Source organism: Stegastes partitus, unplaced genomic scaffold (assembly GCF_000690725.1).
Source record: "Stegastes partitus isolate 25-593 unplaced genomic scaffold, Stegastes_partitus-1.0.2 Scaffold83, whole genome shotgun sequence".
Lineage (NCBI taxonomy): Eukaryota > Metazoa > Chordata > Actinopteri > Pomacentridae > Stegastes > Stegastes partitus.
In genome coordinates this window covers 358900-420634 of record NW_007577814.1, presented here as the reverse complement: position 1 = coordinate 420634, position 61735 = coordinate 358900, and the positions used below count along the sequence as shown (strand labels likewise).

Below are 61735 nucleotides of genomic sequence, written 5' to 3'. Positions count from 1 at the left end.
TGTGTGTGTGTGTGTGTGTGTGTGTGTGTGTGTGTGTGGGAGATGATGCCCAGATTCCAGTATATTACCGCTTTAATCACCTGCTTAAGGTTCGCATTTGGATAAACAGGTGAATCATCAATCTGCTGCGAGGAATCCAAAAAAAGAGGTTGCGCGAGAAAAAAATAAAAAAAATAATAATGGGAGGTTTTGTTTGCTGCAAAGCTCAACTGCGACCGTAATGACAATGCAAACAGTGCGTTTATGCAAATGCCTTAATTATTTTTCAATCATCTGAGGCTGCAGTGCTGCACATAAGCAATGTCCCGCTAAATAAGGAGGTTAAATTCTCCACAAAGAGGCTCACAAATGCGGTTTGCACCATTAAACATGCTGAGTGATGTCTTCCAGCTCTTTAATTAATCATTTAAAGGGGCCCCTCTAATGATTTAATATTGTACTTCCATAAAGTTGGATGACTTGTGAGGGACTCGTTTAAAAAATGCATTATCAAAAGTGAAGCTGCAGAATAATAATAATTAACTTTTAAGTGCTTCACATGGGCAGCACATGAACCTTCAAGTCTAAAGGCGGGGAAAAAAACAACAGATTTATATAAAAAGAAGGAAAGGTAAAAATCTAATAAATAAAATATGAGATAGTCGATGAACACTGAAACTCCTGCAAAATCAGGAAAGGCTCTCCGGTAAAAGCAAGAAGGGAAGACAAATAATGACTTGGCCGACCTGATGTCCTCCGGCACATCGTTGCAGAGCTTTGGGGTCCTGACTGCAAATGCTTTGTCCCCTCTGGTGTTCAATCGGGCCCCTGGAGCAGACTAAAGACCTCTGCCCAAGGATCTGAAAGTGCGTGTTGGGAAATGTAGCTTGAAGAAAAGGCCGTGAAGGGCTTCAAAAGTAATCTGAAAATCTATCCTAAAACATACTGGAAGCCAGTGTAAGGACTCTAAAACAGGAGTGATGTGATCTGGTCTCTGGACAGCTGAGTTCATCTGCAAGTCAGATTTATAAACATCGTATGGGTCAAACTTTAACAAGATTGGATCCTCCCACAGATTTCCATCTATCCATTTTCTTGCACTTATCTGGGGTCGGGTCAGCAGGCTAAGCAGGGTGTTCCAGACGTCTCTCTCCAGGGGCCCGATGAGATGTAATCCCCTCAGAGAGTTCTGGGTTCACCTCGGGGTCTCCTCCCAGTTGGACGAGTCCGGGGGGGTTTCCGAAGTAGATGCCAGAACCTCCTCAACCGGCAGCGACTCTACTCTGATTTCTCATCCTATCGATAAGGCTAAGCCCAGCCACGCTACAGAAAAACAAAACCTTCCTGCGTCTTGTATCATGTTCCTTCCATCATGAGTTTTGCTTTCCTGTTGAGGTCCCTCCTAACAATGACAGTCAGGTACAATGTCTGCATTATTACTGATGATGCACCAATCCGTCAGACCATTTTCCCTTCGCTTGTGAGCAAAAATACTTCGCTTGGGGCAGCAACTCAACCTTCACCCAGAAGGAGCACTTCACCAGCTTCCGGCAGAGAAACAAGATCTCAGATTCAAAGGTTCTGACTCTCAAGTTTTCACCAGGCAGTCGGGCCCTGCATAATAACCAGGCAGGAGGAAGTGTTATTGGGGGCTTCTGGTACCAGTGAGACACGAAATACATCCAAAGTGCCCAGTTGAAGTAACAAATGTTTGATTTCGACTATAAAACATGCATGTGACAGTCGGCAAAGAAACATCTGGATAAGCCGCAGTCAATTTGGAAACAAGCGCTGTGGACAGATTGAGTTCAAATTGGGCTTTCTGGCCACAGTCACTAAAAAGGTATGTTTGGATAAAAAAGAAGCAAACACGCTGCCATCTGTTAAGCATCGGGGTGGAAACATTCTGCTTTTGGGGTTGTGTGGCAGCCAGTGGCACAGAGAATACTGCAGGGATAGCTGGAAGAATAGATTACAATGAATATCAGCAAATCCTAGATGCTAATGACATGCAGTGAGTCAAGAAAAATGAAACGGGGAGAAAATAAGGCGGATTTCTGCAAGAGACGTTAAAACTGAACAACTTTAAGACATGCAAGACGGATCATCTCAGAAATTGAGGTGATCCGCAAAGCTGCCTGAAAAATCAAAGAACAGAAAGACAGTTACCTGGCTGTAGAAACGGTGTCTGAGCTGACATCTGCCAAGTTCAGTTTTAGTGTCCATTTGCAGCAGTGGTCAAAAACAAAATATGTCATTTGTCCAGACGTGGCCAAATTTTTGCCAATTCCCTCCTAATCAGAGAGGTGTTGGGTGTGTTGAGGGCGATGCGAACAAACACTTTGATACCGTGAAAACGTGTACCATGGTGACAGAGAAGGTAATCTCTTGCACAGATAAAAATAATCTTGTTTTCTCAGCTACAAATCTGTTTCAAAAACTGAACCGCTATCTTGTCTTCCCTCGGCTGTTTGCATCACTATGACTCATCTTAAGATTTCAGACTGACGTGCCTTTGAAAAACACCAAGATGTATGTTGTTTTTTTCTTGTACTGTATTTTGGGCTGAGGCCAAGTTGAAAGCGGAGCGAGGCAACAGCTTTATACCACCAGACTGCTTTGTTTACTTGTCGTTCCCTCCTTTCCAGGGTGCACTTTATTTCTATTCAAGTTTAATATAGTCACAGATCACAGAAAGGCAAAACATGCCTATGCAGTTTGAGCTGAATATGGTGGAGACAGTGATAAAACATGCTAATTATGTTACGAATCCCGCAAAGTGTAAGGCTGGGTAAACAAGAGGTAATAAGACATCAGTTAAATTAAGAAAAAAATCAAGTGCAAAAGAATAAATCACATCACTGAAGCCAAAATGAAGATAATGAAGTAGTTCACTTGTCTGTGGCTTTGAGAGTCATTTGGCTTCTCTCATACTGTTATTCATCATTTGCATTTTGTTGTGCATTCTACAACCACAACTTCGTTTAGTTTTCATCTAATTACCACCATGAATAAACATTTGCTATGGCTCTTATTCAAGTCACTCCTGCCACCTCCGTCGCTCTCCGCCGAATATCGCTGCCCATTTGCGAGTTATCTCCAGGTAGATTGTCGGCTTATTGGGCAGATAGTCAAGATAAACTGTCTGGCTTGTTTTGGGAATCGCCATTTCAATCTGAGTGCCCTCGTGCCACTCATTAAAAGATGTGATCGAGATAAAATCGGGCCTGGCCTCTAATGCTGCACTCAGGGATGTTTCATAGTATTTGCCGTTGATGCGGTTTCGAGTGTTTTGGAAGTTCCAGGGTCGAATGCTTGTGTCGATATATCCCGGGCCCACACTTGGAATGAATATCAGGTTGTTATCTTCGCAGAAAGCTTTAATGGAAGCCCAGTTACGCTGAGTGGACCCATAGGAGAAGCCATTAGTAGCAAAGTAGGTGTAGACACCATCGAACCCTGCCGTCAGGATATCCCTCTTATGCTTCTCTTCAACCAGCAGGGCGACGAAGATGCCGTCATACGGGGTATCCCTGATGCTGGTACTCTCCGTGTGCTTCAGTAGTTTGGCCCACTGCTCCGAGTTCATCAGGTATGAGTCATACACATAAAAGAGTGGAAGGAGTTTGCCAGTGTTGGTCCGATACTTGAAAAATGCCGGGTGCTCTCCATATCTGAGGACATCAGATGAGACCAGACAAACGACCAGAGAAAGAAAGATGTCAACGGAACAGAAAGAAGCATGCTGATTACCGACTGACGCAGCGGGTCACGGCAGAACGACATCTGACTGACGCAGAAGAAACGCATCGATACTCACTTCTCGATGATGTATTTGACATTAGCGAACATGTTGACTTCATCTCTTCCTTGGTATGGTTCGATGTGAAAAGCAACCTGTGAATACAGAAAAAAAAGAAAACGTGTTCAGGCTGAATACAAACGTTCTGCAACATTCTTTTAAAATTAAACTTCATTGGACATTGAAGATGCTTTTAAAGGAACCAGTTCATTCAAGCAACTACTGATCACACAACAAACTATTCTTAAATGCATTCATACAGACCTTAATGTGGTATTTATGTGCCACCTCCAGCAGCAAAGGCACGATGCCATCTGTTGGTTCACCGTTGTCATCCTTCATGTTGGGAGGATACCAGGACACAGCAAGGACACCTGAGAATAAACACCGAAACATAAATTCTAAAGTTGTCAGAAGGAAAACGTCCAGACGACTGGTGGGATTCATTTAGTACAAATGTATATTAAATGTGTGGTAATTAAAATAGGGCGTTCCATTTCTGTAGTCATATCGATATACTGTATGTCACATATGAATCACAGCTTAAATTATTCAAGTTGTTCACAAAATGGAAATCAATTTTAGAGACTGAAGGCTGTTTAGTTTTGCTGTTTATCATCACTGCATTATTTATTATAGCGTTCATATCACAGGGCTGGGTGGCAACTTAGCATTATAAGTGTTATCGACATATACATCACAAGCCTCTGCGCTGGTCATGATGAAAGGGAACAAAACTACCTGAACACAAACGGAGATCTTTCTGTTTAATACGGTAGATTTTTCTTTTGATTCAATGCATAACAGTGGAACAGAGTTAACTGCACTGAAGATCAGTTTTTTTATTTTTTTGTTTTAAAAGTCATTTTGCACACATTATTTGTTTCACGGGACATATTCTCACTGAAAATATTGTAAGAAATGCTGCTGTTGCTATTGATATAAATAGCGATGCACTAGCTTTTTCTCCTAAAGATGACTTGAAACTATAGGTGAGCGATCTGGCCAGAAGATCATATCACTGTCTTATGAGGTGGAATCATGATCCACAATCTCAATCAAAACTCTCTGCACAGATATCGGTGAACTCATCTCATCACATTATTAATTGTGTGTGTGGCTGCTTGGACACAAAATCTGTCACTCCAACTCAAAGCTAAAGGCCCAAAGCACCAAACTCTGCACCCTAACTTCATTATTACTTTTTTCTGAAAGTTCAGTTGCTGTATACTAAATACGTTACAGCTCCAAGGTGCATTGTGTGTCCAGTAAGCGTCGTCCTTATTGTGTCGCAACCAAGCACGTCTTTACTTTGTGCATGTGGATTGGGACAACGTGGACAGTACTATTATTCATTAATATAATGAAGTGATGTCCAAATCCTCTGAAAAACTAATTATATGCCAGACTACGACAGTCCACAATCATCACATCACCCACGAATACACACAATTCAAATTACAAGCAACTGGTAAACACCAGTCTCATACCGGTGCTGTCTTTTATACAAAACTGAACACCTGCTAAATCAGAGGGATCATTATTATGTAGGGTAATATGAGGCCAGGACTTGCTGTGACACTCTCTGGCAGCTTGCCATGACTAAATGATTTTAACTCATGGCAGAAAATCTGAATTATATAACAGCCCGATATCACATCTGGCCAATATTAATTTGCAAACCTCTACTGACTAACGTGGTCAGTATACATCCTTAGATTTCAATCAGATTTTCCCACCCCATGTCAATATGACAGTATCACGATATCACCACAAACCAGAAAGTTGTTGTGGAAAAAAAGTATCTGATTTTGAATTATGTTAGAACCTGAACAGAAATTCATATTGATTGTTGTCTTACCAATGGCGGCTGTACGCAGCTGCTGCATATGAGCCTCTATGATGGAGGGGTCCCTGGAGCTGTAAGCACCTAAAGAGGGATAAAAATTGGCCCCAATGTCATCAGGTGGGCTGTGCCTCCCCTGTGGATATCCCTGAGCCACCTTAAAGTCCCAGTGGGGCAGCTGTGGATGGTCCCAGTGGATGTATTTGCCATCAAACTTGGGGCTTCCAAACCAAGTGTAGTAGAAGGCGTGAAGATAGTAGTTGGGAGGAGGGAACTTCCTCAGTGTAGCTTGCAGTTCTGCATCCTTGTCTGACTTGTTAGAGTCATTCATTTTGGTGTCATCAGGTTTATTGTTGTTGTTCCTCTGGGCGTCCGGATCATTCTTTCTCTCTGGAAACAGTTCAGCACCTCCTTGTCTGGTGAAAGGCGAGTCCTCTGGTGTGAGTGCCTTTAAGACTACTGTTATAACGAGTACGAGCAAAACTAAAGCTATTAATGCGATGCAAGATTTGCGCCTAAACCTTGCCATTCTTCAGTCAGTGCTTGAGGCTTTCCATAGTTCATTGTTGAGACAGCACTGAGGGACTGTTGTTGCACAGGCAGCCATTGAAGTGAGTTTAACTTCAGCCTGGAAGCTTGAGGAAACAAAGGATATTAGAGAATTACAAAATGGCTGAAATCAACAATCATTTTCTTAATAAATCCACTAACTGTGTCCTTTATCTTTAAAAAAATAAAATAAAAAATCGTTATATTAACTGTGATACATGGCCATCACAATTTTAAGGATTTATTCAGATTTCTAGTTCAAAACTCAAAGACATTGAACCAAATATAATAGAAAAAAAGAGAAGCAGAATCTTTCTTGTTTAAAATTATTTAGGTTTGTTGATTATCAGAAAAATAGCCAATATATTTTCTGTCCAGTGACCAATCAATTAATTGACCTACTGTAATATTTCTTGTTCCATTTACAATAACTTAAACTAAAACAAACAAACAAACAAACAAACAAACAAGAAAACACAAATTCTCACATTTCCCAAATTTCCCCAACGGATTAATAAAGTCTATTTATTTAGAAGAATGCAAGAAACAACTTTCTGCCATTTCAGCTTGTAATACAGTGTTAATAATCAAAATAGTTCCAAATGAATGCCCGTGTTGATTAATTAATTGATTTATCATTTAAACTATGCAGAAAATACAAAAGAAAAATGGCAGTAGTGGGAACAAGTAGTCATTTTCAAATTACAGTTAGAAATCAGAAAGGCAGCAATTTAGAATATACATTATGCAGCAGTTTTAGTTATTTTTTTTTAATTATTATTATTATTACTACATAATTTACCTTGCAATATGTAGATGCAGCTCCTGAGACATGGAATTCTTAAATATCTCAGTGTCAGACATTGTTCAATAAGGGCCTAGTTTCCTGTTTTTGTTGTTTTTAAGTTAATGTAACACAGTCACAGCTTTAGTGATAGTTGTAGTAAATATATATATATATTATTTTAAAACTTTAACATAGAATAGAATAGAATGCCTTTACTGTCACTATACACATGTACAATGAGATTAAGAGCAGCTCCTACAGTGCAATATAGAATAAAGAACAAAATAAAATAAAGAGCAAAAAATAAAATAAAATAGAAGAGATTTAAATATAAAAATAAGATATATATACAGTATAAGTTATCTGTACAGTATGGGTCTACATGCTCTACACACAAGTTCTCGTGTTTACATTAAAATATAGAATAATATAAGCTCATGATGTAATTCTCCATCAAGTTTTAAATCAATTAGACAAACATGGATCTAAAGATGTATAGCATTATATGGCGGTATTGGTTATTTGTGAGATATTTTCCGCATCTCTAGATGTAGGAATGCAAAGGCTGAGACAGCTGCCTACGATGCGGTGTTGAATGTCAAAAAAACAGTAATATAGAGTTACAGTCCGCCCTCTGTGCTTCTCCATATGCTGCAGCTGTAAACACACAACCACCAAGCTAACAACATTAGCTGCTTCAACTCTACCTGCACTGAACTTTGGACTAGTCAGCAGCAGCCAACCATGACACGGATAGAAGGCTTCTCCTCCGTCAACCAAGCGGTTAATGCGGCTAAAATTAAAACCAAAAACTGCAATATAATGTCTAACATTAAACACACCCAGTCTTACGGCTCCCACGGCTCTTCATGAATTATTTTCGCTGTATGAAATGCAGAGGACGGGACACAGCCTGCACTTCTGGTTCACTAGCTTGTCCTGGGCAGCGGATCAGATCTACAAACACTCTGCTAAAGCAAAAAGCGTCGGTTAAGACTCATCCGTGTTGTGTATAAATCTGTTCTGAGGCGCCGCGTCCTCAGCAGTCAACAACAGTCACAAGAGCGGCTGAAGTGAGTCACAGTGAGCGGTGCTTCCCCCTGTTGGCTGGAAGGCGAATTACACCAAAACAGCTCAACTGTAGGGCTCGTTACATTTAAACTCATGACATTTTTAGAGCAGTTTCTCCTCGATTATATCTGATTTGCCTGATTTTGTTTTATTACGATAAAGATAATTGTATTAAGAAAAGCTATTAGCCTACAGCTGCATTTTGTACTTGTGTTATTCTATTTTATTTTATTTTATTTTTTAGTTTTTCTAGACACTATTCCTTGGCATCTAGCCAGACACTTTACACACTTAAGACATTTCACACAAGCACTTTTGGACACTTTCCTTTTTTTAGTTTGTTTTTTTTTTATTTCTATTTTACTACTAACCTCTGTGTGATTGTGCATATTTCACTAACCTTTGTTTATTGTCTGTTGTACTGCATTCTGGCAAAACAATATTCTCCGGCATGAACAAAGCTTAATCTTATCTTATCTTATAAGATAAGACAAGATAAGATAAGAAACAGCTTTATCAATCCCAAAGGAAATCATTTTGTAGGTATTGCTCAGAAAACAACATGACACAGTATGACATGTGCAGTGACTGATAGAAAAGCAATGTAAATACGACATATTACTAAAAATATAATGATTATGCTAAAATAAGACCAGAATAGAAAAGCAAAAAAATAATACTGGCAATGATAAATTGATTTTAAAAATTCACAGGTCCTAATAAAAAAATAAAAAAAAGTTTCAAGCAAATCAGAGCTGGTTGAACAGAACGCCCCTGATGATTTCAGATGGAATAACCCACAGGCGAGACACTGCTAGCAAAAACCTTTTCACGCTCACTTTTCAAACTTTTAGACACACTTTTTTTTTGCCTCCATAACATTCACATGTGAACTTGTCCATTGTGAATATTTTATTGACAATCTGTCCTGTCCCACCACTGGTGATTTCAAATCAAAATTCAAGTCTCATCTTTTTTTCTGTTGCTATTAGTTCTTCTTGAAGGTGCTCAAGGTCAATTGAGGTCAATAGCTTTTTGTTGTCTCTCTCTGTGGCTGTCTGCAGGTATTTCCAGCTCTCTATATATGATATATGATATGATACATGTGCCAATTTGTGAATTTGTGCATATTTAATGAAATAAAACATGATTTGCAAGTACACACAAAATAACCTGAAAACTTAATAATACAAAAAATAAATGTCTTAATCTAAGTAATTAACTGGGGAAGTTCAAAACATAAGCTTCTGCATGTTAAACTGCAGATAGCGTTATGAAATGAAGCTCCACACATTCCAAGTGTTTCCAAGGTTACTTTACTGCATTTGCTTACATCCAAAGTCCACAGTAGCAACACCAGCAACAGACAAGTAAGTGATTTAGTATTTTAATGTTTACAAGAACTTGCTTGAGACACTAAAGATTAATCAGACACTATCTGTGCAGACTCACACTGACAATGCAAAAACTGCAGCCACGAAAAACTATTGGGCACAGAGGACACAAAAGATGGCCTCCTGCGTATCCAGCCTACAACTACCTGAAGCCTGTGGACGATGATCCTGTGGAAATGGTCGAAGCACACGATGTACAGGTTAGTAAAGGCGGACTGTTAGTTCACACACAGTTATATATATTCATAAATGAACAGATGCTGAATCATTATGTTGTATGGTAGGTGGTTAAGTAGCTCCTTCCTTAATTTTTCCCCTCAGGAGAAGCCAACATTCAGGTCAAAGTTCATCCACTACACTCTTGTCTTTCTCAAAGTGGCTCTGTGGATTATCTTTGCATGGATTCTATCTCACCTCCACCTGGGCGCTCCATGTTTCCTCCTGGTGCTGACCTTTTGGTTGTATTCGAAGCCGATGCACACAGCTCTGAAATGGGCTAAGAGGCGTCTGAGAGGCTGAGCAGAACAGCATAATAATTAAAGAATACCTCTGCATTTCAGTCACTTCTGCCTTTAAGATTGTTTTATCGACTATACATGTGAGAAATCACTGATCCTGATTTGATCGCTTTGTGGGCATTTCCTGCCTCAGGCCAACAGAAGCATGCAAACATATGAACTGTGTGTTGAGATGAAGACACGACAGCAACAACCGCTTTAGGTTCCATCCATTTTATTGAATTTATAGACTTTCAAACAAACTTGTACAAATTGCAAAACAGCTTTTGGTAACATGTCATTGTTCTCTTATTATCATTATTAGGAAATAAATTAAGTGAATTAAAAGTAAACATTATGAATAGAGAACATAAATTTACAACAGAAAGAATAATACAACAAAGAGCAAAACAAGAAAAAAAAGAAAGAATGAAAGAAAAAGAGGCAACTGTTTTCCACAAAAATTCCAACTGCATCTCATGTGCAGTGGACTGAAGCTGAACCGCTAACCAGGCTTACTGCTGGTCAGTGTAACTGTAGTACCTCCTAGCAGTAAATGACAACACATTCTGGACCGGCAATGTGATGAAAAGCCCAACCCGAGCTGTCCATTTTGAAATTTACAACATTGGAAATGCACTACTCTGCACTGTAGTACTGTATTTATACACCAGGTGGCGACACAATCACACAACAATGCAAACACTTGCTGGCCTTGCCGCCCACTCCCGTTTTCATACCCTGTACCTCAACAGATTGGGTGATCTGAAAGAAGGACAGCTGTCATTTTGCTACAAAGCTTCCAAAAGCAACCTTTCTTTATTGTGTTTGTTTCCAGTTCGGTATATGCACACTGCACTCAACAAGACAAATATTGTGGAGCTATTTCTGAAGCTACTGCATCAAATTTTTGCTAATCCGTCTTTTTTCTTAACACTGTATGGGCTTAATTTGATGGATTTGCAAAAATACAACCAGTGTTTTGGCATTTCTTATCCTCTCCATACAAAGATCCATATTTGCAAAGCACAGTTCTATAAACATGCAGACCTTGTATTCACTGTCCGCATTTAAAGTCCATAGCTGTCTTATTCAAATCAGTGAGCTGCATACATTTAACTTCCCACAGACACGAAATACAAAACTTTTCCCCGCATCCTTCACTATAAATCAAGAGGATTTGTATGGGGGAAATTATTTTGATGAGAACAAATAATAAATACACCAAGGAAAATGTCAATACCAGCTCTGTGTGAAAAGCAGCATGTTTTTGTGTGGGAGTGGAGTCGAGGCACAGGGAGGCATAACAGAGTGGAGAAATCGATGCCCAGAGGGCGTTGTGTTCGGGTAGAGCGTGTCCACTGCCAGCAGCATCTGATTTAGCCTCTATATTTCATTCAAGCCGGTCTGTTCACATTCTTTGCTACTTATGGGGAGGTGCACTTTGTCAATGGTTAAATATATAAAATGTGCGTGTGCACAACAACCGCAAAGTGCACTGCACATGCCGTAATGAGTTTAAAATGTTAAACTGCAATATAAGAAATGTTATTTGTGTCGAGGGATTTAGCATTGCACAGAAACCGCAGTCCCAAGTCAACTACACGGGAAGGATTCTCTCTGCTTTTGTTGAGAGGTCAAGGCAAAATAATGTTCAATCTCCATTTTGGTTTTTTGAAGAACTGAGAAATATTTTCGGTAACTTGGTCACAATAGGCCCTCTACGGACAGAAGGTGTTTCCTCACAACAACACAGAACCTCAGAAAACCTCAAATAGCATTGGAAGTAAAACCACCAAAAAGATTATTTGTTAATAATATCAAAAATACCAACAAACAGGCAAAAAAATAAAACAGATTGGTCACAGCAAATTTATGTACACATACACATTAAGAAAAGAGCTGTCAGTGGAGTTGAGGGAGGGTTGGGGTGAGTGGAGGAGAATGAGGAGAAAGATTTGGGCAATTAGATAAGCCCTGTATCTTCGCTATACAGGGGAGTTACAGGGGTTGCTGCGATGGCAGACTGGGGCCGGACAAGGTGAGAGGGAGAGGGGGAGTCACGGCTGTACGTTCACCTCTTCTTGGGGGCTTGGGTGGTACGGGGTGGGGTGACGGGCCGACCAGAATTTACGCCACCATACTGGTACTTAGCCTTCTTCTCTGAGGGCTTTAGGATCTTTAAGACACAAGCAAAGAGAAGTGTGAGAGAGAAGATGCATGCTTCTGAGATGGGTCACACAGATATCAATGTCAAAAGGCAACTCTAATGAATGTAAAAGTGTTCCTACAGTTTCTACACTACCTGGAAGGAGCACATGAGGGATTCATCAACACTCATCATGCCGCCTGCATTGTCAAACTCCCCGCAGTAGTTTGGAGCAGAGAAAAGTGTGACCAGTTGGCGTTTGGCAAAGAACTCATATCCATCCTCCACAACCTGTTAGATAGAAGACACACGACATTATTCCAACGCCTACATCGATCGATACCAAGAAACACATCTTCGGCTAGTTTCAGGATCCAACTTTGCTATCAAGGTTTGAGTGTACAAAACCACCTACATCTGAATCAATATGAAACGCCCAACGCAGAGCTGAAATAGCTGCGGCTAATTTAACAATAACAGCTCCTGAGCTTGTTGTTCAGTCACTGAATCAATTAAGATAAAAGTTATACATTCTATTTTTGAAAACCAGTTTTTAGTCATTAATCGGGCAAATATACCTGATGTCAGTGTCACAAATGTAAAAAGTGCCTTGCCAATTATTTGCTTTAAATTATCTTCACTACAAAAGCCTGAGTGCTTTTGTATATGATGAATAGGATAAGAAGATATAAAATGGAAGCAGGAAATTAGGGGCTACACGGTTGCTATTGTTTTGCTTAGTTGTGGCGTCTTCTCATCAGCAACTGTAAATAAAATGAAGGTCAGCGATCATTAAAGTGAATGGATGAGCAATTTTAAGTCTCTAAAAAGAAACAAATAAAAAACACCAGATACATTTTAACTGTGTGCTTGCATGTTGTTTTTAACTGCATACCCAGACTCAAACTTAATTCCACTCCCAATTACCTGGTGGGCTCTGCAGATGAGGTCCAGGTCATGGCGGTTTAGAAACTTGCTGACCACATCTGCCCCAAAGGTGAAGGAGACACCGCGGTCGTTCTCTCCCCAACCTTGTACATCCTTATCTGGATCTGACCACAACAGGTCACACAGCAGGCCTGGGAGACACAAAGACAGAATACAGATGGAGATGGGAAGCACAGAAAACAGGAAAGAGTTGAAAGGAGAGCATAAACAGACATCGAGTGGAACAAAGTGCTAAAAAAACCCAACGGACTTTTCGGATGTAACGCAGAAGATCTACGGGTGTAACAGTCATTCACTCAGGGAGACAGAAGCCTTTTTTTTCATTTAAATATACACTGAAATTCCAGAGGAAGTGAACGTGTTCAGCATCAAGTACGTGAGGACACATCCAGTACCTGTATCGGGCACATCTGTTGGCCTCATGATCCTGCGAATCTGCTCCATCGACTGTAAATCAGGTGATAGCCCTGAAATTGAAAATGAAGCGGTTATTTTTAGTAGGAGACACTCCACATGCACAACAGTATCAAAAAGCTACAGTTTAGATTCTGGACATAAGTAGCTCTCTTACCTCCATGGCAGCAGAAGATCTTCTCATCAATAATAGCAGCGATGGGGAGGCAGTTAAAGCAGTCAGTGAAGGTCTTCCATAACTTAATGTTGAACCTGCGCTTGCCTGGTGAAACACATAAACACACATTTTCAGCAACAAATTGTGTTTGTGCTGTGGGCAGTTTGTGTGTATATGTGCGCAGCGTGAGTTTATCTCTGCTTACACTCATCGTAGAACCCGTAGATGCGGTTGATGGAAGCACACTCATGGTTGCCCCTGAGCAGGAAAAAGTTCTCTGGGTATTTGATCTTGTAGGCCAGCAAAAGGCAGATGGTTTCCAGGGACTGCTTCCCTCTGTCCACGTAATCACCCAGGAAAAGGTAGTTTGCCTCTGGAGGGAAGCCACCATACTCAAACAGCCTCAGAAGATCTGTGTACTGCCCATGGATATCACCTGAGAAGAGGTAAGAAGGGCAGGAAAGGTGTTAACTTGAGAATATACAAGTGTGTTCATGAAGAAATGGGAGGGGAGCTACTCAGAGGCGAATTTGTAACGGTTAAGCAGAAGCGGTGGGATTATTATACAGGAAAAGGACAGCATTTAGAGATCACTGAAACAGAATATAATATTATCAAAGCAATTGCAGCCATCAAATACTCAAAACCACAGTCTCATTCCCATGTATGCACACACATCAACTTCTATCTTCTACCAAAAATGCAGGTTGGTAGGAATATATGATGGTGCATATGCTTTACTGGAACTGCAGAAGCACGCCAAAGGACATACACACGAGATGAACCATTACAACCGCCACCAGATCAATGCCGTAGCCCGTGGGCAATGAGCTACCGAGGGAAAGACGGCTCACAATCCAGGTTAATCAAAAAACATAAAGGACACACACACACACACATATTCACACGCACATCCACAGAAGCTAACTTTAATTTTAACAGCTCTCCCAGGACTCAGGGGTCAAACTCTTCTGTGTTTGACATTAGTCAGGCACTGATGAGTTGGAGTTTCTCTCATCAAAGCACAGGATCTCTGCAGAGGAGACTCACTTCATCACCTAGCCAAGACCTGCTTCCTTTTATATCTTCTTGCACCAACAGAAGAGTTGCTCTAATTTGGGCTAAGTGCTCCAGACACAGATAACTGCAGAGAGCTGTACCAGAGTGGCTGGGACAATAATAACAGGCTTTATTGTGACCAAAACAGAAAGCAAATTCATGTGCCACACTCTTTTTATGGCAATGCTTCATTACAAGATGGCACCAAATACAAATTAAAATGAAATAAGTCCTTGTTAGGCCTTGCAGCTGTCTGACCCTGGGATTAAAATGACCAACAAAAAGTACAACTTTAAACTGAAGTCATTTTACGGTGCCCATCAAGAATCTATGCACCAAAACCCAAACCACAACTGGCACCAAAACCTGTATGGCTACAGGCTCATGCTTATTTTCGTCTCTGTTTTAGGATGGCATGCAAAACTTTTCTGTGCAAATGAATGATTTAAGGAATAGTTTAGAATGTTTGAAGTCTCGCTCTGTCTTATACTTAGTGTTCCTGATGTCCTCAGCCAGTTGATTTGCGTTCCACCATCTCGTAGCCCTGAACACGCCTCAGGTTACCGTCTATTTTGATGCAAATACTGGTATCAACATCACAATCCTTTCCATTAATTATACAATATGAAAATTTCAATGAAACAAGTCATAAAGTATTAACGCAGTGCTGTAGAAACATAATCCAGGTCACAAGCGGTCAGTATGAATTCAGGAAAGCTTTGAAAATGCACAAACTCTAATTGTTGTTATTCTGAGAGAGCGATGAAGTGATGGTACATGGCAGGTAGGGGTCCCATGTGTCATTTTTGCTACATGTTTTGTGTTGTAATTAACATTACTTGAACATATAGTCTGCCACAATGACAACATTAGTAACTTCTTTATTAGTTTACGTTGAGGCTTACACCACAGTTGTGCTAAACTTGCTAAAGCTGGAACAGACTTCAAAACTGCCTAAACCTACAAATGCCACATAAAACATGAACACACTGACTCTGACCAAGACAGCATTTTTTAAAGGCTTGGCAGGCAAAAAGCAGCACATACTGAACAAGAGAGTAAATACAGAGGACATCACACAGAGAACAATAGATTTTGTTTGTGCCAACACAAAAACAGAAAAGGACACGAGAAAATAAACAATTAGCATAGCTTGTTCGCGCTGCAGTGTCTGCTCAGAAAAGGAAAGGGAATGTAGGAACAAAGCCACATTGGGATAAACTGGTAGATGGACAGGCATGGCAACACAGACTGTAATCTCTGAGGAGACAGTTGGAGGTGAGTGAACTGGGGCTTATTATAAGAGCAGATTTAACTTCAGCTGAGCTGTGTTACTGTAGTAAAACCTGGATAAACCGGATTATAAAATGATACTCTATCAGTCAGCTTTGATTTCAGTGTTTTGATTTTTATTTCTCTCTTCTCCATTTGTGATGTTGACTATGCTCATTTCATTTGGGAAGAAATAAACATGTTTAGAATACAGTGTAATAAATCAGTTGCTGCAGGAATCCCTTCACAGCTACTGTTTGGTGGGCTGTCTCCAGAAAAGGCTGCTTAGGTTAGTTTTACACTAAATATCCTCGATTCCACATTAAGAGTTGTTGCATTTCATACTTTTTTTTTTCCTCGACTAGCACCATTTGTTGTTTATTTTCTTGCACCTTAACTTGGTCCTTCTACCAGCACGACGTGCACCTTATTTTTCTCACATGCCATATGTGTGAGCTGCTGGATACCTTGAAGGGGAACGGGATGAAAAAAGAATCTATCTTTCTATAACTAAGGTAGAGTGTGTATTTGTGAGTTGATTTTTTCTTTTTGTGGGTCAGCCTCTGCCTGCCCTCTCACAAGGAATTGTAGGATGACAGTGAGTAAATTATTTACTTGACCTGCTCTGCAGTGTCAAAACAGTCTGAAAATAGCAGCACGGAGATTTAGGTTTCAAAAAGCAGACCAAAAGGTGGAAAGATTTAAAAATAAATAAACAAATAAATAAAAAGAAATAATGAAAAATAAAAAACTAAAAACAATGCTGAACCTAGGTGAGCGTTTTAAATGAGCATGATTTATCTTACATGACAACACAATATAAAAGGTCATAACACATCTCTATGAAAATAAAAGTGCCCAGCAGTCCATTATACGCCACCCATCTGAGGTACATAAATAGATATTAGATATTCATGTCATCAGCCAAGCATCGGGGCAATGGTACTTAAGTAATAAAAATGTAATCAAGTGCACTGTTGCATGACCTTGTGCAAAATAATCAACTAGTTCAAGAGCACCCACACAAAAATACAACAGCAGGATGACGAACACTGAATAACACAGCTCAGAGAGACATCTAAATGAAACAACATAAACACTACGCTCCAGGTCTGTCTGTGTTTAATTTATAACAAGCTGTGAAAATATCACCTTAGGAATCCATCTAACACCTCGTGATGCAGGTGTAAAACTGAAAGAAAAAATATCAACAACATAAATAAATACGGACCTGTCCTCGGTGGTTTATTACAATAAAAAAATTTAAACAATCAACACAAATCAAATGTAATCCAGGGTGACAAATTAATCCAGTGACACTCTGCTAAACTATGGATAATGTGTAGTGACATATACTTGTTTTCATCAGCTGTAGTTGCAGCATTTAAAGACTGAGATATGTTTCCACTCAGGCCTACGTTAGATACACAACAACAAACTTTTCTTCTGCTTCTGAAATCCTGTCTGGCTCTGCTGGCCAATGTCAAACCCTTTCAGAGCTTTGCTGCTCTTAAAGCGTGTCCGCTTTTCCGCTGTCGACCAACATAAAAAATTAAGCAGTCATCTCACTCCTCTTAGAGCGAAAATCTAATTGTCTGGCCAAACACTGACAAATGTCAAGTTCTCTGATTTAACTACGATGGTGAATGCATCTGATAGATTTGCAATCAACTTTTAATCAAGGAAACAAGAGACTTCTTAATTTAAGAAAAGGTTTGGTATGCTTTTAACCACATATACCCTGAGACCAATTTTGGCTGCATTAGTTCTGTTCGTGATAGCTTTAAACAGATCCTTTCCTTGTGTGCTTTCAATTGAGGACAAGCACCACAGTCCTTTATAACAGCAGAAGTCCACATGAAGCTTATATAATGAGCAGAATGAGTTGGTCAGATCAAATAGATATGCTGCAAAGTAAGAGTCTTTTTAGAGCAAAAATTCATCTTTATATTTCCCTGACCAATGTTTTCAGGCCCAAGCTTCATATTAGAAAAACACTCGACTGATTCATCACTTCCATTAAAAGCACATTAGGATGGCGTCTCTTAAACACAAGAATGAACAGGAGGGATAATTACTGTGAGCAAAGCCTGTTTCAAAGTCCTATCCTTTAACTTTTACATTCCAAACCGTTGTAGTGTACTGTAAAATGATTTCATCTCAATCTGTTCAGTCTGTAAATTACTCGTGCCACTTCTCCGTCAGTGTTTGTGCTCAGTAAGTAATTAAAAACATCTTATTCAACTCAAACCTACTCACATGCTGAATATACAGTGTGCTTTCTTGTGGTCTACATTCAGCTAAATCAACAGGTTAACAAATGAACTACCTTACATTCTGAATCAGTCAGATCCTGTTATGTTCATCGTGTTATTCATTTTGCAGAAACTATAATTGCAGGGTGTTATTAATCCTTATCATTGGTCTAGATTATTTTGGAAATAAAATTGCTATTTAACACATCTACAACATGATGGTTTAATCATTATTATCTAGGTGATTTAACAAAGAACGTCATTGTCAATAACACTGAATAAAAATCCACCAAATGGATTTCATTTTATTGAAATAAATAATAAAGCCAAACAGTGGCAAAGCTGCAACAGTGACATTAAGGTGATACATGTGTGAGAGAGTAAGCGCAGAACCTGATCCATGTGGCCTTAGTGAATAATTAAAGACATCCACTGTTTGGTCTTTACAGTGTGTGCTGGTGCTCAGGAAGCCTACCGACGCAGACGTGGGTTAAACGCAACTAATCAGTCTGGGGTTAGAAGTTCAGCAAAAAGTTAGGTAGTGACTAAAAAAAAATAACACCGTGACATATAACATTACCTCAAACTCGTGCATATTTTAGAGTTACGTCCATGTGGAGAGAAACATTTGTGGCCTTTAAAAAGCCAGCTGTTTGGATCACTGTAATGTCAGACATTTGGAAACTATCACCCTTTAAACATTCAGCTGACAAGAAACAATCAATTGGACTTGATTAAAATGCAAATTAAAATGATCACATGCATCACTTAAAATATAGAAACGCTATCTGAGGCTGAAACGGTACCACACCTGCATAACAATTTCACAAAGCAAATGTGTGCGAGGGAACAAACTGGTATACAGTGTATGAGCTTGTGTACTGTGTTTTCAAGGACTTGCACATATATTAGACAGTTCAGAGCTGTTTGCAGTGGCAGCACTACACTGGAGGGAAGAGATAAAGCATGTGGGAGTGTGCTGAGATATGCAGGAGCCAGCTAGAGATAGTGATAGTGGTAGCTATTTCAGCTGTGGAAAGAGGGAGCTCACTCGTGCGTGTGCTTCTGTGCTTGTTTTCAGTCTGCCTATATTATGCATGTAAGCCATTTACATACAGTGCGTGTATATGCATGCATATATGTAAGCCTCTGTTACATACACAGGGCAGCTGAGTCAAGAGAACAACAGTGACGTAATGTATGACCCAGCATGATCCAGGGCTTTCCACACATATATGGAGTTTGCCAGTCCCTGAGAAAAAGTGCGCAGCTAGGGAGGACTGGAGGCATGCCATATTAATCAAAAATTAATATAATGAAGTAGCCGGCTGGACTTAAATGAGTATTCGGCTGCTTGGATGGCAGCCGGCGTGTATGGAAAACTCTGGTTATTCGTTCTGGTTACATAAGTAAATTCTGAGCTGCATCAAAGAAATAGATTGCTGCTCTAGGCTGTGTAGATCAGGCTTTGTGGTCTGTGCTTTGCAGAGTGGGAGTTCACCATCGGTGCACCCAACCCATCAGAGTCAGAATGTACCTTTCTGCAAAAGCTGCACTTTAAAAATTCACATTATGCTGTTGTTTGACATTTGCGAAGGGCCATAGGAAAATATTCAAAACATATACAGTACTTTTAAAATCAATTACTGGATAATAGAGAAAGCAAACGTGGAAAATGCCAACCTTTTTCTTTGCTGTTGTGCACAGTTTGAAAGTATGGTGTTTATTTTAAACTGGTATATAAGTAATTTGTCATTTTCTGTGCATGTCATTTTAAGTAGTGGGGGGAAATACAATTCATCCTCAGGAATCAGGTATTTTGGCTGGCTTGAGTAAATAACTTATACTTGTATTTTTTTAATACAGTCTATTCTTCTATTTTCCTTCCTGTGCTTGAAAATCATTAAATTCTGGCCAACTTTGAATGAGAATGTCCAACTACAGAACGACACACAGCAAAGAGAGAAAAACAGGGAGGCAATACTAAGTCGCGAGCAAACAAGCAAACACAAGCATGAGATGGTGAGAAAATAAACTTAAACGAGAGCAGAAATGGGGAAACACTGACCACAGATCTTCAGGGGGGCCTCAAGCTCCAGCAAGATGGGCTGGCTGAGGAAGATCTCCCTGGATTTGATGCAGAGGCCCCGCACCTCTGCCTCGGTCATCTGGACTATCTTCCCCGGACGACATCCCCGCACTGAAGAGGAGAAAAAAACAACGATCAACAGTTGTTATCAGTGTTAATAAAGAAACACTGGCAACCCCAAACACCACAAAGTTCATCAGTACAAGGCCATGAGAGAATAATTTTTAACCTAAGGGAAAAAACACTTATAGCAGAACCACATAGCTATCGTAAAAGCTGATGAACTGTGGGCGTAATGACTCTGTAGCTTATAGCTTCTTAGTCTCAGCCATACTTTAGAAACCCACTGCTTACACTATGAGAGCAGCTTGCATCTTCAGCAGTGGTGTGGGTTTATTGGCTGTGTAGTTGCACTGTTAGCTTAAGCCTACTTTCTGGCATTCTGCCACAGCTCTGAGAGCAGATTTATCAAAATGATGAAAACAGGAGTGAGAACTGCAAACGCCGGCTACGGTCAGCAGCTGAAATCGTCAAGATTTGAAAAGTGAGATTATACATAAAAAAAGTTGCTTCCTTGTCATGTTAACTGGAGGCCAGAATATAAATATAAAGTTTAATTTAGTCTTAGAAAAAGTTGGTGTCTTATATTCTTGATATCTGTATTTTATTTCTGGCTTGTACAGCTTAGTTAATGCAGTGTCTCGTAAAGATGGCCTCAAAAGAACACACGATCAGTCACAGTTCTACAGTTGGTAAGGTCAGTGTACACAAAAATAAATATAAATGAATGAACAGGCTAAAGACCAGTCCTATGATACTAATAGAAATTGATCTTCTGCACTTTGTCACGTCATTTACACAAATAGTCAATGGTAAATGGAATACATTTACATCATGCTTTTAAACTGAATCCTAGGTTCAAGTCACAAAAAGCAAATCAACGCACTGTATCAAAATGAACTACTCAGGATGGAAAGAAAAGCGCTGAACAAATCCAGAACCGAGGCGTTATGTAATAACTAACCATGTTGTTATTGCCTTAAAGCTAGACACCCACTAAAGAGTCCAATACTGTGCAGCTGAACCTTGAGAAAGGATGACAAATTTTGCAGGAGGCAAACAGGGAGCAAAAATGGATTAAATAATGTATTGATGATGATCGTCCAAAGCTTTGTGCATGTGTTATTGCGCATATATAAACATACAGAAGCAGGCAAACGCTACTTACACAATATATTCAAACTTCTTTACTGTCACTGTTTCATGAATCATGCAATCCAACAAAGTTGGAAAAAAGTAACAGAACTAGAGGAATATGGATCCTCACAGATGGCAAATCTTGAGTGCCAAAAACTATTTGAGGGCTCCACCAATTTTAATTATGGTACTTTAAACCATCAATTTTCCTTATCCTCCATCTACTGTAACTGCACTGCCTCGTGCCCATGTGCCGTGCATGGCGTGAAGCATGAAATTGCAGAAGTAGGACTCTTTACTCAGCAGCCAGGCCTCATCAGAGCAGAGTGAGTTAAGCTTGGATGCTTAGCCTGCTCAGCTTTAACACTGAACCCTTCACTGTTCACACTTGCACTCTGCGGGCTGGCACTTTTAAAAGAGATTACGTTCTTAAGAACATTGAGGGGCAAAGGCTGAAATGAAGCAATGACAAGTATTTGCAACCATCATAAACCAAATCACTGTTTGTGTGCGTCTGAAACTCTGTGACTGTACACACGCCTGGATAAAGGAACACTGTGTCCCCTAAGTTTTAATTGTAATGAGTAAATACTCTCGCTGACACTTGGCTTTCCTTCAAGATGGAATTTTCTCAGACAGCAAAACATACAGTAAGCTATTGTGTGATGCAGAATAAAGGCTGAAGGCCTTTCACAGTGTCTCGTTTGGAAACTAGGCACTAAACGATTTTTACTCTCTTGATGTAATTCTGTACATCTGTGCTGAACATCAGGAAACATCAGCAAAAACGTCTACACGTATATATACACGGGGTTTAAACTGTTTTTAGAGCAGGTTCAAGACAAAATTTTCTTGCACTCCTTTTCTTCATAAAACTGTTTTGCACTGGTGGCAGCATCACAAGGGGCAATTATCAGTTTTCCTGTTGATATCAAGGGGTGTGTCTTGTGTGTAATAGCTGCCATTTACAATACTCAATTATGACTCTGTATCAAACCCACACCACGAACTACAAAGCTGAACACTTATGTAACAGGCACTAAGGGATGATAAAGTCCAAATTAGTCATTTGCTTTATCAGCATTAAAACAGAAAACAATCTCCATTGTCTTTTATACACCACTGAGATCATAACAAAAGTGAAAACTTATGAAAGATGCCAAAGCCAACTTGTGATAAAAAAAATAAATAAAAATTGAGCAACATAATCAACAAGTCACCCTGTGAGCTGGTGCCAAGAAACCCAAGATCCAAGATCTCCAGCTGAGAAGAACGAGTAGCCACAGTCACAGTCAGTCCCTAGCTGTTGAATACCAACTACATGAAGACAATGATAGTGAAGATGCAAACTGGTTGTTTTTGTTTTTTAAAGAAAAATGTTTATTGCAAGCTGTGTACCAACTGTAGAGTTTTTTTCTTTTAGATTGTCAGTTTGACCAGCAATAATTATACATAACAAAATCTAGCATAACATCTTGTCTCATCTCTCCAACAGACGCGCACACACTGATGGAAAAGTATGCCAAGGACAGCTGAATTGCCGTAGTGGTCTGGTCTCACTCAAAGGATATCTCACAGGGGAGCAGAAAAACTCCCCGTCTCCTCTGCAGTAGGTGGACGGCCAACACAGAAGGACTTTAGCACACAGTTCTCTTTTCCTAGTCCAAAACATGGCCCTCACACACAACAAATTCCCAAAGTACAGAAGTAATAATAACTTTGATATGAACATTTATGTGGACTGACCCAAGAAACATATTGCTCTGGCCTTCTTTTCTAAATGTGATGTCTTATATTTGTGTTTTCTCTGCTGCCTGTATCAACACATAGACATTTAAAGGGAAAGTGTGAGCACGAATCAAAACAACCTGCCCTGTACAAGTCTCACCTACGAACCAAGTGACCCAGAAAAAGGCAAAATTAATCAAAAAAATCTCACAATTTAGCACTGGAGGATCTACTGGTGAGGACATTTAATATCAGATGAGAGGGATAGCTGTATATTTTTTATGTTTGACATTTATCTCCACAGCTGGATTCTCTGTCAAAAGATTCCCCTCCTAAGAAGGTGACATTAACCAGGTCACCAGTGGAAACTGAGCAGTAACTATATCACGACCACAACTGCCAGCACCGCGGTCGTACAGCAAAATGCAACCGTGTTAAATCAAGGCAAAGGACGCACCTGATCGTTTCTGTATTTTCTGTTAAAACGTTTTTAACTTGCAACCGTTAAAAATGATTCAAAAGAAAACCGTTCCCTGCCCCTCCTTCTCGACACCAGCCGTGTATAATTGAGCAAATAAATGAACCAGAATGCCGCAAAAACACCCCGAAAGAAAGTTTAATTGCAAGCTAAAGTAATAACCACGACGCTATGTATCAGTCGCCGACAGAAACGTAGATATTACTGCGCAAATGGGCGACATGTAGGCGTTCACTGCGTACACTGTTTATAAACACGGCCAGCTAACGGTAACGTTAGCCGGAGCTAGCCGGGCATACACCGTTACGACTCACTGACATTAGCCCCGCTAGCTTACACTTCCCCACGACCGCGAATAGCTACGAAAGAACCCCTAGAGTCAGATTAAAGAACCCGAGCGTCTACCTCTGTTCAATATCAAAGGCTGTAGTAAAACAAATCACCTTCCAGCAGCCGAGAGATGAGGCTATCCACGTTCAATTCACCCTCCGCCATCTTCACACTGATGTAGTACAATGCTGGCCGCTTCGATTCTCCCCGCGGACACCAGGGGGCGCCGTTGCTAAGAAGCCAAATATTTCAACCAGGGAATATCCCCCAGTTTAATTCAATTTAACCACCTTTATTATAATTAAAAGAGCTTGTTTGAGATTGGAAAGTGTTTATTATTTATATTATAACATTTTCTTGCACTTGCTCCTCTTGCTGCTTATTTGTCTTGCAGCACTTCCTGTCTACTGAGTTGCTTTTATCAAGTTTACATGTTGGTGTTTCTTGTTATGCACTAAGTCAAGTTTTTCACAAATGAAAATCCACTGAGCTATAAAACTGATTCTGATTCTGAAACATATATTTGATCCTAAATTGCATTCAACATACACTAGTATGTTGAAATTGTTGTGTTTGCAGTGGTGAGAGAATAACAATAGTTATTTTGGTCATGTAAAAACACCAATTTCCATGTAAATGTATACATTATAATTTCTTATTTGAGCAAAAGAATGAAAGTTTTATCTGAAAATGTAAAGCGTGGAGAGCACAGTACACTGTTTTATTATTGTATTATAATGACTGGTGTGTATGTGGGTGTATAAAATGAGTGCATCAAGTGTTACACAGTAAATCTACAGTGTGAGCTGCCAAGAAAAAATTAGGAGGTGTTCGGTATAATATTTAAACCTGATGTGTGGAGAAGAAAAATTATAAAATAGCAGAATGCAAACAGGTCAAAATTGTACTTCAGCTTTTGAGTAAATGTGCTTTTTGTCACTTTAAGTTTGTGACATAATTAACAGAAGCTGTGGTTGCTTTCATCCCTGTAATGAGGTCACAAACATCCCTGCGTATCTTGTATCAGACGACGGCCATACTACGTCAGGTCTGGACCGAGCACTAGTTATCCTTCTGTATGAATTATTGCAAATGGGTTATTTCAAATGTACCTTCTCCTCCTCCCAAAGAATTTTTATTCCAGTCAGAGGCAACAGTGTTTTATTTAAACAGACATAAACAAAAGAAAAATTACATTGTCTTTCCCAATACCACAAATGTACAATTTTTAGACCCAGAAATACTAACTTAATTCAGTTATGAGGCAGGTATACTGCATTTACTTCACATTTATCTCATAATGTTGGTCAAGAGCATGTCAATGCATTTAAACACATTTTCATTTTATTTCAAATTCAATATACAAAGCAGTAATAACTTAATGCACAGTGAATGAGTGTAATCTATATGTTTGCACTTGAAAACCATTCACCTGTAGTAGTTAGTGAATTCATTGGTTTATTAAATCAGTTGTTAGACCAGCTACAACACTTAAATATGTCTTACCAGTTAATGCAACACACCTCACTATAAATATTTGCATCTGTGTGTGGTTTTAATGTAGAACTTATAGCAGAATCATATTCAATTGTCTTAATTATTGTTTTGTTTTTTTTTAAAGTACAGGCTGGTGTATGTTTTCCAGCTTTGCATCCAGCTTTTTGAGGTTCAAGGATCAACCAAAAAACAAAAAACTCTTGTAGTCATAGTAGACTGAGCTAATATATGCATTCATCATGTTGCATTATGAAAAACTGCCTTATTATTCTCACCAGCAACATTCTTAACCAGTCATTTTAAATGTTTTGAAGGCTGTTTTGTAGTTCCTCCTTTTTCCCTTGAATAGTCCCATACAAAAATATGATAAGTAGCACTTTAAAACCCTGTGCCCTTCATCTCCACCGTAGCCATCTTCATATTCCTACTCTGTCTTTTGGCTCTGCAGGAGAGGAGGAGCCAGGTGACGCCGCAGCCAATCACAAAACCAACAACAGCCAGCACAGCAGCGAGCCATGCTGCCACAGTGTCCGAGCAATCTGGGGGGAGAGGTGCTGTGGTCAGCGAGGGCCTCGTGGTGGTGGGTTTGGGTGTTGTGGTCATCGAGGGCTTCGTGGTGGAGGTGGGTTTGGGTGTTGCGGTCAAGCTGTTCACCCTTGTGAAGATGTAAGGATGCTCCTGGAACACACAAATAAGAAGACTGTGTCAAATTCACTCCCGCAAACTAAGATGTACACAACTAGGTCAGCTGTAGCCTGTGAGAAGTGCTCGGGCGGCAGCTTGCTTACCTCAGTTGGGCACTTGATGTCGTTCCTGTCATTTGTGAAAGTGTTGTATGCCTGTTTTTCACCCACTGGTTCCAGCTACAGACAGAACAGAAATACATCATTGCCTATTTCATGAGCAAATTGCAGGAAGATGCGATCATTTAAAAAGGCTTAATCTAAAACCCTGCTTCTGTCAAACACGGTTAGCCCTTTACGGTTTGCGTTGCCAAACTCTCACCATGTTATTCCACAGATTTGCAGCCATGTCAGCATGTCCCCGTTCACTGAAGTGGAAACAGTCCTGAGAGAAGTAGCTGTCGTCAGGTTTGCCATCCTGCAGGAGTAAAACATCGTTGTTTGTGAGTACAATGTGCTCCGAAGAGAAGGATTTCATACTGTCCTCAAGGTAAATGTTTATTTATGTGGAAGTGGGGCCTTACAAGGGTCACAGGAACGATGGTACTTCTGAAAAAAGGCTGGGAAACCACAGCAAAGTCCTCTCTGCCATCATAGCGGCCGCTGTACACCAGTCTTTCAGTCCTGACCTGACGGAAACAAATGCTGATGTTATCGCATCTAATGCAATGACCCAGTTTCATCCACACATTTTAGGAAGCACATATCTGGGTCTCACTGTTCCTGTCTGCTAACCTGTAGCTCCCGATTAATCTGTTTGACTTCAGCCAGTTCTGGTGAATCCTCTGATGGTGTAAGGAAGCATGTACAGACAAACCTATGGATAAAGAATAACATGAATGAAAATTAAAATGCTTTTATAAATGTTTAATCCTCACTGCTTACAACATAACATATTGCATATTGAAAAAAATACAGATTTATTATTGATTGAATCATTAGGTAGTCCTTTTTAAAACACAAAATTATCTTTTTCTTTGAGCAGGTATTTGATAATAATAAAGAGAAGCGCTTCTGACTTTGATTCGGTGGTCTTGATTTAATGAAGAACTGGTTTAGCATGAGTGGATGAGTGAACTTACGGTTGTACCACGTTGCACCCGAGACTGTCCCTTTTAATTCTGCGAAGGCCTTCAATTTCCAGGATTTCCAACACATTGACAATTGCTCTGGGAACCTACAGTCAGAAAGTAAGAAAACATGTTTGTTTTTTTTTCAGATTTAAAATCAGAATTGATCCTATTAGGGATAATAAAAGGATCGATAAGGAAAGTTGAAGGACCTCTTGAAACTGTTTTCACTTATAATATAATTTCATCATCAGCTATTTCATCCCACCTCTTTGTACAACATATCCAGGCTTGTCATCATGTGCTGGGAGTAGTTCTTAGGTGAGTAAGCGGCCTGTTGTTTTGAGAAAATGCAAAAGGATATTGATTAATTAATTCATAGTGAGTGAACACATGTACAAAGAAAAGCGGCATAATTAAGGCACATTTGAGGGAAACTCGCCAAGTTTGACTCCGTATCAACCAAAAAAGAACCATACAACATGTAAGAGCACACTAAGCAACAACTAACCCTAAGCTGTCACTACCACAGTCTCAGAGCTCATCTTAAATTGATGCTGCGCTTTCATATTCTGCTTCAAAGCACAAACATTAAAAGAGAGACTACCCTGGCAGTGGAGCATGAGGAGAGTACTGGAGAGAGAAGTTTAAAAAAAAAAGGCAAAATGAGAAAGAAAAACAGAGAGAGCGAGAAGGAGGGAGCGAGACAGAGACAGGATGAAGAGAGTCTGAGTTGACTTCTGTGTTGTTTATGCCTCTTACAGAACAAGGCCCGTCACTGTGCCTCGTGAGCTTGTTTAATGCAGACAGAGGCTAAGATGGAGGAGGGAGGGCTGAGGGTCGATCTGTGTCGGAGGGGCAAAGTGACAGAATGTGCTCATTGAAAAGAAACCACGTCTGCTCTCATCTCACTCTGACACAATAAAACAATTAGGGGAGGGCTGCTCACAAAGCTTGATTATTCTGCTCCAGTGCTTAGTTCCATTTGGGGAGTGATATCATGAGACAGCTCTACACGGGGCATCGCACAACAGTAAGGGGATGTTTAGCCACTCCACTACAGCGGGAGGTTCTCTTTCTTCGGGGGTGGGGGGGTGCTTTAAAAATGTCCTTCATCCATTGGATCACCCTGCGCTTCCTGTGACGACTTCTTTAAGCAGCTCACCCGGTCGTTGCAGTACTGACACAGGTCATTGCCTCCAATGAAGAGGGTCACAAGCTTCCAGTCGTTCTGAAAATCCACCGTCTATTCCCATTAAACACACGGTGAAAGATGCAGAGAGACAGAGGGATGAGGCAAGGATTAAATGACGTTCTTTTTCTTGGACATGACTATAAAATATTGAATCAGTGATGTATTAAAAATCGCCTGGTAATGAATATTAAACTCACAGAGTCAGCTTTCATGGCATCGATCATGCGTCGAATCTGCCCTGGGATTCCTCTGTACATGACGATGTAATAAAATTTCATGAGTGCACAAAATGCTCACAAAATAACACAAAACCTGATGAGCAACAGTCTACAAGTTTGAACTTACGCTATTTTAGCACCCGATACAGCCATGTTGAAGCCGGTCTGGGCTTTCCCTTCTCCCTTTGACATTCCTTTGATCGCAGGATTGAACTTCTTAAGGATATCTGATGTAAAAGAACAAAACAAGTAAGGGATTTTACTGCATAAAAGACTGAACTCTAGCTTTGAATCAGACCAAATCTGCCATCATGTGGTGCTAATGTGCATTACGCCTCAACGTAAAAGACTCACTGGGTAATGTTGTGACGGTCTCGAGGGTTTCATCCCCACCGATGCTTGTTAATGAAAAACAGACAAGCAGTAAAGCAAAGGTTCACAAAGCAGCATACATGAATGTGTTTACATAGTTTGTGCGCAGCCTCTCACCTCCATGACACTCCTCTGTACTCAGTTCTTAGCTCCATCAGACTTTTGGCCTTGGCACCAAACGCGGCCTACAAGCAGAAAAAAGCTGGTTATACTATTGAATCCTTTCCAGGAACATTTTTCTCTTTCACCCCCAGGCTCATTAAATTGATATTGCTCTCTCGCCTTATGCATTAGCTGATTTATAGGTTCCTATAGGGAAACAGAATTGGGTAACAGCATTGATCCACCTGTGGCACCATTACTAGTAACGCCTGATGCATTAACTGGTGCACATCCCATAGATGTAAAATATGACAGCGAGAATTTTGTATGAAGGTAGAAAATGATCCAGAAGACAAGAAAACATAAGAGTGTTGTGGTTTGTCAATATTATCATATCACTTGTGATGATATTAATGAAATATTTAGGATTAGGTCAAGAATTAATGGGATGATGTTACATTTTATCTAATTTAGTCGACAAGCAAGCGAGCAAATTTGATTTATTTTCCAAAGGTGGAAGAAAAAAAGGGAAAGATATTAAAACATATGAAGGAAGGACAAATAACTGTGAAAATATCAAATGAGGAAGAACGTGAGAGCAGCCAAAAGCTCTGGGGAAAACTAAGGAAGTGGGCAATAATCTATATTTAGCAAAACATTTACAGGATTTGTTCTGCTAAGTCAAATCTTTGGTCACATTCTTGTGCACAAACTTACCGTTAAAGAGTCTCCTACAGCACCCACCACCTTGATGTCTGCTGGCCGAACCCTGTGAGCTAATGAAAGGGCAACATGAATATATTTTACATTTAACATTTTGAATTTCACTTAACTGAGTATCGTCTGGATGTTTACCTGAAGTGGGCACGGAGTCGGATGGAGCTGTGTTCACACAGGAGAAGTCTCTGCCCCAGTTCTACAGAATGGCAGAGATATATCTTAGACATTTCTAATTGTAATCTGCTTCTTGGCATCATACATAAATAATAAACACTTGTCTGTCTAACGTTACGTTGTGTCTGAAAGACAGAAAGTATAACCTACTGTAACTGCAGCAGGAGTGGGTGGAGGACCTGGATAAGTGTAGCCACTATTGAGGGCAGTCCTGAAGAACTGGTTGGTCTAGTAAAGAAATAATAAATAAAAATAATAAAAAACACTGGTACACAAAAGCGATATTAGCAGCAATGTATAAATGAAAGTGCCTGATGATGTGCTACCTCAGAAGGACATTTCAGATCGATGCCAGCTGTGAAGTCTTGTTCAAAAGTCTTGTTGCCGACTGGCTCCAGCTAAGAGATTGTGAAAATCTGAGATTTATTTTTGAACCATTTTAAGAGAAAACGGCAAAATTACAAACATGGAAAAGGTCCTAATCAAATCCTACCATGTTGTTCCAAAGAGCAAGAGCCATGAGAGAGTGAGCTTTCTGGCTGAGATGAAAACAGTCAGGTGTAAAATAAGAGCGATCAGGCCGTCCGTCCTTAAAAAACACAAGTGGAAGAAATCAAAAATAGAAACAAACAGCTAAATGAAAACACTTATGTTTCAGCTCTGCCTGTTTGTTTGTTTTACCTCTGACACAGGGAGGACAACTTCTCTTAAGAAGGGCTGCAACACTACAGTGAAGTTGTCATGTGTGTCATATCTCCCAGAGTCAACCAGCTGTCTCATAGCAAGCTGGAGGAAAAAAAAAAACAGCCACAAGATAAAGATCAAAACAGTGGAAAGAAGTGTTTGACTTTACAGTGACAATTCTTTTGACGTGATGGTGGAACAATAGCAGATTCACTCTCTTTATCCTAAAAGATGTGAAGATTTTGTTGATTTTCTCTTTGCCAGCTTTTTGTGTCTGTCATGGTGCATATTGCACATTTCCCTTCTGGGATGAATAAAGTATTTTTCATTCATTATTGTACTTTTTTAAAAATTTGCAGTGCACGTAAGAAAACAAAAAGAAAAGTTTTTGCACCTGATAGGCTCTGCTGAAGTCCTCGAGCTGCTGGAATTCAACCGATCCCGCCTTAGGCTTCAATACGCAAGGGCAAATCAAACTGAAATACAAACATCAAAAACATCAAACAATGACGTGTGGAAAGTGTTTTGGTCAAACTGTTTTAAATGACCAGAGAAATCACTGACCTCACAAACCAGGTGGGGCAGCCCAGAGTTTTATCGTTGTGCACGTCACGCAGCGGTACAATGTTTAACAGCTCGACCAGGTTGACAATGGCACGAGGCACCTAGAAGACACAAACAGGTATCGGCCCTCTGAAATGTGGATTATTGTTTTGACATTGCAAACATACAGTGAGGTTGTATGTTTGTGTGAGTGTGGCGTAAGAAGATGAAAACATACCTCCTCGTGGAGTATGTCAAGAGCTTGTTGAATACGAACGGCCACATTCCTGGCAGACAAAAACACCTGTGGAGAAACATATTCCCACTCGTTCACTTATTGATTGAGTTGGCAAGTCATTTTTATAAACAAATGTTGGATTTTATTGGGTTCCTGAGGCTTGTATTCCGAACTGTTGGTTGAACTAAACAAGCAGTTTTGTCAGTTTTTGAAAACTGTGATGATCATGTTGACTATTATTAGTTGCCATAAAAGAAATAGATGATGATATTTGTGATTATCAATGTGTTCAGAAGAAATTATAAAGCAAAAAAAAAAACCATAAACTGAATGTCAACAGAGTGAAATTCACACAAATACACATTCACACAACTGTTGTGTGAAAATTATCAAAGCGTAATTCAAAAGTAAGTAGAAAACATGACAAAATCTGTAAAAAAAATAAAAAACGAGCACTCACGCTGTCTGTGCAGAAGTCACATAAGTCATTGCCACCAATAAACAAGGTGATCACTTTCCAGTCGTTGTGGAAATCAATGCGCTAAAGGAGATAAGAGGTACACCTTGTGTTGTTAATTTGCTAAGCGTGGACATAAAATGGAGACACGTTTCACATGAGATCATGTCTTAATGCGTTTGTACTCGCTGCCTTACCGAATCCTTTTTCATCATGTCCACCAATACGCGCACCTGTTGTACCACATCACTGGGAAAAAAACAAGTGCAAATTCTTTGTTATCATGTGCCAAAGGCTGTGCTATGACTTTATTTGCTTAGCCTCAAAAGTCAGAATAAAAAACAAGTAAAACATGTGACTGACCCACTCTTTGCTCCTGGCACAGCTTGATTGAAGAAGGATGCAGCATCACTTTGTGAACAGACTCCCGTCGAAAATCCAGTGACTGAGGGGTTAAACTCCTTCAGGATGTCTGCAAAGGATCATTGGAAAGATCAGAAAAATTGATTGGTACAGTTTGTGGCAGATATGGTCCTTTACATTTTTTTTTTATTTCTAAGTGTACAAAAGCAAACAATTAAGTCCATTTGCTTTTTTGTTTTTTGTTGGTTGAAAGCTTTGGAAAAAGCAAGTGAATGTAGGAAATGTCCCGTTGTGCTGTGTGAACACCTTTGTGAATTTTATCTTACATTTGTAATATGTTTTGATGGTTTTGCATTAGCAACCAAAAACATTAGGTTGATTCACATCAAAGGCGGGTACGATGGACTACATGAGGTCTGGCAGTGATAAGAAACTGTCATTTAGATGCTATCAGTGCTTCAATTGGCAAATGATGGGCGTCTGTTATTTAATAAAATACACCTTAACCCAGCCGTTGTATGTTATGCAATTTCAAAAAAAAAAAAAGAAGGTGGCAAACATACTTGGCAACGTGGTCACAGTGGTTATGTTTTCATCACCGCCGATGCTGAAAAGTGCAGAAATACGCTTTAGTTAGTTTTAAATGCAGCTCAGAAACATACCAAATGAACTCTTTTGTATTTTCACAAGTTATCAAAACTTGCAAATGCATCCTGTGACTTGCTGTACCTCCATGACAGCCCTCTGTACTGATTCATCACTAACAGAAGGTTGTCCACCTTTGCACCCACACCATTGGCTGCCTGCAAAACACATCAGATGTGACACAGCAAGACCAGAAACAGTTTAACTAGAGCGAACATTAATTAAAGCTTTACTGAAATTTCTGGTGCAACAAAGTCAGATGCAAATAGCCACAAATCATTTGAGAGTATTATAGCTCTTTCAAATCTTATATCTATCATAACTCTAATTGTTCACACATATCCAAACAATACAAACACAATAGCTCCACGTCTGTACATGTGTTGTCCTGTTCTCCTAAATACTGGACATCTTAAGTGCAAAAGTAGTTTTAAATATGGACCTAACAAATCAGAGCAAGCAAATGAGGAAAAGTGAAACACTTACTGTGAGAGAATCCCCGACTGCTGCCACCACCTTGATATCTGCAGGTCTGAGCTGATGAACTACACAGGAGAAAGAACAAGGGGATTGAGCATGATTGAGTTGAACAATATTTCCCAACATTTGCTAGCAGAGCTTCAAAAATATGTATCTGTATATATTTACCTGAAGTGGGTGTAGTAGGAGATGGACTGCGGTCTGTGCAATGTATCTCAGTACCCATAGTCTAAAAACAGACAGTATTCTTCACTAAATTGGATTAAATAGTCTGTTATTCTGCTTTAGAAATTGTCAAAGAAAGAATCTTACGAGATCATCTGGCGCAGAGGCCGCTCTATAAAACTCCTCTTTTTCAGCAGGGGAATTTATTTGTGTTCGCAGGAAAGGTCGCTCCTGGGATAAGGATTGATCATGTTAGTATTAAACAAAGGTGTTCTGTGAGTTGGAGAGCAGCACAATTAGATCAGTTTGTGGGCAACTTTTGAACAGACAGCGACGGCATGTCTTACTTGAGTAGGACAAGGAATAGAAAAGGCGCTGCCGTCCGTGACCTTGGCTGGGCCTGCCGATGGCTGAAGCTGGAGCAGGAAGTGAGCAGAGACAGTTGTGATTGGTTAAGATTTTTGGGTCAGGTGGTGTCATTCTGCACAGCCAATAACCACACAGCGTCTACCCATATTGATTACACAATTCTTCTCTTTATATGTGCATGCAGTGTGAACAGCGCCAGGGAAAATGATCCTGGAGATCGTCTCACATGGTTAATCTTTACATCTTTTATCTAACGTCTGGTCAGATACACAGACGTTCGCTGTAATCATTGTTCCATCTTTTGCTTTTAGTGACTCTTTCCTGGCTCATTTTACAACACATGGGCCGTGTCAGAAGAACATAAATGACAGGAAATAATGTGACATGCTTTATTGTCTCATCACAGATTTTTTTTTAAAAAATCGATTTAGTGTCGTTGCATTTAACAGCATGTTGTAGTTTAAGTAACATATTGCACAATTTAATACTGGATAAATTAAAGATGGATCTACAGCATGCTTCTCTGTAAAACAAAATATGCAAATTGTTCTTTTAACTATCTTCCGTGCTTCTAGTTTAAAAATACTTACCAGGTTTGTCCATAGCTGATTAGCTAATTGGTCAAGGTCGGACCACAGGCTTTCCTTCAAAGAAACATATGATGTATCCAAGTTACACATTAGCTCATTTCTTTCATGCACTATTACTGGAAGGCAGGTTGTGTAACTAACAGTTGATAGTAATGGTGATGGTAGCTATGAATGACATCTATGAAGAGCTCTTCTTTACTTACGGAGTCGGAGTTGGGTTCAAGGATAACTGGCTCAGACTGCAGGACAACGGTGAAGTCTGCACTGTCGCTGTGCCACTTTGGATTGTGCAAGACGTGACTTAGAGAGTCCTGAAAGCAAGTGGAATGGACAGTTGTCAGGAAAGCAGTGAAATGAAACACATAAATATTGTGTATTTAGAAGTATTTTTACCTGCAGTGATTTCAGAAGAGCTGCTTTATATAGACCTTGGTTTATGTTTTTATTTCTCATACACTGGCACCTGTTGCAACATTAAAAGCACACACATAACTGTAACACTGCAGGCTGCCCGCTGTGTAAGGTTTACTCCAGTTTATTAGTTTAAAATAATAAGCAATTACACAAACATTTTTACTTCAAACACTCACTTGTCTTGCTGATGATATCCGCTCCAGGTCACCACATGAACTAAAGTGCGCTGCAACTATAAACATACACCCAGAATATTATTATTACTGTTTTAATCATTTTACTGTTTTATCTGTTAATGGCAAAACTGTACTTTAAGAAAGTACCATACCCTTTCCTGCAGTATCTGTAAAGCTGCTTCCACGTCCTGCACTGCAGTTTTCATGTCTGCAGCGACCTGAGGCGCAAAGAAGCAGCAACACTTCTTCAGAAACCCCAATACAAGATCAGATGCAACATGAGGCATGTTTGTTTAGTAGATACAAAAAAAACAAGGAAACTTACATTTGGTGAACAGGCACACATTGAATCTGTCGGGACAACCAGCAGCACTAACTTCCAGTCTGTCACCTGCAGGGACATACAACAGTTAGCAATTACTGAGCTTCATATTCATTGAACCTGGCAGAGTAAACCCACAATATAAGGAGCAACCGTTTGGCTGTGAGCTGACCAAAGTAACCACTAAGACAGTGACTGAGACAATACTGCAGTGATGCCACATCTTCTTGTTCAGATGTTTCTGCAACTTTTTTGTTGCTACCATAAAATTTGGTTAAAAAAAAAAAAGCCTGCCAAACGGTAGATCAGAAGATCACTATTAGCTTCATATCTGCCAATTAAATATGAAGCTACGCTCAGGAGACAGTTAGCCGGGCTTAGCTGGAGTTGGCTTTGACAGAGTTTTGTTAACTGTGATTTGTAGTTTTGGTGAAAGTTGCTTGATTTCCCCCTGAGCTGTCCTCTGAGGAGGGAACAGCACACCATCCTTGATCTGATATTCTGCTTCCAGCTGAACGTCTTATTTATTTATCACCATATTTTAAGTGGGTAAGCCCATTCAGAGTAATAATGAAATGCATAATAATTGTTATGCAACGGTTGATTGTACCTCAGGTGAAAGGGAGAGAGAGAGTTCCTCAGCTTCCTCCAATAAGCTCCTAGAACACATGCACACATCTATGTTAAGAATCCTGCAGCAGTATTATTATGCAGCATTTCCATTGGTGACTGAGCATGTGTGTGTGATGTGTGTGTGTGTTACCTGGGCTGCAGTGAGGTCTGATCCACATGTTTAGCGATCACCTCAGGATTAAACATGGACAGCAGCTCTATTCAAACCACACAGACACAGTTGTAGAGACTTTAGTAAGCATGTATGTATAATCCATTACAACACTATCAGTCAGTGGATTATGCACATTATGAGATAAAAGCGGAAAGGACAGCTGGTGAAAGCTTCAATTTATGTTGCCAGTTTTTCTTGCTGTTATGTGAAATGAAGGTCGGCAATCTGTATTTATGGCCCATTATCTTATCCTTACAGATAACCTCAACAGAACTACGGGTTTATTGTTCTCACGCTTTTTCTACAAAGCGTGGTCTGAACCCGGCTTTTCCACTGACACAGTCTTGACTCTGACCTTGAACTGAACTCTCCACAAATACTTTCAAATGCATAATCACAAGAGCCCCTAATGCTATGAAAAGTATCTGTTTTAGCGTAAATACACTTAAAGTTAATAAGTGACAGAGCCAGATTGTGGCGGTTAACTACAATGAAATCGATGACCACAAAGGCCGAGCTTGAAAATGTAATTAGAAAACTAAATAGAAAGTCTAAAAAATCAGGCATACTGAAAGTACCGATACTTCCAACGTCTTGTCATGCAACAGCGTGATCAAATGAAGGGAAACAACACTGTCATTACAAATAACTCGTGTAAAAGTGAGAAAAAAACTAAAAGCAACATCAAGGATAGAAGAACAGTTACTTAGCAACAACACCGTTCTAGGTAATTGTAGAGACTTGCTGTAAGTGAGGGTTTGGTCTTACCAGTTAGTCTGCTGACAATTCTGGATGCTTCATCCCTAATCAAGAACACAGACACATTGTAAGAGAATATATTTAGTGTTTAATATATTAGGTTTAGCTTTTGATGTAGTCTGCAAACAAGGCATATGTGTTGCTACTCATAGTTGGCATCATGCACTGTATTTTTGCAGTCTACCTTTGTGAAAGTGGCATTCCCAAGGTGTGAACAGCTGCAATATCAGCAGGTCTGAGAGCATGGACTGAGAAAACAAGAAAACTAAATGTCAGCAATGTTGTGATACTCCAACAAACAATATGTTGTACAGTGTGCATTCAAATAACCAAGGAGAATGAAAGGATTCATCATTATACGTGTGTGTGTGTATATATATACATATATAAACTGAGCTTTCAAGTTCATAAAAGGTTAGTATTCTTGTTGATTATGATTGCAAAGTGCATTACCTGAGGATGATGGAGACGAGGCAGGTATTGGTGAGCAAAGTATAGACATGTAAGCTTCTGTCTGTAGCACGAAGAAACAGGATATTGAGTATAGGATTTAAAAAATACACATATATATATAACAATATTTGTACTACGTAATAAACACCAACAAGTCGTAGCTTACAGTACCTGGTCTGATTTTTCTGTTGAAAATTCATTTTCTCGCACAGCAACTCCAACAGCGTCTACATGTGACAAAAGGCAAAAAGTTAATTTATTTCTAAAACAGTGAAATAAAAGTAACTTGCAAAATTAACTCATGGGTGGAAACGGCAGTATAAATTTTGTATTTGAAAAGTTAACATGAAAGAATAACAATGCTTTCATCTTCTATGTGTTTCATTTTCCAATGAAATGCAACCGTTCTTAGTCATAGTAAAAATACTAAAGGGCCTGTTTTTGTCATCTGGACCAAGACTTTGGTCCCAACGTGGATGTAAGGATCTAAGATTTGTTGTTGGGTAAGTTACAACTGATTCATGGAATATTTACTGAATGTACATTTCCTGACTGCTTGTGTCAGCAGACTCTTCTCAGTCTGTGCTATAAACTTCAGTCTGTACGATTCACTCTTTTTATTTGTAGCCTAAAGTCCTTGAACATACACACTGTACGTTTTTCAATTCCTGTGCACATCAGCAACAGGAAGACACCATATAATGCTGGTGAAAGTATAAACTCTGTCATACAGCCAAGTACAGTAATGTGGTAAGTAGAAGGTAATGTGCAGATGAAAGTATAATCTATCTTCACTCTCACTTGGGAAAATGTCCAACTAGATTAGGTACAACTCGCATCAACCAACAGCATGAACATGACCACAACAGATCCTTGGAAAAGCTGGCTGCCTATTCAGTCACTATCACTCTGATCTCATCACAAGGCTGCTCTGAATGACTTACTTGCCGCAAATCCGTAACTGCAGCAAGTAAATCAGTGCAGTAAAAGTGTCTAACAAGTTACGAATTTTGGCCTGTCCTGTATTTACCTGTAAATGTAGCGTAGGATCCAACAAGGGCTGCCAGAAGCAGGAGCGCAGATGTAGCCATGATGAGGTGAGATACTGAGTGCTGTCCACACTGAGGGGTTTGTGTAATTCCCTCCTCTTTTCTCCTCCTTCAGCCTCAGAGAAAGAATGACTGTGAGCTTTCACCGACAGTAAAAGCACACTGTACCTGTGAAGGGTGTGGAGAACGCAGAGTCCCAAAGGGGCAAAGTTTTAGAAAGGAAAAGAAGAGGACGAGAAAGGTGACTTCATCTCATGTGAGAAAAAAAATACCCATTCCTGCCAATTTTCTACTTTTATATTCTCCTCCTATCTGTTTATCTGATCAAGCAGGCCATATCACCTCCTCTCTGTCTCCACGGCGGTTTGTCAGCATGCCACTTACATTTTAACCTGTAAATCAAAAGTATAGCCTCGTGTCTTATAAAACAGCAGACATTTTATGATGGTCAGTGAGATATTAAGTCATGTTTACGACCTTCACCATCATACTTAATAAATCATTAATATATTTTTACATTTTATATTTAAATGGCGAAGGCTCACAATCGCTTAGAAATAAAACAAGTATCATCTTTTGGTCTATGTTTTAAAAAGCCAGACAGCAATATTTAAAAAACTATGACTGAGCTGTATATCAATACCTGGCATGTTAGTATAGCGTGAAACCTTTAAACATTATTCCTAATAAAGGGTAGTTCTCTGTTTTCAGTTAGTCTATTGCATCATATTGCAAACAAGCTGTCTGTTCAGAGTGGAAACAAAATTAGTTTTATATTCCCCCCTCCATATAATTATCCTCTTCTGAAAAGGTAAGCCAGAAATGTCATATATCACTATCTGCTTCATCATTTCAGTGTGTAGGAAAGGCTTTGTGGACATAGTGATAGCAACCAGAGTCATTTTCCAGTTAAATGACTACATTTCTGATTCACAATAAAACTCATTTGGGCACAAAACCACAACAACAGTTTAAAAAATGTAGTTTTCATAGAGACTTTTCCTGGATAGGAACACTTTATTTACAATATTTACAGAATTAGGTGAACAATAAGGATTATATGATAGTACGCAGTTTCATTGTAAATTATATTTTACATGCAGTTGTTTAGTTTAGAGTTGTGCCAGTGCACAAGATACCTCCTTACGAGAGATGACAGGTGATGAGGTGTAACTTCCTCTTGTGTAATGTCCTTGTGTTGTAAAATGATATGTTAACAACCAGCAATTTAGTAAAAGACGACAGGTTCACTTTTGGAGATGTTTAGAGATATGATTAGATTGCTATATACTTTACGAGTTTGCCCTAAGATGAACTTTGCAGATAGCCCGACCCTTGGAATCACGGCAGAGTAAAACAACAAGATAGCTCGACGTTGTAGAGTCATCAGATTTATATCAAGCAACAAAAATTAGGAGATGTGTGACAAATAGAAGAAGAAAAAAAAAAGAATAACTTAGAGAAAAAAAAACCTGTAAATGAGGCAGTATTCCCTATTATTGTCAATGCACCACATCAGGAAACATCTTCAGGAAGAATGGTGTTCATTGTTAAATGAGTATTTCACAGAAGGAACACTGAGGCTGGTTTAGTGGACCACCATCTCACGAAGACGTTCTGCTGGATGTTGTTTGGAACCCATCTGTAGATTCCTACCCGCGGACCTGGAGGTTGTGGATTCTGCACTTGGAGATCTTTGGTGTGTACCGTGAATCTCTTGGAGCTGTAAGCGCTCCAGCCAACTCCTGGAAACACAACTGCATCATCTCTTTCCACATCCTTGTACATTTCCTCCTTCAGCCCCTGGTGCTGAAACTGTCCTCAAACTATTATCACAGCGTTGGGTTTGTTTGGTCTGTCGATACACGTCTGCCTGTACCTTGTCTTTCTGGCAGATATTTTGACCTGTTGTAGGTGGAAAGGAAAGGTGTTACTTGTAAAATCAGCAGATAGCAGAACATCCCCTGATTGCAATCAAGTCATCATTCATTTTATTGGTATTTATTTTATTGTTTATCTTTATAGGAATAGTGGACAATTTAAAATGATTGCACTAACGTTAGCAGACAGCTGATTTGTATCTTTTGTTTCTGGGCATGTAGATGAAAAACAACCACAGGACAACGATTACACTCCATACAGTAAACAACATGAGAGACGAGTGCACCCCTGTGCAATGTCAAGTCAATGTCAAACGATTCCAAATTGCAACATAATAAATGCAATATTTCTAACTTGATAAACAGAGTGTTTTCCCTTATAAACAATGAAAGCAAACACCTTAATAAAACTGTATTGAAAACCCCAAAGGCCCCAAAGTAAAGATCAATGCAACAAAAGTAAACACACCTGTGATCCCTGATAGGTGCAGGATGGCGCAGTTGGTAGCACTGTTGTCTCGCAGCAAGAAGGTTGCCGGTTTGCGTCCCGGTGGGGGCACCGGGATCTTTCTGCGTGGAGTCTCCATGTTCTCCCCGTGCAGTGTGGGTTCTCTCCGGGTTCTCCGGCTTCCTCCCACACAGTCCAAAAAGGTTAATTGGTGATTCTAAATTGTCCGTAGGTGTGAATGTGAGTGTGCTTGGTTGTCTGTCTCTAAGTGTGGCCCTGTGATAGACTGGTGACCTGTCCAGGGTGTCCCCTGCCTTCACCCTAAGTTGGCTGGGATAGACTCCAGCCCCCCATGACCCTAGTGAGGATTAAGCGGTGTATAGATAATGGATGGATGGATGATCCCTGATACACAATTCAGAAAACCTGTGATCCCTGAAACCAAATTAAGCACACATGTGGTTTCCAGTAAGCTGGACTGCATGATCATGGTTATAAAATCAGCTGTGGACACTCGAGCTTTCTCAACCTTGGACTGATGGGCTGTATCGATCTGTATGTCTGCATCATGGATCCTCATTGAAAGGACATGGAATGGACAATTTTGATTGTGAGACTGCTCAAAGATGCAAAATAAAACAGGACGATTGGCGTACAGCTAAAAAAAAAAAAAAAAAGTAAAAAATCATAGTTGCAGCAGTAATCGGGAGGTATAGAATGAGCCTTAATGCCACTAATCAGAACTACACTCGCCGTCTTCCTCAAACGGCGCCAGGGATAGTGTGCTGCTTGCATAATCCAGCTCTAAAAAACAGACGGGCCGGTGCTTCAGAAATTGCACAGGGGTTATCAATGGAAATCAGAGTGTGATTGCCCAGACAGTGTCAAATTTCCACCACTATGGACAAACAGTACTGAAGAATTACACCCTTGTTTGCCAATCAGTGCAAAACTGCAAGAATAAACCTTGCTAAAGGACACCAGAAGAGCCTGATGAATATTGGAAGCACTTTCTTTGGTCAGATGATAGCAAAGGGAAATTGGTGAACTTGGCCGACACTACCGCTGTGAACGCTTTGATGTCATCCTGGTATATTCCTCTTGTGCCAAGGTTCAAACTTGGACAACATCCATAGAGGTTAATGTTGTCCACTCTTGTTCTTACAATCTGAACTGTCACACAGACTCTATTAATAACCTCTGTGCAATGTCTGAAGCACTTGCATTGTGCAAGTAGTGTCCCGTCCATTGTGTCTCTTCAGGTGGCCGTCCACTGCCGCTCTGATTAGTGGCACTGCAATCAAATGTATTCCTACCCTTCCATTAAAGAAAAGGCAAAATTCACAATAGTCACTCAGATAACTAGAAACTGAAAAAAGCAATAATAAATAAAAAATTGCTAAATTACAATTTTGTGCAATAAGACATTACTTTTGAATTGTGGTTAAAACGAAGAATTTAAAAAACAAAACTGTCCTGGACAAATTAGAGCACTTTGCTGATGAGCAGTGGACCAAAATCAACATACCTGTGAAAAGGTGCAGAAGTCTGACTGAGAGTTACAGAAAACACTTGATTACAGTGATTGCATCAAAGGGTTGTTCAACAAAATATTAGTTTACGGGTCTCATCATGCTTGTTTGCTTGTTTGTTGTTGTTGTTGTTTTGTAAAAAAATATTTCTGTTGAACCACAATTCAAAAGCAATGTCATGATTTTCATAAAATTTTTATTTATTATTACTTTTGTCAATTTCAACGTACTTCAGCGATGGGAGGGTATGAATAAATTTGAAGACAACTGTATGGCTCATTCTGTACCTCCTGATTATTGCTGTGTTTCTACTGATTTTTAGTTAATCACCAATCTTCCTTTATCCTTTTCCATCACAAACAGTTATAATTAAATCTGCTGGCAGTTCTTTTCCATGTGGAGTCAGGATGAAGGCATACAGAACAACACAGCCTTTAGATTACAAGTTGAGAAAGTTCTGATGTTCCCAAGTTTTGTTGTAGTCATGTCCATGCAGTTATGCTTATTGGAAATCCCAAATGCATTCATTTAGGATTTCAGGTTTTCATGTGTCAGTGATCACAGGTGTATTCACTTTTGTTGTATTGAACTTCTTCTTTTTTTTCTGTTCATCAGCTCAAAAACAATGCAGTTACGGAGAGGTGATGCAGTTTGAAATCCTTCGCACAGGAGTGAACTCACCTGTGCTGTGTGAAGTGTTTGTGCTCAGCTGTGTCGGACGTGCTGCTCCCCTCTGCTGACCCCTGGTGGTCGCGCCCGGAGGCCGCCGCAGCGCGTCACAGCCGGATGTTGATACTTGCTCGGTGAGCACAGCGCAGACAGGAACAGCTGAAAGAGAACAACAAAGCCACGACGACGACGGCACAAACAGCCGATGTGCGCCTAAAACACACCCAAAAGCTCGGTGACACCATCGTTGGCCGAGGCGTTTTGTTGCCCTGAAACGAATTCAATAAGGTAGGAAGCCGTCATCTGTAGTTGAGCCGAAATACGCGGTTTGTTGTGATCCTCTTGTTCCTAGCTTGCTGTCGTTGTTGCTGTTAGCTGAGCTGTTAGCCTGCCGTTAGCCTGGCTAGATGTGGACGAAACCATTCGGCTGAATTGTCCAAAACCACCGTAAATAGGGGCTAAAGTGTTGTCTTTTGTCAGTAAGGCTAACGTCTTTATGTTTAAAAGAGGGTTTGCTGAAATATTCTTCACAATGCCGTTGAGATTGAGCACCATTCAAAGCAAAGCTGCCATCTACAGTCAACATTACTCACGACAAGCCAGTCAGGAACATGAAGTACTTGTTGAAATGAGTCAAGTGCCAACGGTGAGGTAGCAGGAAAACCTCCAAATAAAGTTCAGAAAATAACAAGTTGAGCTCACAATAGTTTTATTCCTTTCAAATTTGTCGTTAGATACTTTTCTACTTTTTCTGGTTTCCTGATGTTCACTAGAAATTGATTGCAGATATTTATGTGTATTAAAGATGAAAAGTTATGTTGTGCAGCAAATAAAAATAATGAAGCATCATGTATTCCAACAGCAGACACTGGTTTAAATAATATTAAAGTGGTAATGAGGATTTCCTGAGGACAAACACAGCAAAATCTTGCACAGTTCAGCCTGCCTGGACCCCCTTTGACTGTTATCACCATGATTTAAGTCTGTAAAGTCTCAAAAGTGACTTCACATTTATCCTCTCAACCCAAATATTATGACATGCTTCATTTAGGTATGTACGGTTTGAGTAATATGAATAAAGCCCTGTGGCTGGAATGTCAAATAGTGCATAATTTGAAAGATCAGTTTGAAAAATTATAGAAGTGGATCTGTTTGGTTAATCCACTGATTAAAAAAAAATTACAAATCAAGGTACTTTTTTCATATTATCACATCCTGCCTGAACATCTCTATATACATATACAATGTTCAGAAGTGCTAATTTCAGGATCTCAAAGACGTTTTCACTCAGAAAAGGATTAACCGGTTCTGATGTCCAGACATCCAAATATCTCTCATATTGACATTGAAGAGTAACCTGTTATTACGGTTATTAAGGACCAACACACATTATGTGTTGATGGCCCAGCTACTAAATAAGTATCAATAAGAACTCTGGAAAAGCAGCGAAGACTTAGGATTTCTTGTTGCTCGCTGCAACCTGTTGGTGCTTCACATGCCTGTTTTTAAGTCTTGTGTGTTTTAGTTCAAAGGTTCTCAGTTCTCAGTGAACCAAAAGATAGAGAACCTTGACAAAATTGCCCACAATAGCCGTATATGTTATATGGCTATTGTTATGTTATAAGAATAGCTGCATTATAAACAATACAGCAAAATCTTTTAGAGTTCACAACTTGATTTGCCTCATGAAACTGATAGATTATTTTATGATAGGGTGTTACTGCTTATTTACTGTTTATAGTCAAGTCTTGCTGTTATTTAACTTCCCAACCATAAATCGTTTGTTCTTTCTTTTCTCTCATGCATTAGCCTGAGTTCAGTCACTCCCAGAGATTAGACGATGGGTCGTATCTTCTTGGACCACATTGGCGGAACACGCCTCTTCTCTTGTGCCAACTGTGACACCATTCTGACTAATCGGTCCGAGCTCATCTCCACACGATTCACAGGAGCCACAGGAAGAGCATTCCTCTTCAATAAGGTACAGTGAAATGAGCCATGAAGATGCCGGCTGTGACATGTACGCCTAAATGAAAACAGGCTACATATATTCAGTACTTTTGTTTCGTGCTTCACGACTTGTGTCAAGCTTATATCTCGACCCCGCAGGTGGTGAACCTGCAGTACAGCGAGGTGCAGGACAGAGTGATGCTCACCGGCAGGCACATGGTGAGGGACGTCAGCTGCAAGAACTGCAACAGCAAGCTGGGTTGGATCTATGAGTTTGCCACCGAGGACAGTCAGCGGTACAAGGAGGGACGCGTCATCCTGGAGAGGGCTCTGGTTAGGGAGAGCGAGGGCTTTGAAGAGCATGTTCCCTCAGACAATTCATGAGCTCCCAATGTTGGATTAACTTGTCTGGGAAAGCTCACTCCCGTGCCCTCCTCTCCCTCTCCTTTACCCCCTCACCTCTGCCGCTGCACAACACAACCTGCAGACTTAGTGGTCAGTGAAGGTTTGGCTTCACCTCCCCCACACTCCTTCCCTGTCCGTGGTCAATGACCTTAGACCTCTGCTGATTAGAAGATTGGTGTGCTGGATCTATTCTTGCTGAATAGGCTCCCCCTCCCAAAAAATAGTCCTTGATTTATGTGTCACAGGGCAGTCTCCACAAACAGCTGGGAACACCGTTAGGGACTTGACTTAAGTGTTCAAGCACGGTCACACAGAATTCTCATCATCGCTGCACAAGGCATGCACCACACTTTCATGGTAATTAAACACATGCACGATTATAGACAGGTCACTCACATTTAAAAATATCGCTTAGTCGTTTTATTTATCTAGATAACTGGAGGCAGTGGAGCTGAGTATGATCATCGGCCCACTCCACATGACACTGTTAAATGAGCCAACTGAGATGTCACTCTACATATTGCTTTTGTGGATTTGTGCTTCTGTGCTGTGAACTTTGTCTCAGTGTATTTGTCACTGGTTAGCAAATAATGCAATTTAAGACCATGATAGTTGTTAATTCTGTATAAGTTAACTTTTTCTTAGCTTGTAGTAGAATGGATGTAATAGTATTTATAATCTCTGTTCTCATCCAAATGATACCGCACAGATTGATGTCATATTTAAGTATTCATTGTTGTGTTTGACAATGATAGCAGTTTGATTTGGATTTGGCTCACTTGATGTGTATTTATTTTGACTGAAATGTACACATAGTGGCTTAAGTGTCCCATTGCTAGAGTTTATAGTGTAGAAGTGATATCCCACACAGTGAACAGTCTTTCTATTTCATTCAGTTCTACCGATCTACATCTGTTACCATGGATTCTGTGCCTGTGTGTGTGCGCTGTGTGAAGAACAACATGTCACTTTGGTGACTTGTCAGGAGCATGTAGCTTTCAGCCATCAATGTGGCTGAGGCAGAATGTGTCTGAGGCGCAATGGAGACATTTTCTGGCTGCCTGCTGGCTTAAGGACAGGATGATGAGAGGATGGGTCATACATTTAAAAGTAACTGAGTGGTCGTCAAGGACAAGCCAAACGAGCTTCTGAACAACTAAAAACAAAATGCAACTGGCCTTCAATAAACAGTTTTCTCTCAAATCTAAAGAATATGTTCAAATGAAGCCTGTGTTTGACCATGCTACATTTATTTAAACACAGTTCACTGCAGATGCTGTCTCCTAGTGTTGAGCTACGTTTGGGATCGTGTCCCACCCTCTTTTTATAATCCTGGTCTTTGGGCATATTTGGTCATAAGATGACGTGTTTCTTACAACACAAAGTCGTGCAAGCTTTAATGGAGTATTTATCTTCAAATTCAAGCTCTTGTCCTCAGACCAGGCCAGAGCCTCTGTTTTATATCATCAAACTGTAAAAAGAAAAAGAAAAAAAAAAACAAGAGAGAGAGCTAATTTTCATGACATTTGAGGTCAATTTTGAACTGGGTTATAGCACAGCTTCGTGGCCCTGGTGTGTCATTGTGCCATGTCAGAGTATGCATGCCTGCTGGCGTTACCAAAATGGTTCACACTTGACTAGTTTGACACTGTTAACGTTTTGCTTGCCTTTGCAAGGTCGTACAAGACAGTGGACGTTGTCATTTCTATAAAAAAGATAAATATATATACAGGACATTAACATCATTTATGTCCCAAAGTCAGTGCAGTTGACAGTCAGTGGCCACAATAGAATATTATCGTTTTGTTGTTCACTTTTAGCATTTTATTGATATGCCATTTGTCTTTGTTTGCTTTACATTATATGGTTGTTATTTTATTGACTGATCTATATCTTTTTCAATATTTTTCTTGAGCTGAGAATTGGAAAATAATTGTTTTCTTCTATTGCTATGGCAAGATTTTCTCTGACGTGATTTCTAAATAAAAATGTATTCTTGCTGGGTTCAGTTCTTGTGTCAGTGTCAATTTGGACAGAAGCACACGCGGATGTACAAATTTGGTGTTGTTTGTGTTGATGAGGGATGGCGATGGTGAGGAGAGGCTATAAATAAACATGAGTAAAAACCAAATCCTCAGACCTCTAGATGGCAGCAGAATACTGAGTGATGCTGAATCCCCTGCCTGCCTCTGACGTTAACCTGCTTGGCAAGATCTGTAGAGCTTCACTGCAGTCTACAAATACACGCAAGTGATGTGACTTCCTGGCGCAGCGAAAATGAAAGAACCCTACTGAATTACTGGCTGTTAAGTAAAAGCCCAACACTGACCAATATATGATTGACTCCTAACAGAAGACGTGATTTAAGAGTAAAAGCAAATAATTGCAACAGATCAGAAGTGTCGTATTTTAATCCTAACTATGTCAGCACTCACTATGAATCACTCACGATGAAAAGGTTTGACTGCATTTGGTGTATAAATAGGAAGTGACGACTCACTCCTAATCCACCCACTAATATTGCAGTGCTGCCGTGGAGTTATTTATAGCTCTGATCCTGTTGGAAGGCTTCTTTGTTGGTGTGTCTGTGTCACCGCGGTGGAATCAACAACAGGTCCGCTTTTCCTGCAATCACTCCTGGAGGCGCCCTACACTCAGCACTCAGCTCTAAACTTAGCCCACACAAATATTAATTAAGGCTGTTGAACATTACAACCTGTTCCTGTTACAGCTATTTCTGTACCCACTGCAGTTGATAGTTTTCTTGCTTTTTTTCTGAGGGATCTAGGGCATTTATGGATTGAGAAGACTGATGTTTTTATGACCCCATCTAGTGCCATTTAAATGCTGGACATGACTAGAGGCAAAAAGGAGGCTCGATCTCCAGGGAACTCAGTGTGCTATTTTATAATTCAGTAGTCTTTGACTTTGTCCCTGTGTAACCTCAGGATTGTCTGCTGTCTTTATTGAAAAAGCCATCTGGCCAGATAAGGATAATTACACCGCCTTGTTGATCCCATTTGTCTGCATGCAATTGGATATACACAGAGCACATTTAGATGTGAGATAGTCTTTATGTGAATGTGTGTGTTCACAAATATTTCCAGTAACGTTCAGATACTTCCATGGTGCTGTTGGGTCAGGATTTGGAACACTGAGATTTCCAAACACTTTGACCTCAAGCTCCTCTACAGTCATCTAAGAATCCATCTTTTAGGAACAAATTTAATTGGGAAAAAAAGACACATTAGTGAAGTGATGCTCTCATGTGTCTCATACAGCGTGATGGAGTCTGTGTGCATCATCCGTTTTTCCTAACACCCACTGTCAAACCCAGCAGAGCAAATCTGAAGTTATATTCAGATGCAGAGAATGAACTAGAGAGGGGAGGAGGAGGGTGGGCAGGTAGGTGGGGCAAAAAGAAACAGGAGTGTAATTGCAGCCCCTAATTGGCCCGTGATTCATCACCCTTGGACAGCTATTTTAGTTTATCCTCGCCTTTGTCTTTCTCTGATTGGACAGGATGTCCGTATCAGCCCTCCCTCTCTATCCCCTCAGGAGAGCGGCGATATAGAATATAGAAATAAACTTCTCTTTCCACCACTCTCTTCACTAACACAAGGGAGTGACATCATTCTGTCACCAGGAGAAAATAGCATGCTTTCCATTGACATCACTCTACATCCCGTTGCCAGGAGACAGGGGAGTCAACATTGGTTACTATGGCGACTGCACTTCACCTTCAAAGCTCTTGACCTTTTTGGTTGTCTATGGTAGACTAAAATGTGTGTGTGACGCGTGTGTGCAAAACAGACAAGGCAAACCGTGGCCTGTGTTGTGTAATATGAGCATTCAAGGTCTTGTTGACTCATTCACTGCAATGTAGTGATTGTTACAGTACATTCGAGATTAAAGGACTGCTGAGACAATACACAAGGTGGCCTGCAGCAAAATAAAAATGTCAGTGTAGGAGCATGACAGTGTAATGGAAACAGTGTTCTTTATGAGGGGAGTGATGAATAAAGGAAATAAAATCTTAGCCAAAATTCATACAAAATCTAATAAAGATATTATCGTACCAGCCATGTTTCTATAACGGGTGTAACATTTTAAACTGATAATCTTTTACCACAAGATAAAGCAAACTTGCACACACTATCAGTATTCTAGTCAGGAGTCAATATTTACGAAAGTACAACAATAATCAGAGACACCAATGAGTTGATATAGTATATTTATTCATATATATTTCTTTCTTTAAGAGACTGACTCGTAACAGTGTCCACTGTGTTTACCTGAGGACAGTGACTTTGAAGAGGTCCAGCATCAGCAAGTAATTGTAAAATAAACAACACAAGACAACACAAGTGAAAGACTAACATGTGGAGATTGTAGCTGGTTCAGGAGTCTTACATAGTCTGAAGAAACATATATAGTACCATGTTTGGTAAACTACTACATGCTGATGATAAAATCATTAACGCAGCTGCATCACAGTGATTGGAATCAGCCCCTTTACACTTCAACTACAGGAGCTTCAGATTCGCATAAACAGAAAAGAAGGAGAAAAAAAAGAAAGACACTTCCTGTTGTGTGACGGACTGTAAAAGGGAGATTTGTTTCACAAAGTTGGGTTGAAGTGGTCAGCTAGATCACACATTGCACAGTGTTATAGAAACTGCTATAGACTAAGACACAATTGTTCCATTACTCCAAGAACTAATGTGTTTTTAAGTGGTATTGAGAACAATGGCAAAGAGAGTCAGTGGCTAAAAGTGCGGTTGAAGCACTGCTCCAATCTTGTTTCAATTTCTGTCCTTTTTTGGCACAATTGGAGTAGCTTCCTCAGCTGTCATTTGCTAATTGAGTTTAGCAGGCGCATCAATGCCAGTCCTCTAGAGAGGGACACAGGCAGAGGTGGGCATTACAGGGCTTTTTTGGATTAGGCTGAGTTCAGGGCTAGTTTTCCACTCCAAGTCTGGTTCTCTGTGCCACCCTCAACGTTGAGGGGTAATGTTGTCCCAACAGGACATTCTTCCACCCCAGCACCACCCACATCCTGCCTCTACAAGGCATCCCTTCATTCCCAGAATGGGCACAAAGCTCATCTGCTTCTGCAGATATCCAGACATGAGATAAGATCTTTGATTTTCCTTTGATATTACTACAAGTGTTGCCTCAGCGTAGCTACAGGCAGCCTTGCCAGTAGTGTGTGAAGATACTGCTTCCTGACAAGACAGACTACATTCTGTTTGGTTGCTATTTGTTTTTAAACATCGTGTCTGCTTTTCTCACCTTTGGCTTTTATGTGCAAAAGCTACTTTAGCAAACAAGAGACCTGTACAGTAATAAACATCACAAAGGCTATCTCTAAGGAGTAACAGGAAAAAAAATAATTCAACGACTTGTATAAAAAGGGGTAATTATACCCAATAAAGGTAAACAATGGTACACATATATACCTGTATACTCCTTAATAATTCTCTGGGAATTATAGCGGTCCTTTTCTTTCCTTGTTAATAACTGCTAACTGATTTAAATAGTCCCATCTGACTAATTCAGCTATCAGTGCTAATTTGAATATTGGTTAGAGTCAAGTCATCACACGTACAGGCGCTCTGTACTATGGCTCTGCTCCATTTATGATATAAAACTGAGAGCAACATCGCATACAATAAAACCAGTTTCAAAGACATGGCAACAGTATAACAAATACTAACAGCATTGTTTCATGACACATGTCCACACTGAGGTTCTGAACAACCGACCATAATAAACACCAACAACATAAAGTTGAGAAAATGCACTGACAGCAAGCTAAAGAACAGTGATTATACAAGGAGAAACATACAAAGGGCAAGTGACACATCGTATGTGATGAATTCCTTGAACCCAACACAGATAAATGTACTTAACATTCCTCTTTTACTTCATCAACAGAAAGGTAAGCTCTCTCCACTGAAGCCATGCATACCATCAGGAGGTGCACTTATGACTCTCTCTGTCTAAGGCATGGAGCACTGGATTCCTAAAAGGGACCCTCTAGTCCTCTGGACTAAACAGGTCAAGACAACTGGGTTTTCAGTGTCATTGCTAAATATAGGTGAAAACATGTCTTTTTTTCCCCAATCAAAATTACTTTCATTATCACTGCATCTTCCCATCTAGCACCTTATTCTTCCCACCTACATCTGCAGCCATGGACTTCCAGTATCGATGGCAAGACAACTCCAGCAGCTCCAGCCCTCCGACCAGCTTCTGCTGGGCCACATACACTCCAACCAGGACTAAAAAGTAGAGCCTGAAAGGAGGCCAGAGCCACAGGCCAGTGAAACACAGAGCAATGAAGCTGCTCCAGTACAGCAGTGAGGCAGCTTTGATCAGAGCCACTCGAAGCTCTGACTTGCAGGGTGGCACACGAGAAACACCGTCCCTGTCAAAGGCCCGGGGCTGGCTTGAGTAAAAGTCCCGGAGACGGACCTCCTTTTCAGCCCAACGCTCTCGACACCAAGACTCCAGCTCAGAGGAAGAGCTGGGAAGTGAAGACACTGGATAGCGGCGGACGTGGAAGTGGATCTCACGTGGGAAATGGCCCAGTACGAGGTGGCGTTCTGTCTGAGGAATGTTCTTGGGGTATGCCACTGTAACGTCATGGACGGCATCCAGGTTGTCTCCTGGGAAAAGGCACACAAGTTTAAAGATGACTGGCTCATAAAATCATCTTCAAAACTAAAGCAAGACAATGATTTAGTTTTCATGAGGATAAACGTAGAACAATGTAAAACACTCAGATTTCAATAAATAGGACTCCTAGACAGACACACAGACAGCTCTTACTGTGAACTCTGCAGTTCCAGACATGAGGACATGCCACTATGGGAATTATTATCCCTTTAACACATCCACACTGGTTGTTGGAACTGGGTTATGCAACCTTCATGGTTCTTTAGCCCCATTACACAGATACCTCCAATCATCCACGGACTTGGTGCTTAAAATCTTCAGTGAGCTCTATACCGTCCTAACTGTTCTGCAGTGCCCTTACAACACACACACAGAGAGCTAAATGAAATATCAAAAGTACAGGATGACACCTGCCAGCGCCTGCTCCTGTGCAGCTTAGCTCTACCACGGTAAAAATAGAGCTGAGAGGGGCACAGTGGACTTGGACAAAGACAACATGCACAGCATGTCAGTCAGTGGTGCAGAGAAAGGGAGGGGGAATTATCCAAGTCTGATGATATCACACTGATTCACAACACCTGCTTGGAGAGTTAGTGCCATGCTCAGCATCCAGGGTGGATCTGACACAGCAGGGCCAGAGGTGGTATTTAAGACCTCTGGAGGACTGCCAGAATTAGCTCATAGAGAAACAGGAGAATCTCAGGGGAGTTGTAATAGCTGACTGTAGGATGAAGCATAGGTCTGAGACTTTGAAGATGAACAGGTATGATCCCTGTCTTACAAACCGCGCCAGTGGAATAAAGTCCGTCATCATAGTGACACGTCATTTTCTGTTGGTTTTGCTGATAAAATGTTTCCATCTTGGTGACAGGCTTTGAGTCCTGCTTATTTTCATTTTAACAAATACTGCGCATCATCAAAAACGAATAAACACATAGCATGTGTCTGCTTTCCAAATGCTAACTAACTACAATACTTATTACAAGCATATTGCTATCATGTTTAATGCAGACATTGCATAACTTCCGAAGCGGTTTATGTGGATCAAACCTGACCTTTTCGAAGTCGGTCGACAATGAAGGTGAATCCGGTGGTGCGGGGGTGAAGCACATACTCCAACTTGGGAAGGCTGTTCTGAGCGGCAAATGCATCACTCTTGGCTCTTGTATTTTCTGCAGGAAATTGACATGATCACCATGTAAGTTTATGTTTACCATATTGCACAAGCTGTATATGGTAGATGTTTTTAATGGGGAGCAATCAACAACAAGTATGTATTTTGTATGTATCGATGCTTTTAGTTGGAGGTAAGTACATAAACCTATACATCTTATACATATGTATCATTTTCTTAGGTTCAGTGATCATTTAAAATGTACTGTATTTTTATCTCCAACACACTGATAATATAACATTATGTTAAAATGACTCAACAAGGAACAAACATACAACAAATGAAATGTCAATGTCAAGTAGTTACTCTTTAAACCAGCAGGATTAGTTTTCTTTTTGGATTTATTTTGACTTTGTATCAGCTGTGCTCAACTGTGAAAACAAAATATCTGAAATTGTACAGAAACAGAGCAAGACTAAGGATTGTTTATAAATTACCCTTATTGTCAAAAGTCAAGCTTGGATGACAAGGGCTACACAACAATAAAACTGCAGTGTACTATGACAAAAATACTAGAACAGGAATACGACTGGTTACTGGATATGACCCCTTTCATAAATATATCCTCCAATGATTTACACATTTGTAAAATCCACAAAGGGACATAAACACAGGAAAGATCGCTGTTTATGAACCAGACATTCCTCAGGAACTTTTTGCGGGAACATGTAAACTATATCATGACTCGTTAGTCATATTATGTAACAAGCAGCTAATTCAGACAGACTACGAGGACAAAAGGACTATGGACAGACCTCTGCTGATCAGGCCTCTGCCCTCAACCAAAGCAGTGACTTGTGGTTCTTACACAATCTTTCATTCGACTCACATGAGTTCTACAGGCTTCAGAGGGGTCATAGACATTTTTTGAGCTTAAGTGCACCCTGAATTTGATCCTCTAGATGGAGGTCTGTACGCATGGCTCTAGAATACGTATTAGGGGAGTAATGAACAGCAACAACTTCCGCTTAAGACGTCAGAACATGCGGTACACATCCGCTTGTTTCTTGCGTCAAAATAAGCCTAGAGGTTTAAGAGGCTTAAACTCCTGCGGCGTCCAAATGCAAACACACACATGCGCCAGCGTGTACGCAACACCAAATGTAAAACAATATCTAAAGCCCTAAATCTGCTGGCCAATTATGATGTAACTGCACTGGACCCCTCATGACATCATGACATGCAAAGAGAAGTTAAGCTTCCCTCGGTAAAGCTACTCAGGACTTTTGATTGGCTTAATTGTGATCTGAAGGGGCTTTAGGCACTGGTGTCACTATTGCTCGGACTGAAAGATCAGAGCATTCTTGCAGACATGACTGTGTGGGGTGTGTGTCAAGGGATTTAGGTATGTCTTATCACTTTGAAATTGTGTTTGCATAACAGTGTCAGTGCAAAGGCGCAAGACAGGTGTTGGGCCATACTGAGCTCTGGAAACTGGTTGGTGGGTAACACATTCTGAGAAATGAAATATGGGCAAATTGTCCCACGAATGGATGGATCGCTGCATTCTTTGCATCTCACCAGTGAGGTCTGTGCCCTCGGGGAACAACAGCAGCTGCAGGGGCTCTCTGATGTCACAGAAGTAGTCCAGCATGTTCTCCAAGTGCTTCTTGTCCTCCTCCCAACGACGCTGAATAAAGACAAAGCAGGCCACCTGCATTGCCCATCCTGCAAAGTACATACACAGTTTTTACATGCATAACTGATTACTTGTCATGTTCACCTGGCTCTAGAAGACTTTCAAAGAAGGCAGGGCATGTGTTTCCCAGGAAAAACACCTGACACCTGCCCTTTCCATCATACCTACTGTGTGCATTGTTTACATAATGCTTCTGGAAATCAGGCTATGTCTTGCATTTTTATAAACTCTAAATATGCATTATTCTCTTCCTCATTTTTCTCTAGGTTTAGCTGATTTTAACTCCCTGTTTATCAAAAGTAAACTGCTTTGCAATCATGTTTCGCAGGAAATGCCCTGCAAAGCATATATTACATTCTGGCCTGCATAAGTGTGCAGGACTGTGCTTGGGTGCAGGAGAGGACAGGGCACTCAATGTATACCCACCAAAGCCAGGTACAGCCTTGAGTGCAGCCTTGAGGCAGATCTTTTCCAGACGAAGGTAGCTGTACCTGAGCAGACAACACCAAAGAAACATCCAGTCCAGACGGGTACGGTGATTCATGATGATCACACTTCGCTCCCCTGGGATGAAGCCATCACCTGTTATCACCACCTTCACCCCAAATACCAGCTCCAGCAGAGACTACAGAGGAGAGAGGAGCCAGGACGGAGGGAGGATAAAAGAGAAAGTGCAAGGGGAGAAAGAATGGAGGGGGTAGAAAGGATGAAAGATGGACAGAAATGGAAAGGTGGATGATCAAGGAGAGACAAGAATGATGATTTAAAAATAATGTAGAGAGAGAGAGAGGTGGGAGCGGGAAGAGGAAGGATGGTAGATAAAGTGAAGAGAGAGATAAAAATGAGAAGAAAATGAATAAGGCCATCAATTCTCATGGGCACTGTATACAAGAACTGGATTTGAATTGCTTGGAAGTATCTAATTTGCTCTAATCTAAGTAAATCAAGTGTACCTATTGGAAATTAAATCTCATTAAACAGGGAAGCATAAACAAGGCTGAGATGACGCAAATTATCATCACCTCAAACACAGATAACTTAAGACCATCTGGTACACACAGAAATAGGCTAAGTGAAGGCTAAGCTGGTGTACGCACCACAGGCAGGGTGAGCCAGGTAGCAACGATTCGATCAGTGATCCAGCGGTACCAAGCGGGAGACAACAGCATGAGGGGCAAAACTGGACCCAGCATGAAGACACTTCCGAAGAAACTACCCAAAAACAGGGTCACCATAAAGTAGAGGCCCCTCACTGACACAGCCATCTGTGAGGAATGAAAAAGACAAGATCAGCTTAAGAATCAGTCAAAGAAATGAAGTGATATTGAGCAAAGGCTACTGTATTAAGAAGGAGAACAAAAAACTATGACATGTATGGAATTTAGTTGGATTTCCACGATGGAAAAGGATTTGGATCTGAAATATGAAACAAATGTGATTATCAACAGTCTCATCAATAGCAAACACTACTGTTCTGTTCCCCTTCTGACATATTTTCCCACAAACAGTGGAAAATCCAGGGCAGACATTCCTATCGTGGAATGTAAATAAGGGAACCTTTCTGACTGTGGGTGACAAATTGTGGGTGCATGGTCACTAAATCAAGCGTGTCTGTGGCTTTGGAATTATTCACTGAACGTACAGCAGGATGAGCTGTGTGTTACTCTGACATTCTCAACATACAAAATGAAAACATCTCAGCTATATTCAGTGAATCCTGTCCACAACGTTCAAGTGTAATCAGATATAGAACGACTGCCCGGCCATTTTCACAATTCAAGTACTGAAACAAGGGCTTAGGCAATATTGTAGATAAACAGTAGGAAGATTAGATAGGTTTCCCATTAAAAGCCTAAACTGATTTTCCAGGAAATCTGCTTTATCACAGAGAACAAAAATATTGGGATAAAATTACATACACTGGAAGATTTATCTGCTTTACTCAATCCCTTGTGGAGCAGTTTAGTGAAAGTCTCTCATGCCGAGTGCATAGTGCTTTAACTGACATTTGTAATCCAGCTAGCTGTCAGAATTAGTTTGTTTTTGTTAGTCTTGGTAGTTTTAAAAACTCAACTAATAACCTTCAGATAAAGATCCACCTCTGTGGTTGAAACAGAGCCAACCAACACCTTTGAGCCTGGGTTCCTGTTTTTCAGAGTGGCACTAAAATTAATTACGCAGTAACAAACTAATAAAAATTCCAATCATACTGAGCTTAAACTTGATTGTTCTTCGATGACAACTTGGGTTCCAATGATTATCCTTATTATGAATTACAAACCTATACGTCATGTATCATTTAAGTGAGTGTAAGCATGAATAAGCACCTTTGACAAGACGAGGAAGTAAGCGGTGCAAAATAAAAATACAGAACCCAGACTGTTACTCTATAGGAATGGGTATGGAAGCCATTTGGGTAAACTGAATACTTTTTATGTATTTTCCTAACAGTAGCTGCAAGATCATAACAATACTCAATGGTCAGTCGATCCCATGGTTAACTGAGCCTGAAATCCTTCTGAAATACAAAACCAGTGATGGGACTTTCATTTGTCCTTGACATGTCTGATAAATTAGAAGTCGGCATCGCTTGTCACTTCATCGACATCAGAGATGACAACTTCAGCTTTCAATGGTTAAGTTACACTTTAAGCCCCTTTCAGACACACACTCCTTTCCGTTAATCTGACAGCAACTCAACACGTCGACTTCACGTCCCAATCCACACTGTGGGAAAAGTTGCGACATCAATGCTTATTAGACCTAATAACATATTTGCATCATTTTCAACATGGCACAGGTCTGAACTGAACTCAGTCACATTAACGGATAGACATGTGGAAGCAATTGTACTTCAAGTTGTGTTAAGTGACCAAGTAAAGGCTTTCATATCATTTCACCACCAATATTCATCTAAAAACACCACAAGCAGAGGATTTCCTCTGAGTTTATTCAAGAGAGCTGTGCACATTTGGGCACATGGAACAACAGCACTGGTAATTTCATCAAGTACTTGCAATTACAAATTATCCCTGACATGGAGACGGGATCTGTCCAGGTCAGGATCCAACGGCAGGTCACACTGTGTACTTTTCTTTACATCTCAATGATAAGCTGCCACATACAGCCAAAGTTCAGTTTGTAGCGTGTTTGCTCTGAGTTTACACAAGTAGCAGCAACAGCAGCAGCAGCATCCATATAAATATCACAAAAGTGTGGCAGTTGCATGCATTAACACACAGACCAACAGCAGTAACAATTAAAAACTTGTCCTGGACATGGTGAAGTTGTAGTTAGATTACCATCACACAGAGTTTTCAGTGTTTTGAAAATGATAAATAAACTAGATTGTTGGCTATTTGACAGTTTGACAAGCTGTTAGTAGTCAGTCTTTTGTTTGTTATTGCATTATGCATCACAATAATGGAAACAAAACCTACGTCTGAATGACAGAATGCCATTAGTGCAACAGACTGATTAAGCCGGTTATGTTACATATAGCCTGTCTTTTAAACTCTCTTGATAGATTAATCATCGATCACCTTTGAGATGAGGTAAGAGGCGAGCATTTCCCTTCATGCTGTCAGTGGAGAGCAGCCACCTTGATCTCACGAGGTTATCGTTGCCAAAGTTTGCATAATGTCAGAGTGATCTATTTTGCACAAGCCTGCTCTTCTCAAACAAGCCAATTAGAGCCCAGGGCAAGGAGACAACTAAAACACTTTCCTCTACATAGCAACCAAATAAAATGTCCCTTGCCGCAAGACAAATATTTCAATGTACTGCACTGCATGATGTAACACAAACTTGATTTAGATGCTCACTGACAAACAAAATCTCACAATTCATGTAAGTTTCATGTGGATGCACAAGAAACAGAATGGCATGCAAACTTAAAAAAAGAAGAAAAAATCATTGAACATCCTTAACAAACAGTCCAGTCTTAAACTTAATTGTTAATCACTAGCATCACCTTGAACTAAGAGAAAACACACCGAGTCTTGATTTGATTAGGCCCTGGTCTTGATGACGTTGGCAGTCTGAGCTAATTCTACGGGCAGCTATTTCCTCCAGCAGGTGTTTTCTTCTCTTACATGAACTTCAGGTCAGGTGTTTCCACCTCAATTACTGTTATGGTTGTACAAGCCTTTGGTTCAGACTACTTAAGCCCAACACTCTCACCATCTTGCCCTTGTTAACACTCTTGGTGGCACCATGACGCAGCAAGTCTCACGGCAGCAACCAAAGTGGCTGAAGGTGCATTTAAACAGCGCAAGAGTGTTTGTGTGCATGATTATGCTGGCAATGAAGGTTTAAGGGTTACTGGTTTTAACAACGGAAAATGTGAGCCATGAGAGAGGTGAGGAAAACAAGCTAGCTCAGCACAATTGCCACAATTAGACTGTGTCCCCACACACAGAAAAAAACACACCCTTGGGTGGCTGCTGGAGCAACCAGACAAGTTTCTTCATACATGCGGCAAAAAAGGTACGACACACCTGGAGCAAGGGATGTGAGAGGTGAAGGAAATGATGAAAATAAGGTGTTAAATAAACATGTTTTTCGTCTGCTTGGCTTGAACACTGGGGACGTTACACTTTTTATACAAGGCATCCACGGAAACTTTTGTTTTTATTCTCCAGGGCTAGTACCACTTGTGAGTTTGATTTATTTCCATCCATTTGGTTGGTTTAACATTTATTTAATCACCATAGTAATGATCCTGAAAGCACTTCCCCAAACACAGCTCCACACGCAACACACAGCATACTCTTCATAGTCCAAGTCTGAATTCTCTGGCAATCACTTTGCATTCCTAACTTTAAGCTAAGACCAGACATCCCAACAGAGCAAAGCAGAGTGAAGAGGTCAAGCATGTCTAGGCTAAACAATGAGCTTAAGTGGTATGTGTGTGTGTGTGTGTGTGTGTGTGTGTGTGTGTGTGTGTGTGTGTGTGTGTGTGTGTGTGTGTGTGTGTGTTTGTGTAAGAGACAGAGAAGGAAAATGAGAAAGAGGAGGAATTAAATAGGTAATGCTAACAATTTAAGTGCAGATTGTTTTTACAACACTGAGGTTACTCAAGAGATCAAACGTCCATCAGACTTAAACAAGTCTCCAAGTTGCTGTAATATACAAAACACTGTCTCTCTTGCTAAATCTTAATACTATTTTTATTTTTATTTTTATTACGATTATTTTTTGGGCTTGGAATCAAGTCTTTCAACATTTACAGAGTTACACCAGATCTCTTATGCAGACTGCCCTTTCGTCAAGACATGCAAAGTACTTCAAATGATGTGAAACACCCAGACAACACAAAACGTCATGTCCATCCACATACTGTTGATTACATCACTGCATGAGTTCCTGGAACTCACAGGTCAGATTACACCCATCCTCAATCCCTGCCTTTATTTTGATCTCAAATACACACCTGTGAATTTTCATGACAGCATCTTGCATGGCTGTGATGCTTTTGCATTGACAGGATCTGTCCGCAGACATGCTGACAGATGTACAAGCACCTGCCAAAGTACTCAGAACCGCCTTTGTGGTAGTTCCAGTTACAGTTAGGTGTCTCCAGGATCACATTTAGCCATGATGACGCATACACGCAGACAGATAGCCTCACAAGTTGAAAACAATACCAACCACACTGTCCCAGCTGGTAACCACACATTGTTAATGGGCATCAGACAAGGAAATGGTACTGAGAAGAGGAATTAGGCATAAGAACAATGCAAGAGACACATTAGTGAGTATGGCTCTGTGGATAATTACAGTATCTGGATGTCTAGAGTTCATTTACAAACTGCTTTAGGGTCTTCCACATGATGGGGGCAATATTCTTTGTAAACATATTGCCTGCACATAGTTAAGAATGCCACTGTGACAATATTCCCAGAGCAAACATGTCTTTTTATTGGATCAAAAGGAGCTTTCAATCACCTCAGATTTATACCTTAGTGTAAAAGTGAAATTAAAGTGAAAGCTGCCCAAAAAGCCAGCTCAGTAATATCTTCTCGAGCAGTGCATATCAATGACTGCTTACTAATCTGCCAAATCTTTTAATTCAGCAGACACTGGCACAATCTGTGACTGAACCTGCCGCATTAGGAAACACAGACAAACACTGAGGCATTAACATAAATCCCAATGAGTCGTTAATGTGCTCTTTCTCGTGGCATACATTTTCCACAATCCCTGTATGGGTGGGGCGAAAGGACTTTAGCCAGAGAGACAACACGCGTTAGCCAACGTTTAACTTCAAAGCTAGATTATGTGTCATGGTTTCTCTGTAAATAATCATCCCTTCGTAAATAATTATTTTGTGCAAGAACACTTTGCTGAAATACTGCGGTGTGAAACTGCCAGGAAAAATGAAAAGTTAATGTAAAATGTTACAGTCTGTGCTGTTTGGTAGCCGCACAATCATACCGAGCGATGTCACAGTTACCATACACGACAATAATTTATCATTTACCTTAAGAAAGTTTCCTTTGTGCAACGCTCCTTTGAGTTAAATTACACTGTCCACCTAGAAAACCTTGGGTTGCAGTGCAGGTAATCTCAGAGCCCGGCTAATATGAACGGAAACATTAATGCTAACTGTTACTGCTAACGTAGCAAGCTAAATGTAACATAAATAAGAAGCTAGCTCAAGTTAGCCGACGTTATCCTGCTCATTCTAACAGAGCTGACTAATGCACCAACTACTGTTAAAGAGCTACAACATGCTGTCGGGTCATGAAAATACCCACCTTTCGTTTTTCTTTCCTCCTCCAGAATCAAAGTTTGCTTCACGTGTGCTAGTAAGTCCAAACACCT

General features: G+C 40.3%; 5 protein-coding genes and 1 long non-coding RNA gene across 7 annotated transcripts in view; 2 read left to right on the top strand and 4 right to left on the bottom strand.

The window, feature by feature from the left end:
* Positions 1 to 2597: 2597 nt before the first annotated feature.
* On the bottom strand, positions 2598 to 7894 carry manea (mannosidase, endo-alpha). Of its 2 annotated transcripts, none has more exons than XM_008276904.1 (5): positions 7806 to 7894; positions 5643 to 6262; positions 4046 to 4155; positions 3800 to 3876; positions 2598 to 3653 (listed from the first exon to the last, which is right to left on the bottom strand). In XM_008276904.1, exons 2-5 carry the CDS (start codon positions 6154 to 6156, stop codon positions 3020 to 3022), a joined length of 1335 nt encoding a protein of 444 aa, XP_008275126.1. In that variant the 5' UTR covers positions 6157 to 6262; positions 7806 to 7894; the 3' UTR covers positions 2598 to 3019. The 2 variants fall into 2 exon arrangements, with proteins under 2 accessions (XP_008275126.1, XP_008275127.1); XM_008276905.1 differs by lacking the exon at positions 7806 to 7894 and adding an exon at positions 7671 to 7798.
* A 1601-nt stretch (positions 7895 to 9495) lies between these two features.
* LOC103353769 (uncharacterized) lies at positions 9496 to 9991 on the top strand. The gene is made up of 2 exons (XR_520020.1): positions 9496 to 9628; positions 9750 to 9991. It is a non-coding gene; the product is annotated as an uncharacterized LOC103353769 (long non-coding RNA).
* A 152-nt stretch (positions 9992 to 10143) lies between these two features.
* Positions 10144 to 24191, bottom strand: LOC103353768 (serine/threonine-protein phosphatase PP1-beta catalytic subunit). The gene is made up of 8 exons (XM_008276903.1): positions 24115 to 24191; positions 20248 to 20379; positions 13799 to 14029; positions 13594 to 13698; positions 13418 to 13489; positions 13002 to 13153; positions 12231 to 12365; positions 10144 to 12104 (listed from the first exon to the last, which is right to left on the bottom strand). The coding sequence occupies exons 1-8, from the start codon at positions 24164 to 24166 to the stop codon at positions 12000 to 12002; spliced, it is 984 nt and encodes a 327-aa protein (XP_008275125.1). The 5' UTR covers positions 24167 to 24191; the 3' UTR covers positions 10144 to 11999.
* Positions 24192 to 25151: 960 nt separating this feature from the next.
* Positions 25152 to 40304, bottom strand: LOC103353795 (phospholipase B1, membrane-associated-like). Its single transcript, XM_008276941.1, has 42 exons — positions 40191 to 40304; positions 37478 to 37538; positions 37209 to 37272; positions 37034 to 37068; positions 36242 to 36308; positions 36089 to 36137; positions 35482 to 35547; positions 35309 to 35374; positions 35157 to 35212; positions 34960 to 35029; positions 34770 to 34877; positions 34567 to 34620; positions 33955 to 34023; positions 33755 to 33838; positions 33611 to 33671; positions 33449 to 33507; positions 33047 to 33120; positions 32881 to 32924; positions 32318 to 32426; positions 32152 to 32203; positions 31958 to 32038; positions 31498 to 31563; positions 31281 to 31381; positions 31111 to 31192; positions 30714 to 30818; positions 30526 to 30621; positions 30359 to 30430; positions 30183 to 30260; positions 29994 to 30054; positions 29856 to 29914; positions 29154 to 29221; positions 29019 to 29062; positions 28792 to 28891; positions 28644 to 28695; positions 28417 to 28497; positions 27520 to 27585; positions 27264 to 27358; positions 26917 to 26998; positions 26706 to 26810; positions 26504 to 26599; positions 26287 to 26361; positions 25152 to 26176 (listed from the first exon to the last, which is right to left on the bottom strand). The coding sequence occupies exons 1-42, from the start codon at positions 40302 to 40304 to the stop codon at positions 25877 to 25879; spliced, it is 3327 nt and encodes a 1108-aa protein (XP_008275163.1). The 3' UTR covers positions 25152 to 25876.
* A 2707-nt stretch (positions 40305 to 43011) lies between these two features.
* LOC103353794 (protein yippee-like 5) lies at positions 43012 to 47418 on the top strand. The gene is given in 5 exon segments (XM_008276940.1): positions 43012 to 43027; positions 43149 to 43277; positions 43280 to 43343; positions 44865 to 45036; positions 45165 to 47418. Coding segments are annotated over 5 exon segments (606 nt in total). The 3' UTR covers positions 45390 to 47418.
* A 2209-nt stretch (positions 47419 to 49627) lies between these two features.
* Positions 49628 to 61735, bottom strand: part of lclat1 (lysocardiolipin acyltransferase 1) — a 12350-nt gene continuing 242 nt past the window's right edge. Inside the window, exons 1-6 of the mRNA XM_008276902.1 lie at positions 61669 to 61735; positions 56005 to 56172; positions 55334 to 55532; positions 54790 to 54936; positions 53150 to 53266; positions 49628 to 52084 (exon numbers count right to left, since the gene is read on the bottom strand). The exon at positions 61669 to 61735 is cut by the window's right edge and continues 242 nt beyond it. Of these exons, the coding sequence (XP_008275124.1) occupies positions 51558 to 52084; positions 53150 to 53266; positions 54790 to 54936; positions 55334 to 55532; positions 56005 to 56172 (1158 nt within the window). The 5' untranslated portion in view covers positions 61669 to 61735 and the 3' untranslated portion in view covers positions 49628 to 51557. The remainder of the gene's footprint in view (positions 52085 to 53149; positions 53267 to 54789; positions 54937 to 55333; positions 55533 to 56004; positions 56173 to 61668) is intronic.

What these genes read in the sequence shown, in the direction of transcription:
- LOC103353795 (XM_008276941.1), bottom strand. Translation starts at nt 40,304, where the DNA reads ATGTGGAAAGAGATGATGCAGTTGTGTTTCCAGGAGTTGGCTGGAGCG. An exon ending in GGAATGCCACTTTCACAAAG is followed by an intron (nt 37,069 to 37,208) that starts GTAGACTGCAAA and finishes GTTCTTGATTAG; the next exon opens with GGATGAAGCATCCAGAATTG. An exon ending in TTGACATACTCCACGAGGAG is followed by an intron (nt 31,382 to 31,497) that starts GTATGTTTTCAT and finishes TGTGTCTTCTAG; the next exon opens with GTGCCTCGTGCCATTGTCAA.
- LOC103353768 (XM_008276903.1), bottom strand. Translation starts at nt 24,166, where the DNA reads ATGGCGGAGGGTGAATTGAACGTGGATAGCCTCATCTCTCGGCTGCTG. An exon ending in GATCTTCTGCTGCCATGGAG is followed by an intron (nt 13,490 to 13,593) that starts GTAAGAGAGCTA and finishes TTTCAATTTCAG; the next exon opens with GGCTATCACCTGATTTACAG. An exon ending in CCCTCATGTGCTCCTTCCAG is followed by an intron (nt 12,105 to 12,230) that starts GTAGTGTAGAAA and finishes TGTGTCTTAAAG; the next exon opens with ATCCTAAAGCCCTCAGAGAA.
- manea (XM_008276904.1), bottom strand. Translation starts at nt 6,156, where the DNA reads ATGGCAAGGTTTAGGCGCAAATCTTGCATCGCATTAATAGCTTTAGTT. An exon ending in GCTGCGTACAGCCGCCATTG is followed by an intron (nt 4,156 to 5,642) that starts GTAAGACAACAA and finishes GTTTATTCTCAG; the next exon opens with GTGTCCTTGCTGTGTCCTGG. An exon ending in GTCAAATACATCATCGAGAA is followed by an intron (nt 3,654 to 3,799) that starts GTGAGTATCGAT and finishes TGATGTCCTCAG; the next exon opens with ATATGGAGAGCACCCGGCAT.